Genomic DNA, 72,089 nt, shown 5'->3' with positions numbered 1-72,089 from the left:
TGGCCCTGCTCATGTCTGCTTTCATGGGCTGGTGTTGAGCATCTGGAGCTTTTCTAGGCACATGGTACAAGTTGCTGGTGGATCTACCATTCTGGGATCTGGAGGATGGTGGTGTTCTTCTCACAGCTCCACTAGGCAGTGCCCCCGTTAGGACTGTGGGAACTCCAGCCCCACATTTTCCTTCCACACTGCACCAGCAGAGGTTCTCTATGAGGGTTCTGCCCCTACAGCAAATTTCTGCCTGGACATCCAGGCATTTCTATACATCCTCTGAAATCTAGGCTGAGGTCCCCAAACTCCAATTACTGACTTCTGTGCACCTGGAGGCCCAACACCACGTGTAAGCCACCAAAACTTGGGGCTTGTACCCTCTGAAGCAATGGCATGAACTGTACGTTGGCACCTTTTAGCCATGGCTGAAGCTGAAGCAGCTAAGACTCAGGGCACCATATCCAAAGGCTGCATACAGCAGGGGGGAAACTATTTGGACCAGCCCATGAAACTATTTTCCCCCCCTAAGACCTCTAGCACTGTGATGGAAGTGTCTGCTATGAAGGTCTCTGGCATGTTCTGGAGATATTTTCCCCATTGTCTTGGTGATTAACATTTGGCTCTTCATTACTTATGAAAATTTCTGTAGCAGGCTTGAATTTCTCCCCAGAAAAAGGGTTTTTTTTTTTTTTTTCCTACTGCATCATCAGGCTGCAGATTTTCTAAACTTATATGCTCTGCTTCCCTTTTAAACATAAGTTCCAATTCCAAACCATAACTTTGTGAATACATAAAACTGAATGCTTTTACGTGGACCCAAGCCGCCTGTTGAATGCTTTGCCACTTAGACATTTCTTCCACCAGATACCCTAAATCATCTCTCTCAAGTTCAAAGTTCTACAGATCTCTAGGGTAGGAGCAATATGCCACCAGTCTCTTTGATAAAGCATAGCAAGAATCGCCTTTATTCCAGTTTCCAACAAGTTTCTCATCTCTGAGACCATCTCAGGCTGGACTTCATTGTTCATATTATTATTAGCATTTTGATCAAAGCCATTCAACAAGTCTTTAGGAATTTCCAAACTTTCCCATACCTTCCTGTCTTCTGAGCCCTCCAAGGCTCTAGGAAGTTCCAAACTGTCCCGTCTTTTCCTGTATTCTTCTGAGCCCTCTAAACTGTTTCAACCTCTGCCCATTACCCAGTTCCAAAGCTGCTTCCACATTTTTAGGTATCCTTATAGCAGCATCCCACTACCTCCTGGTACCAATTTACTGTATTAGTCTGTTCTCATGAAGCTGTAAAGAACTGCCTACGACTGGGTAATTTATAAAGAAAAGAGATTTAATTCACTCACAGTTACACATGGCTAGGAAGCCTCAGGAAACTTACAACCATGGCAGAAGGGGAAGCAAACACATCCCTCTTCACATGATGGCAGGAAGGAGAACTGCCAAGCAAAAGGGGAAAAAGTCCCTTATAAAACTGTCAGATCTTGTGATCTATTTCATAGACCTCAAGACATTTCTTTTTTGCTTTTTTAAGTTCAGGGGTACAAGTGCAGATTTGTTACACAGGTAACAAAGGGGTTTGTGGTACAGCTTATGTCATCACTCAGATATTAAGAGTGGGGGCTTAATACCTAAAGGAAGGGGCTATACCCTAAAGATGACCTAGTACCCATTAGTTATTTGCCTGATCCTCTGAAAGACCTCAGTCTGTGTTGTTCCACTCTGTGTCCACGTGTTCTCATCATTTAGCTCCCACTTTTAAGTGAGAACATGCAGTATTTGGTTTTCTGTTCCTGTGTTAGTTTGCTAAGCATGATGGCCTCCAGCTTCATCCACATCCCCGAAAAGGACATGATCTCATTTCTTTTTAATAGTAGCCATTCTGACTGGTGTGAGATGGTATCTCGTTGTGCTTTTGATTTTCATTTCTCTAATGGTTGGTTATGTTAAGCTTTTTTTCTCATAGGATTGTTGGCTTCATGTATGCTGTCTTTTGAAAAGTGTTCACGACCTTTGTCCACTTTTAATGGGGATGTTAAGCTTTTTTTCATAGGATTGTTGGCTTCATGTATGCTGTCTTTTGAAAAGTGTTCATGTCCTTTGCCCACTTTTTAATGGGGATGTTTGTTTTTTTCTTGTAAATTTAAGTTCCTTGTAGACTCTAATTATTAGACCTTTGTCAGAAGCATAGTTTGCAAAAATTTTCTCCCATTCTGTAGGTTGTCTGTTTACTATGTTGATAGTTTCTTTTGCTGTGCAAAAACTATTTAGTTTAATTAGATACTATTTGCCAGCTTTTGCTTTTGTTACAATTGCTTTTGGTGTCTTCATAAAATCTTTGCCCATGCCTATGTCCTGAATGGTATTGCCTAGGTTGTCTTCCAGAATTTTTATGGTTTTGTGTTTTACATTTAAGTCTTTAATTCACCTTGAGTTAATTTTTGTATATGGCATAAGGAACAGGTCCAGTTTCAATCTTCTGCATATGGCTAGCAAGTTATCCCAGCACCATTTATTGAATGAGCAATTCTTTCCCCATTGCTTGTTTTTGTCAGGTTTGTCAACAATCAGATAGTTGTAGGTGTTCTGTCTTATTTCTGGGTTCTCCGTACTGTTTCATTGGTCTATGTCTATTTTTGTACCAGTACCATGCTGTTTTGGTTACTGTATCCCTGTAGTATAGTTTGAAATCAGGTAGTGTGATGCCTTCAGCTTTCTTCTTTATTCTTAGGATTGCCTTGGCCACTCAGACTCTGTTTTGGTTCTATATGAATTTTAAAATAGTTTTATCTAGTTCTGTGAAGAATGTCAATGATAGTTTATTAGGAATATTATTGAATCTATAAATTGTTTTGGGCAGTATGACCATTTTAACAATATTGATGCTTTTGATCCATGAGCATGGAATGTTTTTCCATTTGTGTTATCTCTGATTTTTTTTGAGCAGTGGTTTGTAGTTCTACTTGTAGAAATATTTCACCTCCCTCGTTAGCTGTATTCCTAGGTATTTTATTCTTTTTGTGGCAATTGTAAATGAGAATTTATTCCTGTTTTGGCTCTTGGCTTGACTGTTGGTGGTATTATAAATGCTAGGATTTTTGTACATTGATTTTCTATCCTCAGACTGCTAAAGTTGCTTATAACTTAAGAAGCTTTTGGGCTGAGATGATGGGGGTTTTCTAGATAAAGAATCATGTCATCTGCAAACAGGGATCGTTTGTTCAGATGCCCTTTGTTTGTTTCTCTTGCCTGATTGCCCTAGCCAGAACTTTCAATACTATGTTAAATAGGAGTGGTAAGAGTCAGCATATGTGTCTTGTGCCAGTTTTCAAGGGGAAAGGGTTCAGCTTTTGCTCATTCAGTATGATGTTGGTTGTGGGTTTGTCATATATGGCATTTATTATTTTGAGGTATGTTCTTTCAATATCTAGTTCATTGAGAGTTTTTAACATGAGGGGATGTTGAACTTTATCAAAAGCTTTTGTATCTATTGAGGTAATCATGGTTTTTTTGTCATTAGTTCTGTTTATGTGATGAATCCCATTTATTGATTATGTATGTTGAACCAACCTTGCATCCTGGGGATGAAGCCTACTTGAGTATGGTGGATAAGCTTTTTGATATGTTGCTGGATTTGATTTGGCAGTATTTTGTTGAGGATTTTTGCATCAATGTTCAACAAGAATGTTGGCCTGAAGTTTTCTTTTTTTATTGTATTTCTGCCAGGTTTTGGTATGAGGATGGTGCCAGCTATCTAGAATGAGTTAGGGAGGAGCTCTCTCCTCCTCAATTTTTGGAATCGTTTCAGTAGGAGTGGTACCAGCTCTTATTTGTATGTCTGGTAGAATTCAGCTGTGAATCCGTCTGGTCCTGGGTTTTGTTTCATTGGTAGGCTGTTTATTACTGCCTCAATTTCAGAGTTTATTATTGGTTTGTTCAGGAATTCAATTTCTTCCTGGTTCAGCCTTGGGAGGATGTACATTTCCAGGGATTTATTCATTTCTTCTAGATTTTCCAGTTTATGTCCATAGAGATGTTCCTAATATTTCCTGATGGTTGTTTGTATATCTGTGGGGTCAGTGGTAATATCCCTCTTGTTGTTTCTGATTGTGTTTATTTGTATCTTCTCTCTTTTCTTCTTTATTAGTCTAGCTAGTGGTCTACTTATTTTATTAATTTTTTTTTTCAAAATAAAGCACCGGGATTTCTTGATCTTTTGAACAGTTTTTTGTGTCTCTATCTCCTTCAGTTTAGCTCTGGCTTCGGTTATTTCTTGCCTTTTGCTAGCTTTGATATTTGTTTGCTCTTGGTTCTCTAGTTCTTTTAGTTGTGATGTTAGGTTGTTAACTTGATTTTTCTAACTTTTTGATGTGTGCATCTAGTGCTATAAATTTCCCTCTTAAGACTACCTTAGCTGTGTCCCAGAGATTTTGATACATTGTATCTTTGTTCTCATTAGTTTCAAAGAACTTCTTGATTTCTACCTCAATTTTATTGTTTACTCCAAAGTCATACAGGATCGGGTTATCCAATTTCCATGTAATTGTACAGTTTTGAGTGAGTTTCTTAGTTTTTATTTCAAATTTGATCGTGCTGTGGTCTGAGAGGCTGTTAGAGTGGTAAGCTGGATGAGAAACCCCAAGACCCATTGGTATGCTGTCTTCAAGAGACCCATCTCACATGCAGTGACACACATAGGCTCAAAATAAAAGGATGGAAAAAAAATCTAGAAAGCAAATGGAAAACAAATAAGCAGAGCTTGCAATCCTAATTTCTGACAAAACAGACTTTAAACCAACAAAGATTAAAAAAGACAAAGAAGGGCATTACATAATGGTAAAGGGTTCAATTCAATAAGATCTAACTATCATAAATATGCACGCAGCCAACACAGGAGCACCCAGATTCATAAAGCAAGTTCTTAGAGACCTTCAAAGAGACTTATATGCCCACACAATACTACTGGGAGACTTTAACACCCCGTTGACAATATTAGACAGATCATCAAAACTGAAAATTAACAGATGTTTAGGACCTGAACTTAACACTGGATCAAATGGACCTCACAGATATCTACAGAGCTCTCCACCCCCCAAAAAACAACAATATACATTCATTTCATTACCACATGGCACTTACTCTAAAATCAATTATATAATCAGAAGTAAAAAACTCCCAGCAAATGCAAAAGAATTGAAATTATAAGACAGTCTTATATTTCCAAATTAAATGCATGCTACTTCCTGTGTCCAAGTGTTCTCATTGTTCAATTCCTACCTATGAGTGAGAACATGCAGTGTTTGGTTTTTTGTTCTTGGGCATAGTTTGCTGAGAATGATGGTTTCCAGCTGCATCCATGTCCCTACAAAGCACATGAACTCTTCCTTTTTTATGGCTACATAGTATTCCATGGTGTATATGTGCCACATTTTCTTAATCCAGTCTGTCATTGATGGACATTTGGGTTGGTTCCAAGTCTTTGCTATTGTGAATAGTGCTGCAGTAAACATACATGTGCTTGTGTCTTTATAGCAACATGATTTATAATCCTCTGGGTATATTCCCAGTAATGGGATGGCTTGGTCAAATGGTATTTCTAGTTCTAGATCCTTGAGGAATCACCACACTGTCTTCCACAATGGTTGAACTAGTTTACAGTCCCACCAACAGTGTAAAAGTGTTCCTATTTCTCCAGATCCTCTCCAGCACCTGTTGTTTCCTGACTTTTTAATGATTGCCATTCTAACTGGTGTGAGATGGTGGGGCCTGTTGTGGGGTGGGGTGGGGGGAAGGGATAGCATTAGGAAATATACCTAATGTAAATGACGAGTTAATGGGTTCAGTACACCAACATGACACATGTATACATATGTAAACCTGCACATTGTGCACGCGTACCCTAGAACATAAAGTATAATAAAAAATAAATTTAAAAAATAAATGATGCTTTATGCTGCTTAAATTGCTCTCCAAAAATATTTTTAAGGTGTTATGTTTCCTTAGGGAACAATATTTCTAAAGTAAATTTGTTGAGCCTCAAGCTTGTCAAGGCTAGGCAATCTCATTAATAAAACAAAGGTGTAAAACCTTAAGCAAAATTTTAGCAAACGAAATGTAATAGGTTAAAAAATTGTCCAATGTGGAAAAAGCAGGATTTACTCCAAGAATGTATCATTAGTATATTAGAGTAAAATATTTAATGAAATTATCCACAAAGACTAAATACAGCAAAATAAATAAAGATTACTGCCTTAGTAGAGCATAAATGCATTAACAGTAAAAGCCAAATATAAATACTAGCATAATGTACTTAAAAAGGAAGGAATGATATGTAAATACAATTAATAAAATTTTATTATAAAAAATAAAATAAATGCATGCTACAATTGATATTAAAGGCCACCTACATTTGTCTGATAGAATAGCAAATTATGATGTGATTGTCATTACTTTTACATGTATGAATCTCACTGAAGACTGATTTTATACTGAGTTGTCATTTTAGTTAAGTTACTTGTCTTGGTATAACACTAACCATTGAATTCTAACTTATTTTGAAATGCCTCTTCATTGCATAAAATGCCCCCAAAAGGTGTCTGTATGATGACAGCATTAAAATAAAAAGGTTTCCTGCAAATAGAAAATTGCATATTATATGCTAAGCAATGTGATAAAAGATGGTAGGTACCATCAGATTTCTTGTACCAGATAGAATTTTCTAAACTAGAAAAGCTCTGACCAATTCATGTATCTGGAAGAAGTGCTGTCACTCAGGTTCTGTCCGATAATATGATTAAGGAAATAATAAAAATTTCCAAATAGAAAATATAGACAAAATCCTGGCATTCAGTGATCTACTTTGAAACTATACTATTCCAATGTTGCTAAAAAGATCAATGTTATAAACATAGGTTATAAAAGTATATTATTCTTATGTATGATTGCTAATGGCTAAAATGTTTCATTTTTTTAAGCTTCAGATGAAAAGACAACTTAATTTTTATTTTAATATTAGAATATACTTATACAGACAAATGTGTTTTGTTGTCTACTAGCAAAAACAAACAAAACAACTTTTCTATCCTTTAGTGAGTTGTCCCTTCTTTCCCAATAAGCTGTTAATAAATTAATGGTAATGTCACGATCTCAACATCATCTTATAAATGGAAAACTATATCCTCGGAATAAAAACCTGTAATTATTAATATCAAAGTATTGTGTTCATTGCTGGTAGTATTTATATATTATTTTTCTTTGCCTGATAAAACAGGTTGATTTTAGATTCTAAAAACAGGAAATTCTAGAAAACAATGGAATACACCCTAGAAAATTTTGTAACCTAAGAATTTTGTACAAAGCTAAGATTTCTTTCCTCATATGTCAGCAATTTGAAGATATTCTAAGATGTTTAGATACTCAGAAAATGTCCTACTCATGTATATTACTTTTTATAAGCGACATGAATATTTGTTCCAAATGAATAATGGAGCAAAACTAAAAGCTTGAGGTTAGGGAGATCAGGATATAAAAAGAAAAGCAGCAATGATTACTTAAACCAGTTAAAATAGAGATGTCTAAATATTTGCTGTTTACATGAACATAAAATTTAAGAAAATTTCAGGCTGGGTGCAGTGGCCTGTAATCTGAGCACTTTGGGAGGCCAAGTGGGTGGATCATTTGAGGTCAGGAGTTTGAGGCCAGCCTGGCCAACATGGTGAAACCCTGTCTCCACTATAAATACAAAAATTAGCCAGGTATGGTGGCGTATGCCTATAATCCCAGCTACTTGGGAGGCTTGAGGCAGGAGAATTGCTTGAACCTAAGAGGCTGAGTAGCAGTGAGCTGAGATCATGCCACTGCACTCCAGCCTGGGCAACAGAGCAAGACTCTGTCTCATAGAAAAAAAAATTAGTGAAAACTTCAAATAATGGTTATCAAAAGACAATATAAAGCATATACAATAATTGCATAATAAAAACATGGATAGAAAAACTTGAAATGTCATAACAAAAAAATGTAGAAGTTGGTGATCAAGGGGTGGGGAGTTTTAAGAACATTGTTGAACTTTTTAATCTAATTTTAAATAAATATAGGTTAACACAATGCTTTTGAAAAGCTGATGGGAAGCCAATGGCATAATTAGGAACTGTTTATACCCTTTGAAAACTATGAATTATAAATGCAGAGAAAATACAATTTATCAAAGAACAGAAAACAAAATATTTTTTAAAGTATGGAGTGCTACAAAAGAACTAAAACCAAATATGAAATTTATCAAAATCAATGCAAATTATTAATAGATGAATTTTTTCATTTAAATATATAGACATTCAGAATGAGTTTTTGAAAAACCCACAACCTATATCCTTTATTCCTAGGATATAGTTTTTCACTTATAAGATGACATTGAGATTGTGATATTACTATTAATTTATTAACAGTTTATTGGAAAAAAGGGACATCACACTAAAGGACAGAAAAGTTGTTTTCATTTATTTGTTTTTACTAGTAGACAATAAAACACATTTGTATAAGTATATTCTAATATTAATATAAAAACTTCAAATTGTCTATATCTTATTTATCAGATACTTATTTAAAGCAAAGTGGAAATAAAATTATGAACATACCAAAAGCATTTTATGCAAATGCAATTAACAAGGGAACAGTGAACAATATCAATATCAGATAAAAATTTTTTATACATTTTTACACAGAGAAGCATTATATTAACAAGGATGTAGTTCTCAGTGAAGCTGAAACTGTCATAAACCTATATGTGCCAAATAACATTGCCTCAATTTGTTTAAGGGTAAAATGATAGAAATACAAGCAACAGCAGAAATAGTAATAAAATATTTCAACATTTTGCATTTTTAACAGGCAAATAATAAGGATATAATTGAATAATATATATATTGCAATGTACACCCTACGTATCAATCAGAGGTCTTTATAGAAAGCCATCACATTTTACTAAAGAACAAAGATTTTGTCTTCTGTAATTAAGAGAATATTTAATTGATCACATATTAAGCTACAAAGAAAAAATCACAATAAATTCTAAGATTTGGCCACAATCTCTGACCAAAATGCAGTGGACTCAGCACCATAAGTCATTAAGAAAATGCTACTCACACCCACAATGAGCTACTCCTTCACACCCACTAGGATGACTAAAATTTTAAAGATAAAAAAAAATCAATTATTGGGCAGAATGTGGAGAAATTGTTTGTTGGACTATAGAATGGTACAGCCACTTTGAAACACAGTTTGACAGTTTCTCAGAATGTTAAACATAGAATTACCATGTAACACAGCAATTCTACTGGTAAAGGTATATAGCAAATAGGAATCGTTTCTGAGTGTTTTTATTCATGCAAAAATTTGTGCACCATGGTTAATAGTAGCATTATTCGTAATAACCAAAAGAGAAAACAACCCAAATCAAATGCCCATCAGCTAATGAACAGAGATAAATGCAGTAAATTCACACAATGCAGTACTATTCCAGCCGTAAAAGAGAATGAAGTATTCTTTCATGTTACAACACAGAAAAGCCTTGAGAACATTTTGCTAAGTAAAAGAAGCCAGACAGTAAAGGCAACAACATATTATATAATTCCATATATATGGAATGTCCCTAACAGGAAAATCTATAGAGATAGAAAATAGATGAGATGTTTCTAAGATGGGAGTGGGGTGGGGGTCTAAGGAGATTAGGGAGTGATGGCTAATAGGTATAGGTTTTCTTTTTGGAGTGATAAAAATGTTCTAAAGTTAGATGGTAGTGATTATTACATAACTGGCATACAAAATACAAACACTTTTAAAGGGTAAATTTTAGGGTGTGTGAATTAATACAGCAGTTAAAAAATGTAATGGAACTAGAAATTAATACGTATTTTTTAAAAGAATCATAAGAAACTTCTAAAAGCTTTTAATTTTGGACAACAGAAAAAACTGAAACTTCAATAATTAGAATTTTTAAAAAATAGAAAGTTACATATAAAAACAAAGAATATAGCTAAATCTGTACCTTAAAGGGAAAATTCATGATGTTAAGTAATTATAAAACAGGAAGTAATGAAATAAATTTATCCAAGGAAAACAAAAACCAAGAGACTATAAAACAGAAAAATGAAAGGCAGTAGGCCTGATAAATCCAACAACATGATCTTTGAAAGTTCACTAAACTAGACAAACATTTGGAAAAGCAATGAGTCTTAATTTCAATTTACTCTCCTTTGGTTACCCCAGGCTGTAGATCACATTTTTCACATTAGCTAGTGAAGAATCAAACTACCTTCAGTTCTTTAACAGACAAGGCATCATATAAATCACACCTTAAAAGACTGTTCCTTTAAATGGACATTTATCTGATTTCTCTATATTCTGACCAGAGAGTTCCTCTATCCCTTTCCTCTCATAAAGCACAGATTAGGTGACTCGTATCTGTCATAGAGTAGTTGGTTTCAGAGATGGGATGAGTGTCAAGCTTTCTAGCCCCTTGGCTATCATGCTCACTTTTAAGTGGCTCCTAACCTTTATGGGGTTGGACAGTGTCACATAGAGCTTTGAAAACTAGAGGAAAGCTAAGCCTTCTCCCCAGAAAAAATATACCCACATCCCCTCCCTTGTTTACTATGTCAGTGAGGTTCCGGGCTACCCATGTGTCCCATTTGATACAGAAATGATGAGAGTACATAGTTGGACAGTCCAACTAAGCTTCTAAAACTTAAGTTTTTAAGATTTTGGTTATTAAGTTTTTTAGTCTCAATACCCTTTTACACTCTTAAAATGAATATCCAGCACTCCAAAGAGCTTTAGTCTATGTGGGTGGGTAACATCTCAAAATACTTACCATATTTAAAATTAGAAATTTTAAAAATGTTCATTAAAAATAACGATTATTACATACATATAATGTATTTCAATAAAATAACTATTTTCCAAAAAAGTAACAAATGACATTTTTAAAATTTTGCAAATCTTGATAATCTCTTGCTTAATAGAAGACAGCTCCATTCTCATATCTGCCTCTGTTTGAGTCTGATGGCAATGGAGGTCACATAGCCCTGGGAGGACTCTAGTGTACCCTCATAAGGGAATAAGAAGCCAAAGGCAAAATATGTCTTAGTATTACTATAAAAATAATTCTGACTTTGTAAAATCCCTAAAAGGTTCTTGGGACCTCCTGGACCACACTTTGCGAACTGCTGCTCAAACTCTACAAAGCACGAAGCCTTCAAAAGCTTAATAGACATTAAACAAAAAGAAAGAAAAAGGCTGCATACCCAAATGACATTGAGAAAACAGATTTCCTTTTTTCAACTTTTAAGTTCAGAGGTACGTGTGCAGGTTTGCTATATGGGCAAATTGCATATCACGGCGGCGAGGGGTGCTGGTTTACAGATTATTTTGTTACCCAGGTAATAAGCATAGTACCCGACAGTTTTTTGATCCTCTGCCTCCTCCCACCTTCCACCCTCAAGGACACAAGATCATGTCCTTTGTAGCAACACAGTAGGAGCTGGAGGCCATTATCCTAAACAAACCAACACAGGAACAGAAAACAGGTTTCTATACCACAGAACTTTTGAGGTTTCCTGTTCAGGAGCACTAGGAAAACTACAGGTGCAGAAAGATGGAGGAGCTGCTGCATTACACAAGATTGCCATTGGATGGCACTGCGGTTCCAGTCACAAGCAACAGGAGCCTCTGCAGCAGGAAATGGCCCCTAGCTTGCGGAGGTCCACATACCCCGGAGAGCTGAGCTTACACAGGACAGGACACAGTTTTTGCTTTTTTTTTTTTTTTTTTTTTAAATAGTGATTAAAGGTTTTCAGAGAGGGTAACATAAGCACGTTGCTTCTCAGTCGAGTGTTTCCCCTTCACCCCCAACTGTAGGCTTTCAGGTTGTCAAAATCAGCAGTGAGGTTTGAAAGTATCTTCCAAGTTCATGACTCATACTAGGAATCTGAGAAGTTCAAATGTGGAGATGACAGAGGCCCTGACCACAAAACATTAGTTAGAATATATGTAAAGGTCATGAAGAAACCAAGATGTTCTCAGCTAATATTCCCAGATCTGGCTAATACTGAGTCTGATGGCAATGGAGGTAAGAGTACAAAAGTACAAAATTAATACAAAATTAATTGGATTCCCTGAGAATATCTGCATTGAAGAGGGCAGGACACATGAGGAAAAAGCTGTCCTGAGAGAGCAAGGACTCAGAGAGATGAGGGCTCCCTTCAGGTGCTGATAAGCTCTGCAAGAAGCCACTCAAATGATGGGAGAGCCTGATGGTGGTGGAGGAGTGAAACGCACCCTGGTCCATGGTGAGGCACTCAGAGAGCCTGATGGCAGTGTGTGGGTGACACATATCCTGCTTCATGGTAAGACACTTGCAGAACCCAATGGTGGTGTGGGGGTGACACAAACCCTGGTCCATGTTGAGGCACTCACACAGAGAGCCTGTTGGCAGTATGTGTGTGACACGTGTTCTGGTCCATGCTGAGATGCTCACACAGCAGCCTGAGGGCGGTGTGGAGGTGAAACACATTCTGGCCCATGGCGACATCCTCACAAAGAGTGAGCCACTGGTGAACCATGAGCCATCACTATTTTTTTGGGTTCTGCTCTCTCTGCCAAGCTGTCTAGCCATGAAAGTGGCTCTGGCCAGAACATCCACATTCAGAGGGAGGAGAATGCTTCAGAACAAAGGTCTGGAGAAGGTTAGTGGCTGGGATATTTTTCAGGGCTTCAGTGTAGCAACTGAAGAGTGTTGAGGGAGAGTGTAGGCTTGAGAGGCCAGCTCCCACCAGGTCTCAAGGAAATCTAGGCATGCTGTGGAAGTTGGTCTTTGTCTTAGGGGTGGTAGAGAGCTACTGAGGGGTCATAAGTCAGTGCTCTTGGATTTGCTATGTTCCAAAATGTTAAGTGCTGTGATACAGAGACACAGTTGATAAGGTGATCAGTGACTATTAAGAGACACAGATATATACATATAACTGCTTATACTTTCCTCGTGCTAGTTACTAACATCAACTTATTTAATCTTCTTTTCCTCCCAGTGAGGTAGGAAGTATTATCACCTCTTCTGTATAGACGGGGAGACTGAGGCCCAGAGCATTTAAGGGACGTTCCCACCATCACACAGTCAATAAATGGTAGAGCCAGGATTTGAACCCAGTGAGTCTGTTTCCAGCAGCTATTTAACTACCCCATTATACTTCCTCACTAATTAAAGGGGGAAATGGCCTTGAAGTGCTGTAGCTACTCTGAAGGCATCACTTGGGTACAGTGAGAAACCAAAGGAAAAACATGTCAAATCCTACTGGTATTGGGGTGGAGAAAGAGAGGGTGCAGTAAGATAAAAATTCAGAGCTTGTGCTGAATCTGCCAGTGGAGTTTGCGTTGATTAAGTATATTGCAGGGTGGGGGACAAAAGTGGGAGGACACTTAAAACAGAAGAAACAAGACTTGTCTCAGTACTGTAGGTAGTTTCCTTTGTCCAGAGTCTAAGGCACTTGTAGTCATAGGTAAAGCTGGCCTGGTGATGACAGGGCCGCATACTCCATGCAAAGGAACTCATATTTGTTACTAGTAAGCTTAGGTTGTTAGATTCAATCCATTATTTCACACATGTCAAGATCATTTAGGAGGCTGGCTTTTCCAAATATTAGCCTTTTTGGGGTTCTGACATGCAAACTTGAAAAAAAGTCATCTAATTCATGGTTTAAAATACTGACTTGAGGCAGAAATCAGTTAGGGCTAAACCCCTGAGCAAAGCACATAAACCACAGCTTATGGCTAATCGATCAGTTATATCATCACCCCACCATATTGTTGCCTGGTCCATGTCTTCATCTTATTCATAGGAGCAGCAAGAAGACAAATATTTAACTGAAAGAGATCCTGGATGCATAGCTTTCTTGGATCTTTCAATCTCATAACCACACTGGATAAGAAAGAGGGATTCTGGTGTAACTTCTTCATGAACCCATGTTGATTTTTTGTGATTATTCCTTTTGTCACTAAAATTTTTCATTTTAAAGTCCATTCTAGAATTTAACCTGAACAAGGAGCCATTGCTTTCTTCCTTCCAGAAACCAGACCAACATTTTTCCATGTTAATAGCTCAGTCGATCTTCCATTTTCCATGGTTCAGTTTGAGTTTTCTCACAGTGCCCTAGGCAGTGATCCACCTGAGTTGAAGGCATGCAAAGCCCTTCATGATCTGGATTCTGCTGTCCTCTCCCAGGTCTCCTGACTCTTCCACACTCCAGTGGCCTAGGGCAACTCTGAGTGTATTCCTTACTGTGTCACATGTTGAGTATTTGTAAATACTTGAAGATGATTTCTTCCTTCTCTCCACCCAGGGAAGTCTTTTTAAATTTAAATGTTATATGGGTTCTAAGAAGTCAAGTAGTTATAAGACTTATTATGAAAAATAGCAGATTCCTGGCCTTTCCCTTCTCTGTCCTTCTTTCCCACTTCCTAGAGGCAACCACTTTTGATTGCTCTTTGGGCATTTACCTCCAAATTGTTAAATAACATGTTTCTACTACCGACCTCTTGATTTTTCAGTTTTAGGAATTATCTATTAAATTCTCACTATGAAAGATGAAGAATTAGCTCTCTTTAACACCTCCCTCACCCACCTCCACAATTTTTTTTCCAAACCTCCCAGTAGGCTTATATCATCATTTTAGTTAGATCTGTATTCAGTGTTTACATAATTATGACTACATTCACAGCATGTCCATGTAGTAAAAGATGGTTACATTTTCTTTCTTGTACAACTTTCAATATTACCTGGAGTTAATTACCTTATTTCTTCATTTGTGCAGTTTTCTGTACCACTAATTCCTACCTAGACATTCTTCCATATATGTACATTTCTTCTCAATATATCTAAACACGTCAGATATTCCATCAAGTTCATCTTCTTGGGAGCTTTCTAGATACTCTCTATGCTTCCTCTCCAGTCTGTGCTGCCTGCACTGCATGCCTGCTGAGCAGCTATCTTCCTGAGGTCCCTTCATCATCCTAGAATTCTCTTTTCCCCCTTCCCCTCTTCTATGTTAGATTCTCTGTTTCCTGGATCCCATGTTGTCTTGTCTTTATTTACTTCCTGTCTTTGCGAAACCATATCCTGAAGTAGCCTCCTGAGAAAGATGTATGGGTGATAAATGTTTTTGAAAACTTGTAAGCTGAAAGTATGTTTATTCTGTACTGATTTTTGATTGACAGTTTGCCTATGTATAGAATCCTAGATTGGAAATGATTTTCTTTCAGAGCTTTAAAGGTATTGCCCCGTTTTCTTTACTTACTGTGAATCCACTGACAGCAGCTCCCAATGCTTTTCTCTTGGATCAGGCAGTTTTCTCAGGAAAAAAAATGTGGATTAGTAGTAAGTGAAGAAATGAAAACTAAGCAAGTCTGATGCCTTTTTGGTTCTTGATCCTTTGTATCTGACTTCCCTGAAAACGTTTAGGGGGCTTCTCTCTGTCCTTCATGGTATGAAACTTTATAATGATGTGCTTTGATGTAAGTCTGTGTTCTGTCATTGTGCTGGTTGCTTGGTGCCCCTTATAATTCAGAAGTTAAAGTCCTTCAGTTCTGAAAAATTTTCTTGAAATATTTAATAATTTTTATTTTGTCATTGTTTCTTTAAGAAATTATTTAGTATTCCTGGGTTGATTCCCTAATTTCATAATTTCCTGGTTGCTATCTCTTTGTTTTTTTTAATTCTATTCTCTGGTTTCTTCAAATTATCTTCCAAATATTTGTCAAGTTTTTACGCATTTCTAAGAAATTGTTAATTTTTGGTCCTCTGAATGCCCCACTTCTTTCTAAATCATCCTGCTTTTGTTTCATCAATGAAACTTTCTCTTCTCTTTAAGGATATTGAAAAAATATAGATAACATAATCTATATTATATATCATAATACATATAACATTATATATTGCTATATATTATATATACTTTGGATATGTTATATAGTTTACATATAGTAATAGATATAATGATATTATATAGCTTATATATAGTAATAGATATAATGTTATATAGCTTATGGTAATAGATATGTTATATATAATATATAACTATATATTATAAAATATCAAATATACATCTTTTATATAATTATATCTTATTTCTTTTATATATGATATGTATATTTTATATATATGAGGCCTATACAATTTTATATATATGTAAATTGTATATACACATATAAATGTATATATATAAAATTATATAGGCCTCTTTTCCCTGACTTGGTTTTCTTCTAAATTCTTTTTTTCCTGTTTTTGGAGGGAGGGGGAGCTTTGCTTTCAGAGTCTTTTCTCCAACACCTGGAAATTCTGGACTGTCCACTCTAAGAGCCAAGCCCTAAAGAGCTCTATGCTTGGGGCCTGTTGACTAGAAACAGCTTCATCGGCTGGGTGACGTGACCACGCTGTTATATGGTGGCACCCTTTATGTCTTTTTCTCTTGGACTAGGCAGTTTTCTCTTTTTCTAGCGAGAATGAGCCTGGTGCTGATGTTCTGATTGCAGAGTATGGAAGGCTCTGACAGTTTTATGTGCAGACTTTCCCTGAATCCCTGCTTTCAGGACAGTACTTCAGCCCTCACTGTACCTGATGGCCCCAACCTGGAGTCCCACTAGTTCATCCTCTCCCAACTTCTGCCATGGTTGAGGAGGGAGAGCTATCTGCATGTGTTGTGGGGAGGATGGTTGTGGGAAGGAAGGCAGCAGGGGTCAACTTTCAGATGCTTCAGTTTTTAGCTTCACTTTCACCTTCATGATTAGAGACATCTTGTACCTTTCTGGGGTTCTGCGGTGCAGTCACTTCCACTGCCAGCTAAGATTTCAGCCTTCTCAGCTCTGTAGGGTCATTATCAAATACCCATCTGCTTTTCTTCTTCAAAATAAGGTGTTTGGTATTGTTTTGTTTCCTGATCTTTTTGTCTTTAAATATTTATTCTTTAAAGAAAAAATCCTTGTGTTGTTTTTTGGTAAGATTTCAGGAGATAGTGGGGATAATGTGCATTCATTCCACTAATTTGAATAGGAAGTACACAGTTATTTTTCAAATTTTTGTGTGGCATGATCTCCTGTTAGGACCCTTGACTGCCCCCGCACCTGTAGGATCAATGGCTTCCTTCTTTATAGCACTTCTTATCTGAACCTTGTACATACTTATTTAGTTGCATATGTAACATGATGATATAAGAAGTTTGGGTCTTCTTACTGGACCATAAACTGCTTGAATGAAGTAGTCCTATTATCTATTTTTACATCTTCAGGATCTAGCACAGAACCAGGTACTTAAATGTTCAACATATGCATGTTGAATTGAGCAGAAATTGAATGGTATTTTCTATAAGCAGACTCAACTGCAAAGGAATGATTGGCTCAGTTGTCCTGCCAGCAGGAAGCCCCTAAATGTGAGGGTATTTTCCTAGATCCTATTTCATCTTTCTTAGGAATGGTGAGGAGGGGAATTATAGACCAAACCTTTCCTAAGCAATGTCCTTCAAACCTGGCACATGCATTGGGCTTAGTCACTTCCCTCAGGAACAGGGCATTAAAACTAAGGGCATTGGAACTAAGGGTGTCCTTGGAACAGGGATAAATTGAATTGTTTTTATCAGTAAGTTAGGATAACCATGGTGTCCTGGCCCTGGAGGGATGGTGCTTATGATCATCATCTCTCATGTATGGGAAGTGGAGTGTGAAACAGTGGGTGTTACATCTTTTCAAGCCTCCTTGAATGTTCCTTGTCCCTAAAATACACCTAGTTCATTCTAATAAAGGCCATATTTCTAAAGGCAAGACCATTCAAAGCTGGACTGTGTTGAAGAGCCTTGGCAGTTTGTAAGGTCTGGTCTGTAGTGACATAGACAGGAGTCTTAGCTTCAGATCTCCCTGCTAAGAATCTAGCTAACAACAATATAGTAGGACACCCTCCTTGCTCTGAGGTAGTCAATAATTCTGCCTCTTTCCCAACAGGCAGGTTCAAGAAATACAACTCAGGTCAGTGACCAAGAAGCCATCCAGCAACTGTGTTAATAAGTTGGACCCTGTTCTTTCCGTTGGAGAATCTAGGTTGTGGAAAGGTGGGCTGGGATGGTAGCCCGAACCGCTGGAGGGTACATTAAGTTAGTAAGGTCTTCAGAGGGAAATAAAGCTGGGAGGGTCATAATTCCAGGCAGCATTAACAGGCAGTGGCAGGCTACAGGGCAGAATCAGAGACAAGAGACAGCAAAAACACACCTGGAGACCAATTATGTACATCCAATCTGATGGATGAGAGGAGAATGGAATGACATTGAGCTAAAAGGAGCATGTCTGAACCAAACACCCAAGTCTTAGCAGTACTTCTCTCTTCTTAGCTATTCTGGCTTCAGAAGTGTTGTCTTAAGATCTCATGCTCCTGTTTGCAGCTAATGCCCCTTGCAGTATGGCACTTTTCTCTGCATGACAGCTTAACATTCATTGTGGTGACAATGTTTAGTCAGGACCTGTTCAGGTAGGAGAAAGAATCTAAGAGTGAATAAGTAAAGGAAAAAAAAAAAAAGATACCCTATTCTTAGGAATGGGTGGGTTTAGGCCTCTGTCTGGGGGAAATAAACTTGTCAGGAATCTGTTGGCCTATTTGGGTCATTGACGTGACGTTGAATGCTGACATATAATGCCGGCAGCCTTGTAGGCCTGGATGATGGACCATTTTGACATCATACAGATATGCACCTGCTGGAAGAAACTTGACTTTCGTAGCCAGAACAGCAATATATGGGGGAGTGGGGAATGGCAGTTCTAAAATGGACAGGCACAAATCCTTCCTCGTCTCCTCTTCTTTTGCTTATTTTCCTTCTTTCTTTACAATAAATTTAAACAATAAATGGAATTTGGATATGGATCTGGACATCACTGAATTGCAAATATGTGATTACCCTTAGAAAACCCAGAGAGTCTTGGGAAAAAATCAGGCAAGGCCAGGAATTGTTCAAGTGGCCTATGAGACAATCTGGGCTTGGGCACTCCTTCGGGTGATTCTTCCCCCTCACCTGTCATGGATGAGAGTGGGGCACAGAAGTTAATAAGGCCCAACTCTGCCTCTTATTAACCATGATCCTGGGCAAGTGAACTCACCTGTCAAGGTGTTAGTTTCCACACTTGGGCAATAGGAACACCTGCCTCAGTCTGATTATGAAAGTGATCAAGAACATGTAAATGGCAAGCTTCACACAGAGTTTGGCATCTCAGTGCCCAACACAGGCTATGAAATAATGTTGATTTTATTACTGCTCTCATGGCTAGAGGGCAGCAATGGTTTGCCTGTTGGCATTCTACCTTATGGTCAGGCAGCGTGGGCCATTCCTTGGCCACTCTGTGGAGATTACCTTGGCCAAAGAAGTAAGTCTTTTAAAAAGAGGGAGTAGAAAGTCCCTCATAACATTGTAAGTGTTCTATAAAGAAGTCACTATGAAAGCACTTCATAAATGCTAATCTTAGCTATTGGTAATGTTTTCTGGGAAGCAGTGTAATGGTGCACATAAAGTGTACACTCAGGTAAACATGGGATCTGATTCCAGCTCCAGCTTTCAAACAGCTTCGTTCCAATCAAGGACACTTTCAGTCTGTGTGGCACTGGGGAGTTTTACTCTGTTTAAATGTTACTATCAATGCTTTCCTTGTAGGTTGTCACTAGAATTAAAGGAGGTAAAATATATGGAAATATTTCGGTCTGGGCAACATGATGAAATCCATCTCTACCAAAAATACACACACACACACACACACACAAATTAGCTGGGTGTGGTGGCACACACCTGTGGTCCCAGCTATTCAGAAGGCTAAGGTGGAGGATTGCTTGAGCCCGGGAGGCAGAAGTTGCATTGAGCTGAGATCGTGCCACTGCACTCCAATCTGGGTGACAGAGTGAGACCCTGTATTGAAAAATAATGATAATAAATATCTTGCCTAATACCCTGCATAAGGAAGGCATTCCTTGATCAGTGTTAACTTCCTTCCTTCCCATGGCTCCTCTTCTATTACCTACTCAAGAATCTCTGGTGTATAATTTGAAATTCAGACGTGAGGGCAGACAAAAACACTGAGAGATGATAGAATCAAGATTAAATAGCATCTTATAGGTTAAGAGATTGAGGCTGAAAAAATATAAAACAACATTTAACAAGGCTATCTGTGAAAATGGCATTTTGTATCAATATCCACTTAGTGCATAAGAGTATGATGGATTTGTGTGAGTTTAGGTGTGTGTAAACACAGCTCATACCCAAAGCTTTAGTGATAGAAGCACCAAACACTAGTTACTGGAATTCCATGGGTCTGTTGTAGTCAGCACTGGTCAGGCCATCCTAGAGAATGTGTCACATATGGGAGCCACAGTTTTTAAAAAGGAACCCTGATATGTCAGATCCTTTCCAGGGACATGGCCAGAGTGAAAAGTATCCTTAGGAATGGCTGAAGGAACTGAGGAACACTAGTATGAGAAATAGAAGATTAAGGGGAAACATGACAGCTATCTCTTTCTTCAATTGAAGGATTTTATAAAAGAGGGAATTAATGGGCAGCGTGTTGTACAAGGAAAAAACATGAAATTGCAAGTCTCAAAAAGACAATTGTGACTCCCAAAAGCTTTTATTTGCTCATATGTTCATTCATGTATCCTGCGAACATTGATTGAATTGAGTGCATGTTTGGTGTTAGACATGGTGCTCTGTAGGCAGGGATATGCCGGTGAATATTTAACAATCACCTCTCCAGGAAAGGAAAAAAATTCCTGATTTATATAATTTGCCAATTGCTTTGGTGTAAATACTCCCTCCATGGCTGATTATAAGCTACTAATGTAAAGTGTGGAAACTGGGGAGAGCTGCTCAACTGGCTTTTCCAAGCTGGGGAAAGCTGGCTTCAGCACAACCCTGCCTATGTAGGCTCTGGGGATGCAGAGCTCAAAGGCACAGACTTTGCATTTAAGAGACCTACAAGCTAGTGACAGAAATGACTTCATCTAGCTGTGACCTAGGAGTGCATTTGGTTCCAAGAGAAGACCCATACCTGAGTGGGAGGATGTGACTTATTGGGGTTGGCAATGGAGAAAAGCAGAGGGAAAGGAATTCCAAACAGAGTAGCTGCAAACCTGTGCAACTAGGAGAGATGATAAACACAGCCATGAAGTTGTCCAGTTTGACTGGAGCAGAGAGGACAAGGCTGATTCAGGAAGACTGACGTGAGAGATATGTGGTAGCCGAACACAATCATGAATTTGGGCCTAATTTCAAAGGCAGTAGGAAATGGTTAAAAGATTTTTAACAGGGAAGTGATATTGTGATATTTAATCTGAGGGAAGTGTAGAAAAATGGATTATGTCAGGTCAAGGATGGGGATAATGATTAGAAACATGCCCAGATAGCTGATAAAAAATAGTAATGGTATGAAGTATTGACTTAAAAGCATGAGATCTAAAATTTGGAAAAGAGAATTTTATTTCTTTCAAGGGGTTGCAACCTGCAGGCTGGGAAGTGAAGCCTCCTGCTGAGACCAAAAGCAGGCACTTAGAGGGGAGGAAAGGTAGAACAGGACTTTTATACCAAACAGGAAATATACATATTCAACAGGTTTTAGGAGGAGCTATGAATATTCATAAAGGGAGGTCATGCTGTCATGGCAAGGAAACATACATGTTACTTACATCCCATGTTCACTTTGGGGTGGAGACGTAGCATTAAAATGAAGTAAAATTAGTTTCTTCATCAAAAGGTGAAATTTAGGACACAGGTGCTTTGTGGGTACAGGCTTCATAAACCAGCCAGACCTAATTTGTGGTTGGTGGTCATTTATCAGGAAAGAATGCTTTGTGAAACTGCAAAAAGGGAGGGGAATTGGCCATAATATCAAGTGGTTGGCTGAAGTCAGCAGAGGAGTGAGTTTTCCACTCTTTGTTTTCCAAGGCTGGTTTCTATTTATCTCTTAGGAAAAAAATCTGGCAACAGGTAGCAAGGAAGGAGGGTGTACTGAGAGGCATGACCAACCTCCTGTCCTGTGATGGCCCAGAAATTTAGTTTTTAAAGTTTTTCTGGAGTCTTCTTGGCCAAGAGGGGAGTTCAGTCAGTCAGGGAACTTAGGGTTTTATTTTTGTTTTCACAGAAGGTAGTGACATTGGAAAATAGGGAGGGTACATATCTAAGTAATGTCAGAAACATTAGAATAGATGGCACAAGGAGGGAGAAAAATAGGGCATGGTGAATAACTGGATCTACAAAGTAAGAGGGACTGATGAGTTAGGATGTGCAGATTGGTGACAGTGACATTCATCTTGTTAGGAAAGAGTCCCTACAATAACTAACTTGGAGAGCTTTTTTAAAATGTTAATTCCTGGACTTCACCCTAGGCTGATTTTAGTAAGTGGAGTGGGGCCTCTGAATCTGTATTTTGAAATCACCCCAGTGGAGTCCACTGCATAAATCTGAGTCCATACTTTCATTCCTTATGTTTCAGGCATCATTCTAGGTGCAGGAGATGCTGTGGTGAAGGAAAGTCCCTGCCTTTTAGAGCCTTTCAGTAGGAGAGACAGAAAATAAAACAAATATATACAATAATGTTTAGATTCCAATACGTTCCATGAAGAAAACACAAGGGGATGGAGATTGTTGGAAGGTGAGGATAGGGTTGCTATTTTAGATAAGGTAGTTAGAGAACCCTCTCTGAAAAGGTGACAAGCTGAGACATAACTGTAAGTGAAATAGTTTGAGAAACACTGAGTTACAAAATACAGAAATAGTAACAGAATGCAATTTATCAATGGCAGGGATAAAGGAGTGGTAAGTTCTGTTTTGGGCATGAGTTAAAGCTCTCTGTTAGAGATCTGAGTAGAGATAGTCAATAAATCATAGGATATAACTGTTCAAGGCTCATGGAACAGATCTGGGTGTGGGATCTAGATTGGGAGATATCAGGCTATGGATGGTGGTTGAAGCCATGAGAGTGTATGGTGGAAGAATAGGGGCTAAGAAAGAAACCCAGGGAGGGAACACTCTTCTGAGGCAGGTAAAGGAAAGGACCCTGGGAAGCAAAGTGAAAGGCAACAGAGAGGTAGGAAGAAAACCAGTAGGCAGTGCTGCCAGTGAAAAAGACAGGTTTGAGGAGGGATATGGAAACAAGTTCAAGGGCTGCTCAGAGGTCAAATGAGATAGTGTTTGGCAAGTGAAGGTAATTTTCCATCTTGATGAGCGGCCTCAGAGTGGGAAGGTTGGTGGGGTGGGACTTGGAGTATAACAGAGGATTCAATGGGACGTGAAAAGTGGAGAAAGTTGTGGTAAAACTGCCCATTGAAAAAGCAGAAGAGAAGTCACAGAGTGGTGAAAGAAGGGCATAGGAATGAGGGAGAATATTTTAAGGTAGACTTGAACATGTATAGTTGTCAAGGAAAAAAAAACAGGGCCAGGCCCAGTGGCTCATACCTGTAATCCCAGCACTTTAGGAGGTCGAGGTGGGTGGATTACCAGACTCCAGGAGTTCAAGACCAGCCTGGACAATATGGCAAAACCCCGTCTCCTCAAAAAACACAAAAATTAGCCAGGTGTGGTGGCATGCACTTGTAGTCCCAGCTACTCAGGAAGCTTAGATGAGAGGATCACTTGAGCCCATGAGGTAGAGGATATAGTGAGCTGAGATCATGCCCACTGTACTCTAGCCTGGGTGACAGAATGAGAATGTATCACCAAAAAAAAAAAAAAAAAAAAAAAAAAAAATAGCCAATGAAGGAAAGATAATGGAGAGAGAGAAAGGGAGATAATTAAGACACTGACAAAGGACAGGGACTGTGATCTCTTCCGTGAGACCAGAAGACAGGGTAGATATTCATGAAGATACAGTGCTAGGTAAGTTTGGGAGGAAGTGGATTTCCAACCCAAGAACCTTTATTTTACTTGATATGGAGGTTAAAGTCATTTGCAAAGAATGAAGCAGGTAGGTGGTCTAGGAAGAGCTGGTAGAGTGGCAAAACTATGAAGAACGTGGACTTAAAAATACGTTAGTGAGGTGGCAGGACCACAGTGTGATGATTGGGTCGTGGTTGAGCCAAGTTGGTTGAGCCAAACTTGGGCACCAGTTTGCCCAAGAATTCGTGTTTCTCTAACAAAACTCAGTATCTCAAGAAGTTTAAAAAGGTGGAGAATTAGATAGATCTGGTGTTGGGGTTTTGCTATATGCATTTGGAGAAGAAAGGAGAGAGAATTGACACTTTCTTTTTTTTATACTTTAAGTTCTGGGAAACATATGCAGAACGTGCAGGTTTGTTACATAGGTATACATGTGCCATGGTGGTTTGCTGCACCCATCAACCTGTCATCTACCTTAGGTATTTCTCCTAATGCTATCCTTCCCCTTTCCTCAACCCCCACCGAGCAGGCCCCGGTGCGTGATGTTCCCCTCCCTGTACCAATATGTTCTCATGGTTTAAATGTCACTTGTGAGTGAGAACATATGGTGTTTGGAACATATGCTGTTCCTGTGTTTGCTGAGAATGATGGTTTCCAGCTTCATCCATGTCCCTGCAAAGGACATGAACTCATCCTTTTTTATGGCTGCTTAGTATTCCATGGTGTATATGTGCCACATTTTCTTTATCCAGTCTAACATTGATGGGCATTTGGGTTGGTTCCAAGTCATTGCCATTGTGAATAGTGCTGCAGAAAACATAAGTGTGCATGTGTCTTTATAGTAGAATGATTTATAATCCTTTGGGTATATACCTAGTAATGGGATTTCTGGGTCAAATGGTATTTCTGGTTCTAGATCCTTGAGGAATCACCACACTGTCTTCCACAATGGTTGAACTAATTTACATGCCCACCAATAGTGTAAAAGTGTTCCTGTTTCTCCACATCCTCTCCAGCATCTGTTGTTTCCTGACTTTTAAATGATCCCCATTCTAACTGGTGTGAGATGATATCTCATTGTGGTTTTCATTTGTATTTCTCTAATGACCAGTGATGATCTTTGTTTCATATGTTTGTTGGCTGTATAAATGTCTTCTATTGAAAAGTGTCTGTTCATATCCTTCACCCACTTTTCGATGGGGTTATTTGTTTTTGTCTTGTAAATTTGTTTAAGTTCCTTGTAGATTCTGGATATTAGCCCTTTGTCAGATGGATAGATTGCAAAAATTTTCTCCCATTCTGTGGGTTGCCTGTTTACTCTGATGATAGTTTCTTTTGCTGTGCAGAAGCTCTTAATTTAATTAGACCCTATTTGTCAATTTTGGCTTTGTTGCCATTGCTGTTGGTGTTTTAGTCATGAAGTCTTTGCCCATGCCTATGTCCTGAATGATATTGCCTATGTTTTCTTCTAGGGTTTTTATGGTTTTAGGTCTTACATTTAAGTCTTTAATCCATCTTGAATTAATTTTTGTATAAGGTGTATGGAAGGGTACAGTTTCAGCTTTCTTCATATGGCTAGCCAGTTTTCCAAACACCAACTATTACATAAGGAATTGTTTCTCTATTTCTTGTTTTTGTCAGATTTGTCAAAGATCAGATGGTTGTAGATGCGTGGTGTTATTTCTGAGGTCTCTGTTCTGTTCCATTGGTCTATGTATCTGTTTTAGTACCAGTACCATGTTGTTTTGGTTACTGTAGCCTTGTAGTATAGTTTAAAGTCCAGTAGTGTGATGCCTCCAGCTGTGTTCTTTTGGCTTAGGATTATCTTGGCTATACAGGCTCTTTATTGGTTCCATAGGAAATATAAAGTACTTTTTCTCTAATTCTGTGAAGAAAGTCATTGGTAGCTTGATGGGGATAGCATTGAATCTATAAATTACTTTGGGCAGTATGGCCGTTTTCATGATATTGATTCTTTATATCCATAAGCATGGAATGTTTTTCCATTTGTGTCCTCTCTTATTTCCTTGAGCAGTGGTTTGTAGTTCTCCTTGAAGAGATCCTTCACATCCCTTGTAAGTTGTATTCCTGGGTATTTGATTCTCTTTGTAGCAATTGTGAATGGGAGTTCACTCATAATTTGACTCTCTGTTTGTCTACTCTTGGTGCGTTGGAATGCTTGTGATTTTTGCACTTTGATTTTGTGTCCAGAAACTTTGCTGAAGTTGCTTATCAGCTTAAGGAGTTTTTGTGCTGAGGCGATGGGGTTTTCTAAATATATAATCATGTCATCTGCAAACAGAGATAATTTGACTTCCTCTCTTCCCATGTGAATATGCTTTATTTCTTTCTCTTGTCTGATTGCCCTGGCCAGAACTTCTAATACTATGTTGAATAGGAGTGGTGAGAGAGGGAGGGCATCCTTGTCTTGTACCGGTTTTCAAAGGGAATGCTTCCTTCCAGCTTTTGCCCATTCAGTATGATATTGGCTGTGGGTTTGTCATAAATAGCTCTTATTATTTTGAGATATGTTTCTTCAATACCTAGTTTATTGAATGTTTTTAGCAGGAAGGGCTGTTGAATTTTATCAAAGGTCTTTTCTGCATCTATTGAGATAATCACGTGGTTTTTGTCGTTGGTTCTGTTTACGTGACGGATTACATTTACTGATTTGCATATGTTGAACCAGCCTTGCATCCCAGGTATGAAGCCGACTTGATCATGGTGGATAAACTTTTTAATGTGCTGCTGGGTTTGGTTTGCCGATATTTTATTGAGGATTTTCGCATTGACGTTCATTGGGGATATTGGCCTAAAATTTTCTTTTTTTGTTGTGTCTTTGCCAGATTTTGGTATCAGGATGATGTTGGCCTCATAAAATGAATTAGGGAGGAGTCTTTCTTTTGTATTTTTTGGAATAGTTTCAGAAGGAATAGTACCAGCTCCTCTTTGTACCTCTAGTAGAATTTGGCAGTTAATCTCTCTGGTTCTAGGCTTTTTGTTGGTTGGTAGGCTATTAATTACCACCTCCATTTCAGAACTTGTTATTGGCCTATTCAGGGATTCGACTGCTTCCTGGTTTAATCTTGGGAGGGTGTATGTGTCCAGGAATTCATCAATTTCTTCTAGATTTTCTAGTTTATTTACAAAGAGGTGTTTATAGTATTCTCTGATGGTAGTTTGTATTTCTGTGGGATCAGTGGTGATGTCCACTTCATCATTTTTTATTGTGTCTGCTTGATTCTTCTCTCTTTTCTCCTTTATTAGTCTGGCTAGCAGTCTATCTATTTTGTTAATCTTTGCAAAAAAACAGCCCCTGGATTCACTGATTTTTTGAAGGGTTTGTCATGTGTCTATCTGCTTCAGTTCTTCTCTGATCTTAGTTATTTTTTGTCTTTTGCTAAATTTTGAATTTGTTTGCTCTTGCTTCTCTAGTTCTTTTAATTGTGATGTTAAGGTGTCAATTTTAGATCTTTCCAGCTTTCTCCTGTGAGCATTTAGTGCTATAAATTTCCCTCTACACACTCTTTTGCTGTGTCCCACAAATTCTGGTACATTGTGTCTTTGTTCTCATTGGTTTAAAATAACTTATTTATTTCTGTCTTCATTGCGTTATTTACCCAGGAGTCATTCAGGAGCAGGTTGTGCAGTTTCCATGTAGTTGTACAGTTGTATGTGTGTGTAGTTGTGTGGAGCCAGCAGGCAGGAGTATTTAAGTCTGCTAAAGCTGCACCCATAGAGGCCCCTTCCCCCATGTGCTCTGTCCCAGGAGATGGGAGTTTTATCTATAAGCCCCTGACTGGGGCTTCTGCCTTTTTTTCAGGGATGCCCTGCTCAGAGAGGAGGAATTTATAGAGGCAGTCTGGCTACCATGGTTTTGAGGCACTGTGGTGGGCTCTGCTCAGTCTGAACTTCTAGAGGCTTTGTTTACACTGTGAGGGGAAAATCACATACTCAAGCCTCAGTAATGATGGACATCCCTCTTCCCATCAAGCTTGAGTGTTCCAGGTCAACTTCAGACTGCTGTGCTGGCAGTGAGAATTTCAAGCCAGTGAATCTTAGCTTGTTGGGCTCCATGGTCGTGCTCCTGCTGAGCAAGACCACTCGGCACCCTGGTTTTAGCCCCCTTTCCAGGGGAGTGAACGGTTCTGTCTCATTGGCATTCCAGGTGCCACTTGGGTATGGAAAAAACTCCTGCAGCTAGCTCGGTGTCCACCCAAATGGTGCCCAGTTTTGTGTTTGAAACCCAGGGCTCTGGTGGTGTAGGCATCCAAGGGAATCTCCTCGTCTGTGGGTTGCGAAGACCATGGGAACGCATAGAATGTGGGCCAGATAGCACCATCTTTCATGGCAGGGTCCCTCACAGCTTCCCTTGGTTAGGGGAGGGAGTTCCCCAACCCCTTGCACTTCCTGGATGAGGCAACATCCCACCCTGCTTCTGCTCACCCTCCATGGGCTACACCCACTGTCTGACCAGCCAATGAGATGAGCCAGGTACTTCAGTTGGAAATGCAGAAATCACCTGCCTTCTGCGTTGGTGTCACTGGGAGCTGCAGATCAGAGCTGTTCCTATTTGGCCATCTTGCCCAGGAATTCCCAATTGACACTTTGTTTTATTTTTTATTTATTTTTATTTTTTATTTTTTTTTTTTGAGACAGAGTCTCGCTCTTTCACCTAGGCTGGAGTCCAGTGGCATGATCTTGGCTCACTGCAAGCTTCGCCTCCTGGGTTCAAGCGGTTCTCCTGCCTCAGCCTCCTGAGTAGCTGCGACTACAGGTGCCCGCCACCATGCTCGGCTAATTTTTTATATTTTTAGTAGAGGTGGGGTTTCACCGTGTTAGCCAGGATGCAGGATGATCTCGATCTCCTGACCTGTTGATCAGCCCACCTCGGCCTCCTAAAGTGCTGGGATTACAGACGTGAGCCACTGGACCCAGCCCCCAATTGACACTTTTAAAGTAAGTTACCTGTGCTTCTGGAAGCGCAGCCTCTTGTCGTGGGATGATCATTTGGTCCAACCCACCCTCTAGGAGTGTCTGGCCTTATCTGAGGACTGTTGGCATCATAATCACCCTGGAGTTTGTAACATGAGCAGTGAATCTCCGAGGGACAGAGCCTAGGAGTTTGCATTTTACAAGCGTCCTATACCATTCTAGTATACATAACAATTTAAATATTGCTGCTTTCTGAGTCCTAAAATCCCTCCCCATCATCCTGATACATCAGTACCCCTTTTGCAACACCCACCAATGAACAGCAGCTGGCAGTAGATGATGCTTCTGGCCAGCAGCTCCAGAGGAAAGCCTCCTCTCCTCTCTATCCCTGCAGTGTAGTTATGTCAGTCCCTAAGCTTGACCGAATGCCCCAGAAACACCACCGCTCTCTGCCAAGAGTGCTGTGTGTCAATATCTGATCAATACCAAGAGGGGATTCCCCCTTTCCCCTCCCCCTGGCATCCTGCCCATGGGCCCCTCTGGTCCTTTGCCTTGTCTAGGCCTTCCCAGCATGGCTGCAGGAATGTAAGATGGCCTCACACGTTCCCTGAATAGCTGAGGGGGTCCAGCCACTCGCCTTGCTCCCGGAAAGTCCCTTCCCTGGCTGTGCTCTTTTCCATTTTCCCACTGGCTCTGCCCCTGCAGTTTCAGCAAATCCCACTCCCCCGCGGCTCCCAGCCACCCCTTCATGGACCAGAGAGCTGGGAATTTAAGAGGCAGAATTAATTAGGTAAATGTCAGGCAGGCATGAGTCACCAAGGCCCTGAGTATTTTAGTGGATTACAAATGGGAGACCTCACAGCAAGAAGGAGCCTGAGACAGTGTCAGCCACCCCCTATAGGTGCTGATCCCTGCTCCTGGATCAGTGCTGCATGCAGCTTTCCAGAGACCCAGCAGATTTGCAGCCAGGACTGGGTGTGGGCAGGGGATGTGACCCCAGCAACTGAGGGAATCCTTATCAGTCTTTTGGATCATTGGGTGCTGAGATATGCAACCAAGTGAAACCAGAAATTTGTGTAGGCTATAAAACTGAGAGGATTCTCAGAGCTGAAGAGAAACTTCACCCAGGCTGTAAGGAAACCAGCAACCTGCCCATCCTGAATTCCTTTTTTGATATTTTTCTAGACTCAGTGAGCCTTATTCTTATCCAGTTATTCTCTAAGATGGGGAGTAGGGGGCATCAGGTAAGTGACTGCCATTTTCTCATGGGATCCCCAGGCTTATAAGAAGAGCTGAGTCCTTTCTCCCCACAAATCTGCCCTCCCACACCCCATCCAGTCCTCCTGCCAAGCTCACCCTGCAGATCAGGCAATAATTGTCAAAGTAACATAAAAACCAAGAGGAATCTTCCAGATGGATTTTTCCTGATGGATTTTTTCCCACCTTTCAATGAGTTTTATTCATTTACTCATCTAGCCAAATTATTGAATATGTAGCGGTATGCTACGTACTGTTGTCAAATGACTCTGTCATGAATCCTGCTTCTGGTAGTTTTAATCTATGAAGGGAGTCAGAATGTGCTCATCCTAAACTATAATACAAGGTAGAGTGGTGCAAATATCATAAGAGATACAGGGGTTGTGTGTGGGAGGGGGTGTGGTTATGACTGATGAGAAAGAGGAGAGATTATATCAGATTAGGCTGCACAAAGAATACAGACCTTCAGTTAAAGGATGAATGAGAACTGGAGACCAACAATATACAACACAGTGACTATAGTTATTAATGCATATACCTGAAGTTTGCTAAGAAAGTAGATCTCAAGTATTCTCATCACAAAAAACATGGTAATTGCTTGAGGCAATGGATATGTTAACTTGCTTGGTTGTATTAATTATTTCATAGTATATACACATATCAAAACATTACATTGTATACCCTAAATGTGTACAATTTTTATTTGTCAATCATACCTCAGTAAAGCTGGAAAAAATTACTGGGAGGTTCCAAGGGAAAGCTTGTAGTGGGAGGTAGTGTTTGAAGCAGTTGGGCTTGCAAGCATGACTCTCCAGTCAGAGAGGCTGGACCTCATCTCTGAGAGCAGAGTTTGTGGGTGGCAGAGCAGGACTAGTGATAGAACTCTATTCTCCTGAATCCCACTCCAGGGATATTTAGAAATTAGATGGTGAGTTTTGCTCCAGCAGGCAATTCAACCTAACACAATTGATGAAGTATTTACAACACTCAGTACCAAGCTGGGTCTGATGAGGTCTCTTTCCTCAAAGAACTCCAAGCCCAGAGAAGTCAAAAACTTCTTGGTAATAGGCACCACCTTCTCCCTGGCCACACAAGTGAGGCCTTAGGAGTCTCCTTTTCCTCTTTCAATACCCTCCCTTTCCTTCTTACTGCCTACATTGAATTGATCACCAATTGTTGTTGGTTCTGTCTCATTAAAAATTCTATTAAGATGTACTTATTGGACATCTCTGTTAGGTTCTGGGAAACAAAGATGAATAAGGCACAATCTCAAGGAGTCCGTGATTAATGATGGAGGCAGATTTGTAAACCAAAAACATGGTGTGATGTGATAGGTGAGCAATACATCACAGCAGGAATGCTGTGGGAACACGAAGGGAGTCATGAACTCAGCCTGGCAGGGATTCAGAACGGGTGCCAACAAATGGTTTTCTAGTTCATCCCACCCCTCCATCTACAATGCCATGTGTGCCATCACTCTAAGCTTTTGACAACTGGACTATTGCAAATGCCTCTTAATGGTCTTCTTGTCTCCACACTGGCCCTCTGCCTATATATTCTCCACACTGCTGCTGGGTCTTTTAAAAGTGCAAACTCACCTGTGACATTCCTCACCCTACTTAAAGTTCATCAGTGGCTTAGGATAAAACCTAAATGCCTGTTCTAGCACACAAGGCTGGTAATAATATGGTCTGTGCTTACTTTCTCAAACTTTTAATAGATATTAACCCTTACCCCAGTACACAAAACATCCCCACTTATTTGTAAATAACTTTGCACATGCTGTTCTCTTTATCTATAATGCTGTCCCTACTTATCCCCCTGAGGAATCACCACTTTTCTTTCAAGACTTCATTAAAGCTCACTTCCTGAACCCTGCCCTCTGGTCTTTAGGCATAATTCCTGGCTCCATCTTTGGTCTTTTCTTGGTACTGCAAACATTCTCTATTACCCTCATCTGTCTGTTCTGGACAGCAATGGTCCGTTAGACACAAGTTTATTCCCAGATAGTGAGCATTCTGTCGACAGAGGCTCTGTCTTATACATCTTTATACCTGTGCTGCCCAGAACAATGTCTGACACAAAATAGACACTTGGTAAAAGACTGTCACATAAATGTAATTAAATAATCGGAAAAGGAGTGTGTTATCAGATACTTTAGCTTTAAAGAAAATCCTCTACAAATTACATGGAAATTCTGTGGAAAGCAACTGGGCAACTAAAAGTATATTGAGATGACTTGGTCTTGGCATTACCCCTTAGTTTTTATTTTAAGCTTTTTCCTTCATCTATGATTAACAGCACATAACTTGAGACACCCATTTATTGCTAGAACAAGGCATTGGGTATTCTATTGCTTCAGAACATCCCCAGAGATATGATATGCCATGTGCTCTCTGTTCCAAATCTGGCACTTTCATTAATAGCTTTGTGATTTGGGTGATTTAACCTCTCACAGTCTTGGTTTCCCTTATGTCATAAAATTGTCAACCTGTGGTGAGTTCGATAATGTCCCCTGTATTTGTCCGTTTTCACACTGCTAATAAAGACATACTCAAGACTGAGTAATTTATAAAGAAAACGAGGTTTAATGAACCCACAGTGACATGTGGCTGGGGAGGCCTCACAATCATGGCAGAAGGTGAAAGACATTGTCACATGCCTCTGTGTAAAGAGACCACTAAACAGGCTTTGTGTGAGCAACAAGGGGTGGGGCCGTTTTATAGGATTTGGGTGGGTAGTGGAAAATTACAGTCAAAGGGGTTTTTTTCTCTTGCAGGCAGGGGTGGGGGTCACAAGGTGCTCAGTGGGGGAGTTTCTGAGCCAGGAGAAGGAATTTCACAAGGTTAATCACTCAGTTAAGTGGGGCAGGAACAAATCACAATGGTGGAATGTCATCAGTTAAGGCAGGAACTGGCCATTTTCACTTCTTTTGTGATTCTTCACTTGCTTCAGGACATCTGGATGTATACATGCAGGCTTGGGCTCAGAGGCCTGACAGACATGTCTTACATGGTGGCAGGAAAGAGAGAACTTGTGCAGGGGAAACTCCTTTATAAAACCAACAGATCTCGTGAGACTTATTCACTATCATGAGAATAGCACAGGAAAGACCCGCCCCCATGATTCAGTTACCTCCCACTGGGTCCCTCCCATGACACATAGGAATTGTGGGAGCTATAATTCAAGATGAGATTTGGGTAGGGACACAGCCAAACCATATCACCCCTTAAAATATATGTCTACCTAAGACCTCAGAATGTGACCTTATTTGGTAAGGGCCTTTCTAGATGTCACTAAGATAAGGATCTCAAGATCATGATGGATTAGGATGGTCCCTAAATCCAATGATAGGTTTCCTATTAAAGGTAAAAATAAGAGACACAGGTACAGAGGAGAAACACAGAGAGAAAGACTTTATGAAGAAAGGATAAGTAGCAGTGATGTACGTAGAGGTCAAAAAATCCTGGGATTCCCAGCAGCCACCAGAAGCTAGGAAAAAGGGATGAAAGAAATGCTCCCTCATAGTCTCCAGAAGGAGGGCACCCTGCTGGCAGCTTTGTTTCAGATTTCTGGCCTCCGGAACTATGAGAGAATGAATTTCTGTGTTAAGCCACCTAGTCTGTGGTGACTTATGGCAGTCACAGGAAATGAATACACAGCCTTACTGGGCCCACAGCGTCTTGAGAAGATCAAAGGAGGTGGCGTACATGGAGGTGCTGGGCCACAGAGCTGGGGGTGGAGGAGCTGAGCTCTGAGCCCAGCCCCATCTAGCAGAGCAGCTCTGTTTTCTCTGGATCTGAAGGGAGCCTGTTCTAGGTCCCAGGTGGCCTTTCCTCTGCAGAATACACTGGACTCACAGGAGAAACATGCTCAGCTAGGTCTTTAGTGCTTCCTTGAGAAATAGCTCCCTCTCTTCAAAGTGTTTTGAGAGCTCAAGCCACAGGTACCCTGATGACAAAGGTCTCAGGCTCTGATCCTTTTGGTTACTTCTGGAGGGTGTTTCTTTCATCGTCAATTTCTGGCTCTTGGGCCTAGGTTAAATTTATTTAGTCTATAACTTTGTTCTCCTGGCTGCTCAGCTGGGCCCCTCTGAGCACTTTGGCCTGGGATGGTAAGGGACCTGGTTACCTCCATCCCCCAGGATGACTGAGTTTTCATTATTATATACAGCATCCCAGACTCAGCAGACAGGCCCTCTATAAATGGGCACAGTTATTGTGTTGCTACCAAGAAGAAGCTTGCCTCAGCACCACCTTGGGCTTGGCCTTGAGGGTCAGGCTTGAGAGTGCCATTTGCAAAGCAACCACTGTCAGCATAGTGCTGGTGTTGATGCAGGTCTTGAATCCCAAGGAGGGGCTTGCGAGGGCAAGACAGGACCTGATGCTCATAGGAGGGTTGGGGAGAGACAGCTTGCTGGAACAGGAAGGTTGGGGTCGGGGCTGAAGCATAAACTCAGTCATCCAAGTGAAGCATACTGCATAGAGGACAAGGACAGAGATAGAGTAGACCTCAAGAACCCCATTATTAGAAGGGGGAATCTTGGGGAAATGGTACAGAGGAATAACCAAGCAGCCCTGTGGTGAGCATTGATTCTAGGTCATGGTTGTCAGATGAGTGATTTGGAACCCAGTACAAAAGCCCAGTGGCTGTGGTCATTGTGGGAGCAATGTCATGAGGTGAGGGGGTTTGTGCAGTTTCTAAGCTGTACCAGATGGAGGCTAGGGAGACCTGACAATACTTAAGTTATCAGTCCTTCCACATACTGATAGTTTCTTTTTTACCCAGCTGATGTTTGTCCTCATCATTAATTGTTATGGGGACAAAGGAGAGACTACAGGCAAGGAGACAGGGAGAACCATTAAAAGGCAAGGGCCAGGTCAGAGAAATGGTGGCTTAAATTATAACAGTGAAGGCAGGATAGAGAGAGAGAATAGTTGGGATATTCTTTGTGGGTAAAATGAATGAATAAAATGAAAAGAGGATTAGTTATAAGGTGTAAGAATAAGGGGCAACAAGGATGACTCCAAGAGTTTTGGCATAAGCACATGTGTGAATCACAGGGCTATTTCTTGAGCCAGGAAACATTGAGGTAGAGAAGATTGGTCTCCAGGGATATAACTGGAGTTTGGTTTTTACACGTGTTAGCTTTGAGATGTCTATTAGACATTCAAGTGTGAAAATAACCATAAGCATTGGATATATGGGTCTGGATGTGTGGAAGAGGCTGGGTTCTGAGGTGAAAATTTGTGAGTCCTTGATAGTGGATGATGTCATTCAGGGAGTAAAGGTGGGTAGAGAAGAGACCCAAAGACCAGAAGCTGTCTTCTACATTTAGAGATCTGGAAGAACAGGAAAATTCAGCGCAAGAGTGTTATTTTAAACCTGGCCTCCCCGTTTTTCTCACCTGCCTAGCCCCTGTAGGCATTTGGGTGGTTAACCACACCAGCCCAGGAGTCAGACACACTCAACTTAGAGATCCAGCTCCATCTTTTAACAATGTGAAAATGTTGGCCAGTTAACCTCTCTTCAATTTTTCTCCTTCTTTTTTTTCTTTCTTTCCTTCCTTCCTTCCTTTTTTGTTTCTTTCAAATTTGGATAATAGCCCCTACTTCCACAGGAATTTGTGAAAATTAAAGGTGAAAATACATCCAAATCACTCAAAATCTGGCACATGAGAAGTGCTCATTAAATTTTAGCTATTGTTAACAATGCTATGAAAAATGCTTTATAAATTATAATGTGCTGAGGGATTCTACTGCTACTACCATCATTATTTTACAGATTCTCAGAACCTGTATATTTTTTGGGTGCATGATCATTAAGATGACTTACTGATACATATGACATCTTAAATAAGAGCATCTGAAGATGTCCTCTCAGTGATCTTGACAAAGCTCATTCAATTTGTTCCTGGATACTTCTGTTGCCCCAATAATATGATCATTTCACATGCTTAATAAAGGCAGAAGAAGGCTGAGGTAGATAGGAGAGATTTTCCATAATCAGCCTCCAAAAGTACAGCCAAAGTAGAGTTTCAAACTCTTTAATGGGATTTCTGAAACAGAAGATTCTGGAAGAAGGTTTACCAAGGCACCTCTGTAGTTGGGTGTCGCATTCTCTGGGGATTATTCTCCCCTCCCCAGGACTTTATGGAAAGCTTGAGGATTCTTTAGGAACATCAGCTTCTCTTCCTGGTGTCTATGAAAATAGGAACAGCAACAGGTCTCGGCTGATTTGAGTGAATAGTCTGCCGCTGCTTATCTCAATAATTAGAGTTCAAGAAGCTTGACTAGGGATCTGGAAGGCTTTCAGAGAACAGGCATCCTGGTCCAAAGTCAGATACCTCAATTCCCTCCTGGCATTCCACTAAATTCTGTCAGAAGCTGAGCCATGTCTCATGGCTGAAGAATATCCAATTTGTCACCAGAATGGCAACTGGAAGTGAAAACATACCTCTTGGAATCTATCATAGCCTCAGACAATCTTTTATTTTCACAGAGTAAGGGAATAGAGGATATTCTAAGTCCAGTAGAGTTACCCATATAGGCAGTGTAAGGGGAAAGGCAGGTAGTTTTGAAGTCTGAAGCAGGAATCAGCAGACACTGAGTACCTCAGACCCAGCTCTTCTATGGCAAGAACTCTCTGTTCTAAAAATCAAGATGGTTCCAAAATAACCCAAAGTTTTAATTTTACATTATCTATTGGCTATTAACCAGCTATTCTAATGATCCATTGTGAAATTGTTTAATAATTCAGTTAGTATGGAACAGTAGCTCTTATCCCTGGCTGAACTTTAGAATTTAATGGAGAACTTCTGAAAAATATTGTTACCCAGATCATACCTCCAAAGATTCTGCTTTAATTGGTCTGCTGCCAGCCCCAGTAACTGATATGTTTTTAAAGCTCCCCTGGTGATGCTGTTTTGCAGCTGGGCCTGAGAGGTACTAGTATAGAGAATACCTAATCCCAGCCTAATTGTCGTAACTGTTAAGATAACTGGCGGCCGGGCGCGGTGGCTCAAGCCTGTAATCCCAGCACTTTGGGAGGCCGAGACGGGCGGATCACGAGGTCAGGAGATCGAGACCATCCTGGCTAACACGGTGAAACCCCGTCTCTACTAAAAATACAAAAACTAGCCGGGCGAGGTGGCGGGCGCCTGTAGTCCCAGCTACTCGGGAGGCTGAGGCAGGAGAATGGCGTAAACCCAGGAGGCGGAGCTTGCAGTGAGCTGAGATCCGGTCACTGCACTCCAGTCCGGGCGACAGAGCGAGACTCCGCCTCAAAAAAAAAAAAAAAAAAAAAAAAAGATAACTGGCTTGATCTGGCTGCTGTTGGTTGATCAATTTCTCAGCAGTTGACCCATAAGAAACAATTGGCTATTCACACATGACCTAGGGATCCATAACCTCACCTTCAGCAGAGACTTAAACAGACTTCTTCGAAAGAGGAATTCATGTTCAATCCAGGGAAACTAGCCTCACATAAAAGATGTGTGAATTCCAGATCCACTGCTGAATTTGGATATTTTAATTTTTAGATGCAAATCAGAGAAAATGGAGCATTCCCAGGATGAATCAGAGCACCTCACTCTGAAAAAAAAAAAAAATGCTTAAGGCAGGACCTTGGAGAAAGACATACCTCCTCAGCAGAGAAGAATCTAGCAGCTCTCTTCTATAATAATTACAAATAATTACATTTTCTAGTTCTTGATCTGATGCTTTGAAATCTAGGGCTTTCCTCATCCTGTAGGGACTGCCTCTCTCAGGGTTAGCCAATTCCTAAAGATGGTAAAGGACTGGCCTGCAAGCATGTGTTTTACATGCAAACCATCCAATCCAGAGCCCACATCCCCAACTATCTCCTCTGTACAGTTCTCACATGCAGGGCCACCATTCCCCTGCCCTACTCACCCCAGGACCAGAAACCAGAAAACTAGGAACATCCCTAGAAACCACTAAAATTATTCAAACTAGCCCATTCTAAGCATGCGTACCCTACTTTGCCCATTTCTTCCCAGAGAAATTACAATAAAAGCTTTTCCCATGTTTTCCTCCCATTCTCTCTGCCTCTCTACTGACCCTAGTACTTTCTTGTGTGGCCCCTCCTTTGCAGTATGTTAGTATAACAAGTTCTCTTTTCAGTGGTGGTTGTCTCCCAATCTACTGGCCTTGCAATACCAGAATAATAATTATAATTATAATAACTTCTTTCTTAAAACACTTTCCCGAGTCTGAAGAAAGAAAAAACCAGGAGTCAAGCCAAAAGCAACTAGGAAGGAAATGACACTCTTGCTCTATGGGTGGGGGGTTTGGGGTGGAGGGTTTGTGTTGAGAATTGCCTTGGAGATCCATGAGTTTTAAACCCTAAAAAGGATCCTAACAGTGAGAACTTGGTCTATGGATGTTTACCTAGCAGAAAACTGCCCTCTCTGGCAGAAATCTTTGTTGCCTCTTTCCAGGTAGAAGTCAGTAAGTCAGTGGTATAACCGCATGCATCAAGGAACCATTGATAAATGTGCCTGAATTATACTGTATTCATCCATTCTCACACTGCTATAAAGAACTACCTGAGACTGGGTAATTTATAAAGAAAATGGGTTTAAAAGACTCACAGTTCCACAGGCTGTACAGGAGGCGTGGCTGGGGAGGTCTCGGGAAACATACAGTCAAGGTGGACAGGTGAAGGGGAAGCAAGTATGTCTTCACATGGTGGCAGGAAAGAGAGGAGGAGGAAGTTCTACATGCTTTTGAACAACCAAGTCTCATGAGAACTCATTCATTATGAGAAGTGCAAGGGGGAAATCTGCCCCCATGATTCAGTTACTTCCCACCAGGCCCCTCCTTCAACATGTGGGGATTACAGTTTGACTTGAGACTTGGGTAGGGACACAGAGCCAAACCATACCATATGCTAAAGGAGTGTGCCAAAGATAGGTCATCCAATTAGTACAAAACAACCTCCATAGCAAAGCCCTCCTTGGGGCAATTTTGGAACCTGGAGCAAATTGCTCTTTGTGAAATCTGAGTTCAATGACTATCAAGGGGAACTTTGGAGGTACAAAAAAGGGGGAAACTGTCCCAAAGGACTAACATGCAGCTGGCAAGGTACATGTGGAAAGACAGATTAGACTACTAGGGGTCTTCTCAGTTTCTCTTGAGGGCCAAGAGCAGGTAAGAGCGTAGTAAGTGCTATTAATAACAAGACATAATACATTAGCATCTGAGTCATGTGGAAATGAAATGCTTCCCTCTTCTTTGCCCAGTGTCTCTCTGTGTTGCTGTTTCTAGCTACTTAGCACTTGGGATTGTAGGAGTCCCACACACACAAAAATTTGAAAAATATGAGTCTTTGTCCCAGCTTGGTACATAGCTCTGATTCAAATGATGTACTAATAGGTTCTCCCCCCCTTCTCCCCCCTGCTGAGAGTTGGTTTCTAGAACTTCTCGTAACTTAATAAATCTGGTGCTGAGTCTGAAAATGTGGGCTGCCATTCCTCAGGTTCTGATTCACACTAGATCAATCTGGCTTCTCAGTTCCTCATTTTCCTCATCTATTAAATGGAAAATATATTTAATTATCTACTTATTATATTGAATATCAAATGCATTTATATATGCAAATATTAAGAACAATGCTTAGTTCTTAGTACTTACTAAGCATTCAATAAATATTAGCTCTCATTAACCACTAAGAAAACCACAAGGTGCTAAGATGTTAAGAAGTCACTCACTTGATTTTGTGAAGGGTAAACTGTTCTTGGACCTCACATGAAAGGTAGAAGTATTCAGTTATTTGTCTCAATTTTAGTGATGCTTAGGGTATGCCCCACAGGTCTCAGAAGCTACAGGTTAAATCAAGATCTGCTACTTTAGGAGTATTGTCAAAGTAAGATCGTTGAAGATCATCTCACCCCCTGGGACCTGACTAGGGCCACTCCACCTCCCTCAGAGTTAGCCAGGTTCTGGGAGCTCAGAAATCTTCAAGGCTGAGTCCATTTTGAAAATGGGCAAGAGCCAGGCTCAAAATCCATTCTGAGATATGGTAGCTCAGGACTCCGGAAAGCCCATTTCCTCCCCTCTTTGTCCAGCTAATTCCTTTGCCCTTGAGAACGTGATTCAGGTTGGCTCCTAAGCGAAGCATTCCATAACTGGCTCAGACCAAATTTGCTGTCCTTCTAGTCTTACTTCTGCTCTAATATTGCCCTGCCTCTCAGCTTGAATGGCACAGTTGAAATAAGACAACATATTACAGAGCACTGTACAGTCATTTTTCTGTTGACATATCTGTCCCATGAATTAGGCTGATTTGATCATGAGCTCCTCAAAGTCAGGGGCCCCAGTGACTGTCAGAGTGCTGACACACTGCACAGTAAAAGCTGTATAGTAAATGCTAGGATAAGTGAAGGAATTAGAGAAGCCACTCTGAGCATCAATCTAAAAGTGAGAGAAATAATACTTCACAGTATTATTGTCTAGATGCAGTGAGACACTGTCTAATTGTGTACAAGATAATTATAGCTTAGGTGTATCCTGGTGCTCATTGTCTGACACAGGTATCCCTTCAATCAGTGGTTATTTCCTTCCTTTCCCCCAGGGTTCTTTTTCAAAGGTGACTTTGCCATCAGGGTCTCCAAGTCTGTCTTCTAGAGTACCTGGGAGGTCTGTATCCCCAAGACTGGAAACCTGGCTGGGCACCTCGCCCATAGTCCTCCAAGTGTGTGAAGACTTGCCTTCCTCCACCTCAAGGCAATTTTCTTAGACCCCTTAGCCACACATTCCCCAAATTATTATCTGAGACTTCATGTCTTATCATGGATTCTTGTCAAAGATTATTTCAGAGCCTATATTATTTCTTCTAAAAAATTGATGCTCCTCCTCCTCAAATTCGGTTAAATATTTTGGTGTAAACCTCAGCAATTAGGAAGATGTTCACCAGATACAATATGACCTTGCTAGCACTTTTTTGGACTCCAAGACTATTTCTGGACAGAAAAAGAATTATTTACTTGCACTAAGGAGCACCCTGTTTCACTGTAGCTATTTTAACCTGTCAGAAATATGAACGTTATTTTTTCTCTTCCTACCCCCTTTTTCTCAAATAATTTCCATCATATATTTGACATGGCCACTTGTAATGGAGGCAGACTGTGACTGTGGGCAATGTTGCTTAGTCAGATATTAGCTCTCTTCCAGGAAGGATGATGCGCCCATGTGATGGATGGCGGTCTGGGGAAAAATCAACCTAACCATGCCCCTGGGTATTTCCAGACAATCAAGTATATTGTAGATGGCTCTGGAATGGGATCCATACTCCCTTTATGGACTATCATACAATACTACTCCTGCCACATTAAGACCTTTGGAGGAATCTCAGGACTTAGCAGTCCTGCAGGAAGAACACAGCTGGAGAGCATTTTCTTCCATGCATTCTACTTGCCATTTGATGCAGGCTTGTTGGCATGCTGAAGATGATGCTGCTAATTTGCAGCTGTACACCACATAGGAAACTGCAATGAACTGCAAGGTACCGCAGATGCTGAATGTGCACCTAGCTTTCAAGTTTGCCTCAGGGCTCCAGAGGACACTGGGAGTGATTGATTGTAACACAGTGAGGCAGTCACTGTACCTGCCAGCCTGCCAAGCGTCTGGGTGCACACTAAAGGGGGGCCTGCTGCCTAGTGGTGGTGTCAGGAGTTAGATGAAAATACTACCTAATGATCCTGTGACGTGGCACAGAACATAACTCCCATGTCCTGGCTACATAGTAAGTGTGGTGCCACATGTGTTAATACCACCTAACTTCCTGGATTATACAAGGGCACCAGTAACAGCTCTTGTTCTACCCCTCCTAGAAACTACTATCACACATCCCAGCATATTGAGATGGGCTTCTCAGTGATTACTTGCAGCAGAATTTTGCTCTTTGAAAGACAGTTTGAAAGGTAATAAAAAGCCACACATTGGGAAAATACATTTGCAAAGCATGTATCTCATAAATAACTTACATTTAGAATATATAAATCTCAAAACTCAAGAAGTAACCAGGTTTTTAAATGTGCAAAAGATTTGCACAGACACTTCAAAAAAGATATACAAATGGCTCTTAAGCACATGAAAAGATGTTCAGTATCATTAGTCATGAGGGAAATGCAAATTAAAACCACAATAAAATATTACTACACACCTTTTAGAATGGCTAAACTTCAAAAGAATACCCCAAGTGTTGGCAAAAATATGAAGGAACTGAAACGCTAATGCATTGCTGGTAGGAATGTAAAATAATATAATGGCTGTGGAAAACTTAGTTTCTTAAAAAGTTGAACACATGCCTACCATGTGATCCAGCTATTCCACTCCTAGGTATTACCCCAAACAAAAGCACATGTCCATACAACAACTTGCTCACTATTCATAACAGCTGAATTTGCACTAGCTCTAAACTGGAAACAACCCAAATGTCTACCAACAGGTGAATAAATGAACAAATGGTGACATATCCATACAATGGAACACCACCCTAACAAGCAGTAAAAAGGAAGAAGTCATTAATACACACAACCACAGGGATGGATCTCAAAATAACTATACTGAGTGATAGTAGCCAGGCAAAAAAAGAGTACGTACTGTACGATTTCATTTGTATAAAATTCTAGAAAATGCAAACTAATGCATAGTAACAGAAGCAGATCTGTGCATGCTTGGAGATAAAGATGGGGAGAAAGGCACAAGGGAAGGGATCGCAAAGAGGGATGAGGAAACTTTAGGAGGTGACACATATGTTCATTATCTTGATAGGAGTGATGGCTTCACAAGTATTTAAAATGGCAAAATTTATAAAATTGTACATTCTACATATACACAGTTTTCAGTATGTTAATTATACCTTAATAAAACTGGAAGCGGCATCCCATGGGATACTTTTCTTGTGCATAGTTAGCAACAGTAATAGCATAATATTCCTGCCATGGGAGCTCCTGGGGGTTCTGGATTAATAGGACATCACATGGTGAATCTCCAGAGCATTCTGAGCCTGCAGATTGTTTTGAGGTAAAGAAAACATCCATGGAATTATCTGTTGACAACTTCGGTCACTCTGTCACACATGCAACCTAGTTCTGTGCCCAGTTCTCATGGGAACATGGTTTAGAGCCAAGGAGCTTCTAGTCTTTAAAGGGATGAAAGGGATCAGGCCATGCCACCCCCACATATGCTACTTTGGAAAAGGGATAGTTTTGAGATGAAGGCAACTGAGAAGCTACAAATGCAGAAAGATTTCTGCCCTTATCTGCTTAAAAGCAAGGCATAAATTTTATTTTGTGAAGGTTTTCCCCTGTACCAGAAAAAGAAGAGGGGGACCCTTATCACCAGAGACAGAGAGTTGACACCAAGACGAGTTTGCATAAATGGCTTTACTAAAATAAGCCTTACATTCATTCCCTAATTTATTTGCTAAGTCGCTTCCCCATGATTTATTGTCCCTCAAAGTCCAAACTCGCTTTCCTTTGTTAAATGTCTTTAATCCCTGATTCTAACCACTTCTTTGGTTCTTACTTTTTTCTGTGAACTCCTGTGCATGTAAACATTAATGAAAAGTATGTACTTTTTCTCCTGTTAATCTGTCTAATTTGAAGGTCCCTAGTCACTAGTCATTGAACCTAACAGGGTAGAGGAGAAGTTTTTCCTCCCCAACAGGAGTTATGAATCAAGTGGAAAAAGCAAATCAGCCTCAGCTTATAATGATTCAACCTAAAAATATATTACTTGGTAGACTTAGCTCTTGGTTCAATTCCATATGCTGATTGAAATTATTTCATGATGTATAAAAAGGGATGGAAATACTTATCCTGCCCCTTGTGAAGGTGCTATAAGCATAAAATAATTAGGTAGTTGTGGGAATGTGTTTGATAATTACTCTCATTTCAGATGTTTTAGACGCATACAAAGAGAAGCAGGAGGGTGAAGACTATGTGGTTAAAGTCTATTGCGTCTGTCCAACAGCCTTCCCTTCTCATAGTACCAGCCTACCCTCTTCTCCTTGAAACTTTCTTCTCCAGGCACTCATGTGGTTATAGGAAATATTAAATTTTCATATGTTCCCATAACCTAGCTTCATGGTCCCTAGTGATTTCTTTTAGAAGTGAGTGCTGGCCCAAGCCAACCCTATCAGGGTCCTTCCCTGTCACTCTTCAAACTGGCACTAAAATAATAGTGGTGGTGATTTTCTGGAGGTAAAAGCTATGAAGTGTGAGGACTGGGCACTGTCCATGCCATCTGCACTGCTATGTGGAGAAAGCTGAACTGCAATAAAAGAGAATACAGAGAGGAAACAGAAAGAGAGATGTTGATGGCAGTCCAGGTTCTGTTTCCCGCCTGAGGCATCCCTGCCCCTCCTGTCTTTTGATTATTCAACTCTTCTTTGGCTTACATAGATTATTTTTGTGTTCTTCCAAAAAAACTCACCTCTTTGCCTAACCAGTTTGAATTGGGCTTATGTCACTTGCAACAAAAATTTTTAATAAAAACAGAGTGGGAAAAATTTTTGCAAAGATTCAATTCAGTTAACTATTGAGCACTTACTATTTGCCTAGTGCTTTCATGTATATCTAACAAAATCTTAGAATGGTGATGTTATTTCTCATATTTTCCAGATAAGGAAACTAAAACTAAGAAATATACAGCAAGTAATAGAAAATAGAACTAATCACAATCAGAGACCTGGTGTGGTGGCTCACGCCTGTAATCCCAGCACTTTGGGAGCCAAGGCAGGCAGATCACTTGAGCTCAGGAGTTCAAGACCAGCCTGGGCAACATGATGAAATCTCATCTCTATAGACAACACAGAAATTAGCTGGGTGTGGTAGTGTGCGCCTGCAGTCCCAGCTACTTAGGGGGCTGAGGCAGAAGGTAGGATCGCTTGAGCCCAGGAGGTTGCAGCTGCAGTGAGTGTTTATGCCCCTGCACTGCAGCCTGGGCAACAAAGCAAGACCCTGTCTCAAACAACAACAAGAAAAAATCAGATTCAGGACTCAGTCTGTCAGTTCCAAAGTCACTCACATTCTTCCCACTATATATACTATACTGCTGTGAAAAGAACTCTTCCAGACCAAGTCTTACATACCTTGGTATTTTCTACACCTTGCAGATTTCTTAGGTGGTGGTTACTTTATACATTGAATGAGCAAAGTGTTAAGTTTAATTAGAATTGTTCTGAATTCAAAGAGCTAGGATAGGACCAAGCAAGATTCGGTAGTCTCTGCAAATAAAGCATTCTACATAATTGATGTATTACTCAAAATGAGTCTAAAATTAAGTTTCCCTGAACCTAGTGATATTTTAAACACGGAAAAGAACTTGCTTCCTAAAGGAACCTATGATAAATCTTTTTAAACAATAATTATGCCCTATTTTAACTTGTGAATAAATTTAGATTTTCCCATAATAGGTCTATTTAAATCAGAAAGTACAGACCAGTAGCCTGTGGGCTAAATTTGGATTTCAGATATGTTTTGTTTATTCAGTACAGTGTTTAAATACTGAAATAATTGTCAACATTCAAAAGCAGGAGTTTTTACATGAAACTCTGAGTTTGTGGGGCTTCTTATTTTTTGTAAGTGGGATGATGTCACACTAAGCCTGTCAGCATGGAGCATGTGACAGCAATCAGCTGAGTGAAGGAATGACGGCTGCCTTTGGTCAGAGCGAGGCCACAGTCCTCCCCTGATCCTCACACTGTACTTACCTCCCTGTGTGCATTTACATTAGAACTCTAGGTCATATTGAGCATGGGAAGAGCACATGTAGGTGGGCAGGGTTTCCCAAGGAACCCCCAAATGAGGGACCTATCAGAAGTGCTAACAAAAGGCATATGTTTTCCTGACTACCTGGAAATCTGTATTTGGTAAGTGTCATAAGTTACTTCTCATCCCGTTTCACTTGGTAAATAGTAAACTTGGCTTTCTCTCTGGCATATGCACCAGCACTAGACTCATCGCCTAAATTTCTTTCCAGAAATCTTCCCTAATGGTATTGAAATGCAAATTAGAATAAATGCAAAACCAAGAGTTTGGAACCCTGGCAATTAGAAAATTCATTTGTTGACTCAGCAAAACAAAAACAAAAACAAAAACAAAAAAAAACAAAAAAAAAGCTGGTGTAGGAAATTACTCTGAAACTTTTTTAGGTTTCTGGACTGTTCTTTTGTTTTCTTAATTTGGCTTTAGTTTCTTGTGATGTATCCATAATGAAGTTAGCAAAATGGATAAGGATTAAGATTTTTTAAAATTCCCTTTCTCTCTTCCATGAATTACTTCCTTAGACTGTGTGCAATGTCTACATGTCATATACAGCAAAACATAGACATTAAGCCTGTGGGATCAGAGCCAGAATAACCAAGCTCTCACACCTACTAGAATGCAGTCTTATTGATAAGGTTAGTTAACTCTTTGTCTCAGCCTTCTTAGAAGACAACTCAGAATTTAAACATGTAAGATTTGATATCAAATAGCCTGGCTCTACATTCTGACTCTATTACTTACCATTCGTATGTTCTTGCGCAAGTAAAGAACTCCTCTGGGTCTGTTTCCCCAACTTTCGTACAGGAATGATGACTATAACAACTGTCTCAGAGGATCATTGCAAGTATTATAATACCTAACTATATAATTTTCAATAAGTGAAATACATAATTATTCAAGTATAAGGTACAAAATGTATCAAGGATTAATTTGATTCATTAATGATGGAACCAGGAGGATGACAAAACTGGTGTAAAGGAAGATATAAGAAACTTGGAAAATAGAAAGAAGCACCAGAATAAGATTGGAACATTTTGACAGAAAACTGATTAATGTCCTCTAAGTAAAAGCACTATGATCGTTAGGATTATCTTTCCTATCAGACAAAAATAATTTGCAAAAATCATTTATAACATTTGATTTTCCAAAAGTTAGAAAATAACTTTACGGAGCCTGGGGTCTGATTAGTATTAAGTGGGAAGTCAAAGTTACCTCCTCTAGAGAATCATGTAACCCTTATGCAAGTTTGTTGGACATGGCTCTGTAAGTCTTCAAAAGGTCATGATGTAGCCTTTTTACCTTATTTCCAAGTTATTGGTAATTTTGCTTAAAGGATTTAATGTAATAATGCTCATAAAGCCATTGAAATAGTACCTATGTTCAGTAAATATCAGATATTTTCATTACTTGCAAAATGGGGAAAATTTTTATGCCCCACATGGTGGTATTGTAGAAAAAACTGGGTTCTTGTCACATGACCCGGAAAGATTAGGCACACAGACACTTTGAAGGCTGAGGGGTTATAGAATTTATTGGGCAAAAAGGAAAAAGACTCTCAGCAAAGCCAGAGAGGTTCCTGTTAACAGGCCCACATCTCACAGATTGAATTCCAGGTTACCATCCAGGAACAGGAGAGGCCAGGCTCCTCCCCACTACAAATGGCACGAACTTCCCAAGGCCTCACCCCATCCTCCTAGTGTGCCAGCTGGCCAGAGGTTCTCCAGGAGCCCCTTTTAATTACTTGGCTATCTTGGTGGTGGTAGTAGTGCTGCTGGTGGTTTTCTGTTTTATTGTCATTGATTTTTAAGAAACAGGGTCTCACTCTGTCACCTAGACTGGAGTGCAGTAGTGCCATCTCAGCTCACTGTAGCCTCAACCTCCTCGCTGGGCTCAAGAGATCTTCCCACCTCAGCCCACCCCACCCCGCCAACCCCACATGGTTGTTAAATTAATCTATATAAGGTCTTAGCATCCTGTCATCCACATAGTAAGTACTCAATAAGTGTGAACTGTTGTTATGGTTGCTGGAATGTCAGAAACATATAATCACGCTACAGTATAACTGTATCGGGAAACTATGATATGAACTTTGCACATGATTACAAATTTTGGAAATTTTCCCACTATTAACATTTAAAAAATGTGTCACATTCTAGTAGTTTCAATGCCAATGCTTTGTATTCAAGTGTCCTTAATTTTATTCTATTATAAGAGGAACACCTTAAACTCTATAAGAAAGGCTCTTTTCAGATTAATCGGTCTGTCAATCAACCAGAGGTCCACTGAGTCATACTCTCCAATTTGGCTTCTGTGTTCTTATTTCATGAATAAATTTTCACAGGGAGAAAATGTATTATCCACTTTTTTGTAAATAATGTTGAGTGAGTGCATCTATCTCTAAGTTTTCACAGAAAACTTTTGCGTTAGACATGACAGATTTCTTGTCTCAAAATGTCTCATTAATGAGATCCATGATCTTTACTACCACTGTCACTACACCCACTCCTTATCTCCAGAGAATACCCAAGATCTGAAAAGTATCTGCTGAGAGATGAAATAGCCAGATTAAATAATAAGAACACTTTTTTCACTGTATTGGTTTCATTAGCAATGTCTATACTTATTGAAAACGAGCCAATATTTAGAGCCATTTCCCTAATTCATTAGTCTCTACACTAATGAATTAGTGTAGAGGCAAGATAGTTCTTTTGTATTCATGTCCAACTATTATCAAGCACCTACTCAATGCAGTATTCTACCACATCTGGTATCTCATTTAATTTACCCTGAAGGCAGAGACCATTCTGTGGGTGGACTGTTTAACACTCAGCACAGTAATAGGATTGAATATACCCATTGGGCATGCAAATGTTGCATCTTAGAGGTATTTGGGAAACTCCAGGAAGAAAAGAAAAAATAAATAGGCCATAGGAGCTACTTTGAGCATCTTTACATAAGCCGGTTACAGCTATCAAGGATCATAAAGCTTGGAATCTCATACCTATTTAGAGAGCCTGGAAGGTAATTAAACACCTTTGCACCTAATCTACTTTCCAAAAAAAAGTGGAGAAGCCAAATTGCTCGGCTTGGAGAATCTGGACTGCTCCACCGTAAGATTCCAAGGAATTGAGAAAATCTGTAAAATAAATATTATATCCAAATTATGTGCAATTTTTAGGACTAAGAAAGCCATTCAGCCTTTTAAGAAAGCAGACTAAGTCAATTGCTAAAGTTCTGGGTCAATCAGCAAATATATTTGAGACCTGTTGCTTTCCATCACTCTTTTAGGAACCCTGTATCTTAGATTAAAAGACAAAAGTAGCACAACTATAGAGATGCAGCATTTATGTCTATACTGAGTCTTTAATAGCTCCTCACTTCACATGTGTAGGGAAAGAAAGACTTTTCCTCTACCCTCTTGGTGTAAACCAAGAATATATGACACAAGTCTCAATCAACTTAGAAAGTTTATTTTGCCAAAGTTAAGGACACACCCATGACACAGCCTCAGGAGGTCCTGACAACATGTGCCCAAGGTGGTTGGGCACAGCTTGGTTTTATCCATTTTAGGGAGACATGAGATATCAATCAATATATGTAAGATATACATTGGTTTGGTCCAGAAAGGCAGGACAACTCAAAGCGGGGGCTTCCAGGTCTTAGGCAGATAAAAGACAAACAGTTGCATTCTTTTTAGTTTCTGATTAGCCTTTTTCTGAATACATGATTTATAGGAATAGTCACCTGTGTTTTAGTCTGGCTTAGTAATACAATAGAGCAAAGGTACAATCAGATATGCATTTGTCTCACGTGAGCAGAGGGATGACTGAGTTCTGTCTGTCCTTTATCCATGAGGAATTCCTTTGTGGGCAAATTGTGAGGGAGGTATGTAGCCTCTTATCTTTGTAGTTATTTAGGAATAAAATGGGAGGCAGGTTTGCCTGACAGTTCCCAGCTTGACTTTTCCCTTGGCTTAGTGATTTGGGGGTGCCAAGATTTATTTTCCTTTCACATTAGTTTCTGTCCCTGGGTCTTTGAATTGAACAGACATAAGACACATTAGGAGAAAAAGCATACAAATTTTATTTGATGTTAATATTTTTATGTGGCATTGGAGATCCATAGAAATGCTCTTTAAAACCCAAAGAAGAAGTTAGACCTGTGGGCCTATATATCATTTTAACAAAGAGTAATAGATTTTGGAGCCATGACAAGAAAAAGGAAAAAGGGATTTGGGGTGGAGGCAGTAAGTTGTAGGAAAGCAACTAGGAAAACATGTAGGGAAACTAATGGAAGATAAGTGTTATTTTAGTGAGGTTTATTTGTACAGACTCATCTCTGTGTCAACTCCCTGTTTCTAGTGATAGGAATGTTTTCTTCCTGGCACATGAAGGGCACCTTTCCCAAAGGAAATTTATGCCCTGCCTTTTAGGTAGAAATGGGGAGAGCTGAGAGCCCTTTATCCACTGTTTCTCATTGTCTTCAGCTCAAAGTAATCAATATGGCAAAGTGGCATATTTTGGGGTAGTGTATTCTGATTCCCTTCTAATGGTTTTAAGTTGTAGCATCTTTCTAGTCAATTTCTTCTACCACAGTATTCCAGGTGTGTTATAACCAATATGGAGTATAGAAAAGTCACCACTTTCTTTATTCAAGTGTCATAGTTCATGTCAATGCTATCAAAGTTGAATCAGTTCTTTGGCTGCACAGCTCAAAGTACTGATTCATCCTCAGCCTCTTGTCATACAATTCCCAAAGTCTCTGTCACATGTGCTGTTGCTAAGCTCCTTCTCCTCCACCCTTGATGATACAGATGCTTTTTTTGGAACAAAGAGCTAACTCTGGGACTTAAATGGGTATTCTTAGGTGTGGCCTCTGTATTGTTCATTCAGGTAAACAATTTTTATGAGTACATTTGCTGAAAGAGAAAACATAGGAAGAAAAGCAGGTGTTTTCTCGGTTTCTTGGGTGAGTTATAAGTTCTATTTTGCACATAATAAGCTTGGATTGGCAACAATGGAAATGTCAAATATAGAGTTGAATATGTTAATGCTAATTTGAAGGGCAGACCCAAGCTAGGATTAGAGATTTGGAAATTATCGTTAGACTGATGGGAAGTGAATAAAAGGGACAGGATGAGAGGTCCAGGGGTAAGAAGAGAAAAGGGTGTAAGAAACTTCACCACATAGGTCTTGGAAGAGAAAGAGGATTCCACAAAGGAAGAAGAAAGGGAGTATCCCGACTTATAGATAGAAAACCAGCAAAGAGTTCTCAAGGATGGAATTGTCAATTGTTTCAAATGCTGCTTAGAGGTCCAGTGTATTTTTTTCTTTACAATTCTATTATGCAAACTTTAGCTAGTGTGTCACAATATTCATTCAAACAAATTTATATCTACATGCTAGGCATTCTTCTAGGTCCTGGAGCTAAAGCAGGTAATAAAGCAGACTTGTTCTGTGTAAGGCAGATTAAAATATTTCAACAAGACTGAGATAAGGCAGAGTACTGTCTTCCTGTAGTTGGGAAATCCAGCATCCTTCTGTTTCAGCTAATTTTGACCATCTTAATAAATCATATCAAGTTTGCATTTTGTTTTCTTCCCCAAAAGGGTAACATGAGAGACCTTGTCAAATGCTATATTGCAATCTGTGATGGTAATATTGTCACCTTGACTGGATTGAAGGATGCAAAGTGTTGTTTCTGGGTGTGTCTGTGAGGGTGTTGCCAGAGGAGATTAACATTTGAGTCAATGGACTTGGAGAGACAGACCCACCCTCAATCTGAGTGGTACCATCCAATTGGTTGCCAGGATGGTTAGAAAAAGCAAGCAGAAGGTGGAATGAGCTGACTTGCTGAGTCTTCCAGCCTTCACCTTTCTCCCCTACTGGATGCTTCCTGTCCCTGAACATTAGACTCCACGTTCTTCAGATTTTGGACTCTTAGACTTACACCAGTAGTTTGCCAGAGGCTCTGGGGTCTTCAGCCACAGACTGAAGGCTACACTGTTGGCTTTCCTAGTTTTGAGGTCTTGGTACTCAGACTGAGCCACTACTGGCTTCCTTGCTCCTCAACTTGCAGATGGCCTATGGTAGGACGACACTTTGTGATTGTGTGAGTTGGTTCTCTGTAATAAACTCCCTTTCATATATATGTATATTCTATTAGTTTCATACCTCTGGAGAATCCTGACTAATACAAAATCTAAATGTAATAACTCTCGTGTATTTTCCTGATCTCCTGGGGTAGCAGTATCTGTGGTTGATTTTTCTACTTTGTGGGGGATGGAATTGTCAGAAAATAAGTTTGAAATTTGTCAGATACTTGAGTTTTAGTCAACTAATTCAGCCCATGAGTTATTAAATATTTACTGAATATCTACCTTGTGCCAGGCACTGTTCTAGGTACTGGGATACTGTGGTGGACAAAACCAACAGGGACCCCAACTTTTCACAGAAGGTAGAGTAGTACTTAAGAGTATGGACTGGGTTTAAAGCTCTTCTCTGTCACTTACTAGTAAATTATTTCCGCTTTCTCTGACCCAATTCTATTATCAATTAGGGCTCAGTTTCATCAAATGTAAAATGGGGATAATGATAATAAATCTATTACATGGTTATTAAAAGATAAATTTTTAAAAGGGTAAAATCATGATTCTCATACAAATGTAAAATGTAAAGTGAACATGTATTAAATATTTATATCATAAATGAGGAAACTAGTAAGATGTTACACATAAGTCAAAGAATATGTATACACATATATATGCACACATACACTATGCTATATATATATATATATATATAAAATCAGAAATGCTAACGTTAATGCTAATTTGAAGGGTGAACCCAAGCTAGGATTAGAGATTCGAAAATAATCAGTACATTGATGGGAAGTGAATAAAAGGGACAGGATAAGAGGTTCAGGGATAAGAAGAGAAAAGGGTGTAATTGTCACACACCACAGAGGTTGAGAAGGTAGGACATGAGAAGGGTTCATTAGATTTAGCAAGAGAGTTCGTTTCAACTTTGGTAATAGGAACTTTAATGGCATGATGTGGAAGGACGTATTTGAGTAGAAGAGTGAGTTGGAGATAGTTGTGTTATGTGTGTGTTTTAAGAAGTTTAATTGTAAAAGAAAGGTGAGAGGGTAATATCTGGATGGAAAGAAGGGAAAAAGGGAGAAGGTGTTATGGCTTTATATGTTGTTTCTATGTTACGATGGAAGAAAATTAACACCATTTAAAAATAAATGGCAAGAAACCAGTAGGGAAGAGGTTTAAGATACAGGAGGAGAAAAGGGTAACCTATAGATGAAAACTTCTGAGAAACAGGTGGCATAGAATCCGGAGACCTTTCCCTCTCTAGAAGGAGAAAAGTAGCAAAGAATTACTAAGGATGCAGGTTCACTTATGGATCTAGGGGCCAGAATTTGAGTGAGGTTCCATCTGATGGAGGAGAGAAGTGTAGATATTTTGAAGGACCAGAAATTGAAAAGAGGTGGAGAAGGTTTGAAACAACCTTGTGAAGATGGGGAAGTATAGAAGAAACCTACAGAAGAACAACTGGGAGGTGCTGAGAGTCCACTCACAGCTGGAGACTCAGATCAGAAAGTCCAGATTGCAATCGTTACAACAAGGGCTAGTCAGCAGCTTCTCAGACCTTACCTTATCCAAAGCCCTAACCACAGGTTCCTCAGGCCTTCAGCTTTTTGCCCAAGGCCGCCACAAACCCTGAATATGTATCCCTAGGTTTTTTCTGGTGAAATCATCCCTGCAGTTATGAATCACAGGAACGGGAGGCTTTTAGAGTTTGATAGGTCTCTACAAGATCCTTATCACACCTGAACACACTTCTGGAAGACAGCACATTTCCTCCTACAATATTGTTCATGGAGAACTTTTTGGAGGGCAAATATTTGTCTTAGTATTTTCAGAGAAAAGAAAGACTAAATATCTACCTCGAGCTGGAAAGCTTTGTATTTTTCTGGTTTCCATAAACCATTTTCCATCCCTGAAAATTGTAAATGAAGTTTAAAGGGAGATAACATATGTATGCCTGTCTTATGGTTTCATAAAATATTTCCCACAAAAAAACAAACATTTTGCAGTTTCACAATTCTAAATGTATTCTAGTCTGTTGCAGTAGGTATGTTTAGAGGATAGATGATAGCCAGATTTGTATCTAAGCAACTCTTCTGTGACTGACTTAAATTGGGGAGCTGCAAGTGGGATTATAAAGAACACAGAAACATGCTAAAAAATTATCACAAGGTCAAACAGCATTGCCAGTGGCTCCTGGCAAGGGACTGCAATTGAGCACCAGAGCTGCACTGGAGATAAGACACCTCAAGGCCTCCATGTGATGTTGTCAAAGTGATCTCAGTTAAACTCTTTAGAGGAGTCATTCTTTCTCCTCTCCTAACCCATCCTCACTTTAAATAAGTGGTATTTCATTGTATGGATGTATCACTTTAACCACTCATCTCTTGATGGAGATTTGGGTTGCTTCAAGTTTAAGACTATTCCAAATTAAGTTTATATGAAAATTCATATATAAGTTATATGGGCATATGCTTTAATTTATCTTGGATAAATATGTAGGAGTGGAATAGACAAATCACAGTAGGTGTATTTTTTTAACTTTTTAAGAAACTGTGAAACTGTTTTCCAAAGTGGTTGTACCATTTTACATACCCAGCAGCAATGTATAAGAATCACAGTTCCTCCCCATCTTTCCCAGTACTTAATATGGTCAGTCTTTTTAATTTGAGCTATTCATATATATATGTGCATACATACATGTACATATGTGTGTATATATGTACATATATGTGTATATATATGTGTATATATACACACATGTATACGCGCACACACACACACACACACACACACACACTTTAAGTTCTGGGAGACAAGTACAGAACCTGCAGGTTTGTTACATAGGTATACACGTGCCATGGTGGTTTGCTGCACCCATCAACCCATCATCTACATTAGGTATTTCTCCTAATGCTATCCCTACTCTAGCCCCCAACCCCCTCGACAGGCCCCGGTGTGTGATGTTCCCCTCCATGTGTCCATGTGTTCTCATTGTTCAACTCCCACTTATGAATGAGAACATGTGGTGTTTGGTTTTCTCTTCCTGTGTTAGTTTGCTGGGAATGATGGTTTCCAGCTTCATCCATGTCCCTGCAGAGGACATAAACTCATCCTTTTTTATGGTATATATGTATTACATTTTCTTTATCCAGTCTATCATTGATGGGCATTTGCGTTGGTTCCAAGTTTTTGCTATTGCAAATAGTGCTGTAATAAACATTATGTGTGCATATGTCTTTATAATAGAATGACTTATAATCTTTTGGGTATATACTTAGTAATGGGATTACTGGGTCAAATGGTATTTCTGGTTCTAGATCCTTGAGGAATTGCCACATTGTCTTCCACAATGATTGAACTAATTTATACTCCCACCTACAGTGTAAAAGCGTTTCTATCCTCTCCAGCATCTGTTGTTTCCTGACTTTTTAATGATAGCCATTCTAACTGGCATTAGATGGTATCTCATTGTGGTTTTGATTTGAATTTTTCTAATGACCAGGGATGATGAGCTTTTTTTCATATGTTAGTTGGCCACGTAAATGTCTTCTTTTGAGAAGTGTCTGTTCATATCCTTTGCCCACTTTTTGATGGGGTTATTTGTTTTTGTTTTTGTTTTTCTTCTAAATTAAAGTTCCTTATAGATTCTGGATATTAGCCCTTTGTCAGATTGGTAGATTGCAAAAATTTTCTCCCATTCTGTAGGTTTCCTGTTCACTCTGATGATAGTTTCTTTTGCTGTACAGAAGTTCTTTAGTTTAATTAGACCCTATTTGTCAATTTTGGCTTTTGTTGTCATTGTTTTTGGTGTTTTAGTTATGAAGTCTTTGCTCATGCCTATGTCCTGAATGGTATTGCCTAGGTTTTCTTCTAGGGTTTTTATGATTTTAGGTTTTACACTTAAGTCTTTACTTCATCTTGAGTTAATTTTTGTATAAGATGTAAGGAAGGGGTCCAGTTTCAGTTTTCTGCATATGGCTAGCCAGTTTTCCCAGCACCATTTATTAAATAGGGAATCCTTTCCCTATTTCTTGTTTTCATCAGGTTTGTCGAAGATCAGATGGTTGTAAATGTGTGGTGTTATTTCTGAGGTCTCTGTTTTGTTCCATTGGTCTATATATCTATTTTGGTACCAGTACCATGCTGTTTTGTCAGTCAGGAGTAGGTTGCTCAATTTCCATGTAGTTGTGTGGTTTTGAGTTGTGTGGTCCTGAGTTCTAATTTGATTTCACTGTGGTCTGAAAGACTATTTGTTATCATTTCCATGCTTTTGCATTTGTGGAGGAGTGTTTTACTTCCAATTATGTGGTTGATTTTAGAATAAATGCTATGTGGTATTGAGAAGAATGTATATTCTGCTGATTTGGGGTACAGAGTTCTGTAGATTTCTATTAGGCCCACCTGATCCAGAGCTGAGTTCAAGTCCTGAATACCCTTGTTAATTTTCTGTCTCAATGATCTGTCTAGTATAGACAGTAGAGTGTTAAAGTCTCCCACTATTATTGTGAGGGAGTCTATGTCTCTTCATAGCTCTCTAAGAATTTTTTAATAAATTTGCATGCTCCTGTATCAGGTGCATATATATTTAGGATAGTTAGCTCTTCTTGTTGCATTGATCCCTTTACCATTACGCAATGCTCTTTTCTTTCTTGTTCTTTGTTGGTTTAAAGTCTGTTTTATAAGATAGGATTGCAACCCCTGCTTCTTTTTGCTTTCCCTTTGCTGGGCAAATATTCCTCCATCCCTTTATTTTGAGCCTATATGTGTCTTTGCATGTGAGATGGGTCTCCTGAATACAGCACACCAATGGGTCTTCACTCTTTATCCAGTTTGCCAGTCTGTGTCTTTTAATTGGGGTATTTAGCCAATTTACATTTAAGGTTTATATTGTTATGTGTAAATTTGATCCTATCATCATGATGCTAGATGGTTATTTTGCACATTAGTTGATGCAGTTTCTTCATAGGTCTTTGGTCTTAATATTTTGGTGTGTTTTCACCATGACTGGTACCGGTTTTCTCTTTCCATATTTAGTGCTTCCTTCAGGAGCTCTTGTAAGGCAGGCCTGGTGGTGACAAAATCTCTCAGCATTTGCTTGTCTGTAAAGGATTTTATTTCTCCTTCACTGATGAAACTTAGTTTGGCTGGATATGAAATTCTGTGTTGAAAATTCTTTTCTGTAAGAATGTTTAATATTGGCCCCCACTCTCTTCTGACTTCTAGGGTTTCTGCAGAGAGATCTGCTGTTAGTCTCATGGGTTTCACGTTGTAGTTAACCTGACCTTTCTCTCTGGCTGCTCTTAACATTTTTTTCTTCATTTCAACCTTGGAGAATTTGAGAAGTATGTGTCTTGGGGTCGTTCTTCTTGAGGAGTATCTTAGTGGTGTTCTCTGTATTTTCTGAGTTTGAATGTTGGCCTGTCTTGCTTGGATGGGGAAACTTTCCTGCATAATATGCTGAAGTGTGTTTTCCAACTTGATTCCATTCTCCCCATCACTTTCAGGTACACCAATCAAATGTAGGTCTGGTCTTTTCACATAGTCCCATATTTCTTGGAGGCTTTATTTGTTCCTTTTCATTCTTTTTTCTCTAATCTTGTCTTCATGCCTTATTTCAGTGAACTGATCTTCAATCTCTGATATTCTTTCTTCTACTTGATCGATTCAGCTATTGATATTTGTTTATGCTTCATGAAGTTCTCATGCTGTGTTTTTCAGCTCCATCAGGTCATTTATGTTCCTCTCTAAACTGGTTATTATAGTTAGCAGTTCCTGTAACCTTATATCAAGGTTCTTAGCTCCCTTCCATTGGGTTAGAACATGCTTCTTTAGTTCGGAGGAGTTTGTTATTACCCACCTCCTGAAGCCTGCTTCTGCGAATTCATCAGTCTCACTCTCTGTCCAGTTTTGTGCCCTTGCTGGAGAGAAGTTGTGATCATTTGGAGGAAAAGAGGCATTCTGGTTTTTGGAATTTTCAGCATTTTTGCGCTTTTTTTCTGTTTTCTTTTTTCTTTCTTTTTTTTTTTTTTTAATCTTCGTGGATTCATCTACCTTTGGTCTTTGAATCTGATGACCTTTGGATGGGGTTTCTTTGTTGGGGTCTCTTTTTTTGATTTTGATGTTGTTGCATTCTGTTTTTTAGTTTTTCTTGTATCAGGCCTCTCTTCTGCAGGTCTGCTGCAGTTTGCTGGAGGTCATGCCAGATGCTGTTCACTTGGGTATCACCAGTGGAGGCTGCAAAACAACAAAGATTACTGCTTGCTGCTTCCTCTGGAGCACTGGCCTGATTCCAGCCAGAACTCTCCTGTGTGAGGTGTCTGTCAACCCCTATTTGGAGATCTCTCCCAGTCTGGAGGCATGGGGTAAGGGACCGACTTGAGGAAGCAGTCTGTCCCTTAGCAGAGCTGGTGTGCTGTGCTGGGAGAATCCCTCTTGTCAGGATCAGCTGTTCTCTTCAGAACAGGCAGGCAGGAGAGATTAATTCTGCTGATGATGTGCCCACAGTCACCCCTTCCCCAACGTGCTCCATCCCAGGGAGATGGAAGTTTATCTGTTAAGCCCTTGACTGGGGCTGTTACCTTTCCTTTAGAGATGCCCTGCCCAGGGAGGAGAAATCTAGAAAAGCAGTCTGGCCACAGCTGCTTTACCACACTATGGTGAATTCTGCCCAGTCCACACCTCCCAGCCTCCTTAGCACTGTCAGGGGAAAACTGCCTACTAAAGTTTCAGTAATGGTGGATGCCCCTCTTGCCTCCAAGTTGGTTCGTCCCAGGTCAACTTCAGACTGCTGTGCTGGAAGTGAGAATTTCAAACCAGTGGTTCTTAGCTTGCTGAGCTCCATGGGAGGGGGACTCACTGAGCACCACTTGGCTCCCTGGCTCCAGCCCCCTTTTCATGGGAGTGAACGGTTCTGTTGCTGGGGTTCCAGGCACCACTGTGGTATGGAAAACAAAAACAAAACAAAAACAAAAACAGAAAACCTCCTGCAGCTAGCTCAGTGTCTGCCCAAACAGTGACCCAGTTTTGTGCTTGAAACTTGGGGCCCTGATGGTGTAGGCACATGAGGAAATCTCCTGATCTACAGATTACAAAAACCATGGGAAAAGTATAGTATCCAGGCAGGGTAGCACAGTCCCTCATGACTTCTCTTGGTTGGGGGAGGGAGGTCCCCCTGGCTCCTTGCACTTCCTATGTTAAGTGATGCCCCACTCTGCTGCTCCTCACCCTCCATGGGTTACACCAACCATTCCCAACGAGATGAACTGGGTCCCTCATTGGAAATGCAGAAATCTCCTGCCTTCAGTGTTGATCTCACTAGGACCTGCAGACTGGAGCTGTTTCTATTTGCCCATCTTGGCCCCAGTCTTTTTTTTCCTCAGAGCCTCACTCTGTCTCCCAGACTGGAATGCAGTGGTGCAATCTTGACTCACTGCAGCCTCAGCCTCCTGGGTTCAAACGATTCTCCTCCTGAGTAAGTTTTTGCTAGTTTGTGTATTTCAAGGAGCTTGTCTATTTCATCTAAGTTATGGAATTTATTGACATGATGTTGCTCATAATATCTTTTTATTATCCTTTTAATGTCTGTAGGATCTGTGGTGCTGTATTTTCTCTCATTTTTAATATTGGTGATTTGAGTGTTTTCTCTTTCTTTTTTCCTCATCAGTCTTGCTGAAAACTTATCAATTTTATTAATATCCTCGAAGAACCAGCTTTTGATTTTGATTTTTCCTTTTTTTCGTTTTCGATTTTATTTATTTATTTTTATTATACTTTAAGTTCTAGGGTACATGTGCACAACGTGCAGGTTTGTTACATAGGTGTACGTGTGCCATGTTTGTTTGCTACACCCATTAACTCATCATTTACATTAGGTATTTCTCCTAAAGCTATCCCTCCCCAAGCCCCCCATCCCATGACAGATCCTGGAGTGTGATGTTCCCTGCCCTGTGTCCAAGTGTTCTCGTTGTTCAGTTCCCACCTATGAGTGAGAACATGCAGTGTGTGGTTTTCTGTCCTTGTGATAGTTTGTTCAGAATGATGGTTTCTAGCTGCATCCATGTCCCTGCTAAGGACATGAACTCATCCTTTTTTATGATTGCATAGTATTCCATGGTATATATGTGCCACATTTTCTTTATCCAGTATATCATTGATGGACATTTGGGTTGGTTCCAAGTCTTTGCTATTGTGCATAGTGCTGCAATAAACATACATGTGCAGGTGTCTTTATAGGAGCATGATTTATAATCCTTTGGGTATATAACCAGTAATGGGATTGCTGGGTCAAATGGTATTTCTAGTTCTAGATCCTTGAGGAATCGCCACACTGTCTTCCACAGTGGTTGAACTAGTTTACACTCTCACAAACAGTGTAAAACCCTTCTTATTTCTCCACATCCTCTCCAGCATCTATTGTTTCCCTGACTTTTTAATGATCACCATTCTAACTGGTGTGAAATGGTATCTCATTGTGGCTTTGATTTGCATTTCTCTGATGACCAGTGATGAGCATTTTTTTCATGTGTCTTTTGGCTGCATAAATGTCTTATTTTGAGAAGCGTCTGTTTATATCTCACTTTTTGATGGGGTTGTTTGTTGTTTTTTCTTGTAAATTTGTTTAAGTTCTTTGTAGATTCTGAATATTAGCCCTTTGTCAGATGGGTAGATTGCAAAAATGTTCTCCCATTCTGTAGGTTGCCTGTTCCCTCTGATGATAGTTTCTTCTGCTGTGCAGAAGCTCTTTAGTTTAATTAGATTCCATTTATCTATTCTGGCTTTTGTTGCCTTTGCTTTTGGTATTTTAGTCATTAAGTCCTTGCCCATGCCTATGCCCTGGATGGTATTGCCTAGGTTTTTCTCTAGGGTTTTTATGGTTTTATGTCTAACATTTAAGTTTTTAATCCATCTTGAATTAATTTTTGTATAAGGTATAAGGAAGGGATCCAGTTTCTGCTTTTTACATATCACTAGTCAGTTTTCCCAGCATCATTTATTAAATAGGGAATCCTTTCCCCACTTGTTGATTTTGTCAGGTTTGTCAAAGATCAGATGGTTGTAGATGTGTGGTATTATTTCTGAGGCCTCTGTTATGCTCCATTGGTCTATATCTCTGTTTTGGTACTGGTATCATGCTGTTTTGGTTACTGTAGTCTTGTAGTTTAGTTTGAAGTCAGGTAACATGATGCCTCCAGCTTTGTTCTTTTGGTTTAGGATTGTCTCGGCAATGCTGGCTCTTTTTTGGTTCCATATGAACTTTAAAGTAGTTTTTTCCAATTCTGTAAAGAAAGTCATTGGTAGTTTGATGGGGATGGCATTGAATCTATAAATTACCTTGGGCAATATGGCCATTTTCACGACATTGATTCTTCCTATCCATGAGCATGGAATGTTCTTCCATTTGTTTGTGTCCTCTTTTATTTTGTTGAGCAGTGGTTTGTAGTTCTGCTTGAAGAGCTCTTTCACATCCCTTGTAAGTTGGATTCCTAGGTATTTTATTCTGTTTGTGGCAACTGTGAATGGGAGTTCACTTGTGATTTGGCTCTCTGTCTGTTACTGGTGTATAGGAATGCTTGTGATTTTTGCACACTTATCTTGTATCCTGAGACATTGCTTATGTTGCTTATCAGCTTAAGGAGATTTTGGGCTGAGATGATGGGGTTTCTAAATATACAATCATGTCATCTGTAAACAGGGGCAATTTGACTTCCTCTTTTCCTAATCAAATACCCTTTATTTCTTTCTCTTGCCTGATTGCCCTAGCCAGAACTTCCAATACTATGTTGAATAGGAGTGGTGAGAGAGGGCATCCCTGTCTTCAAAGGGATGCTTCCAGTTTTTGCCTATTCAGTATGATATTGGCTGTAGGTTTGTCATAAATAGCTCTTATTATTTTGAGATGCATTCCATCAATACTGAATTTATTGAGAGTTTTTAGCATGAAGGACTGTTGAATTTTGTCGAAGGCCATTTCTGCATTTATTGAGATAATCACGTGGTTTTTGTCATTGGTTCTGTTTATGTGATGGATTACATTTATTGATTTGCATATGTTGAACCAGCTTTACATCCCAAGAATGAAGCCAGTTTGATCATGGTGGATAAGCTTTTTGTTGTGCTGTTGGATTTGGTTTGCCAGTATTTTATGGAGGATTTTGCAACAATATTCATCAGGGATATTGGTCTATAATTCTCTTTTTTTGTTATGTCTCTGCCAGGTTTTGGTATCAGGATGATGCTGTCCTTATTAAAGGGTTTGGGAGGATTCCCTCTTTTTCTATTGATTGAAATAGTGTCAGAAGGAATGGTACCAGCTCCTCTTTGTACCTCTGGTAGAATTTAGCTGTGCATCCGTCTGGTCCTGGACTTTTTTTGGTTGATAGGCTATTAATAATTACCTCAATTTCAGAACCTGTTATTGGTCTATTCAGAGATTCAACTTCTTCCTAGTTTGGTCTTGGAAGGGTGTATGTGTCCAGGAATTTGTCCATTTCTTCTAGATTTTCTAGTTTATTTGTGTAGAGTTGTTTGTAGCATTCTGTGATAGTAGTTTGTATTTCTGTGGGATGGGCGGTGATATCCCCTCTATCATTTTTTATTGCATCTATTTGATTCTTCTCTCTTTCTTCTTTATTAGTCTTGCTAGCACTCTATCAGTTTTGTTGATCTTTTCAAAAAACCAACTACTGATTCATTGATTTTTTTGAAGGGTTTTTTTGTATCTCTGTATCCTTTAGACCTGCACTGATCTTAGTTACTTCTTGCCTTCTGCTAGCTTTTGAATGTGTTTGCTCTTGCTTCTCTAGTTCTTTTAATTGTGATTGTGATGTTAGAGTGTCAATTTTAGATCTTTCCTGCTTTTCTTGTGGGCATTTAGTACTATAAATTTCCCTCTACACACTGCTTTAAATGTGTCCCAGAGATTCTGGTACATTGTATCTTTGTTGTCCTTGGTTTCAAAGAACATCTTTATTTCTACCTTCATTTTGTTATTTACCCAGTAGTTATTCAGGAGCAGGTTGTTCAGTTTCCATGTAGTTGTGTGGTTTTGAATAAGTTTCTTAATCCTGAGTTCTAATTTGATTGCACTGCGGTCTAAGAGACAGTTTGTTGTAATTTCTATTCTTTTACATTTGCTGAGGAGTGCTTTACTTCCAATTATGTGGTCAATTTTAGAATAAGTGTGATGTGGTGCTGAGAAGAATGTATATTCTGTTGATTTGGCGTGGAGAGTTCTGTAGATGTCTGTTATGTCTGCTTGTTGCAAGAGCTAAGCTCAAGTCCTGAATATCCTTGTTAATCTTCTGTCTCGTTGATCTGTCTAATGTTGACAGTGGGGTGTTAAAACCTCCCATTATTACTGTGTGGGAGTCTAAGTCTCTTTGTATGTCTCTAAGGACTTGCTTTATGAATCTGGGTGCTCCTGTTTTGGGTTCATATATATTTAGGATAGTTAGCTCTTCTTGTTGAATTGATCCCTTTACCATTATATGATGGCCTTCTTTGTCTCTTTTGACCTTTGTTGGTTTAAAGTCTGTTTCATCAGAGACTAGGATTGTAACCCCTGCTTTTTTTGCTTTCCATTTGCTTGGTAGATCTTCCTCCATCCTTCATTTTGAGCCCATATGCATCTTTGCACATGAGATGGGTCTCCTGATTACAGCATGTTGACGGGTCTTGACTCTTGATCCAATTTGCCAGTCTGTCTCTTTTAATTGGGGCATTTAGTTCATTTACATTTAAAGTCAATATTGTTACGTGTGAATTTGATCCTGTCATTATGATGTTAGCTGGTTATTTTGCCCATTAGTTGATGCAGTTTCTTCCTAGCATCAATGGTCTTTACAATTCGGCATGTTTTTCCAGTGGCTGGTACCGGTTGATTCTTTCCATGTTTAATGCTTCCTTCAGGAGCTCTTGTAAGGCAGGCCTGGTGATGACAAAATCTCTCAGCATTTGCTTGTCTGTAAAGGATTTTATTTCTCCTTCACTTATGAAGCTTACTTTGGCTGGATATGAAATTCAAGGTTGAAAATTCTTTTCTGTAAGAATGTTGAATATTGGCCCCCACTCTCTTCTGGCTTGTGGAGTTTCTGCCGAGAGATCTGCTGTTATTCTGATGGGCTTCCCTTTGTGGGTAACCTGACCTTTCTCTCTGCCTGCCCTTAACATTTTTTCCTTCATTTCAACTTTGGTGAATGTGACAATTACCTGTCTTGGGGTCGCTGTTCTTGAGGTGTATCTTTGTGGTGTTCTCTGTATTTCCTGAATTTGATGCTGGCCTGCCTTGCTAGGTTGGGGAAGTTCTCCTGGATAATATCCTGAAGAGTATTTTCCAACTTTGTTCCATTCTCCCTGTCAATTCCAGGTACACCAATCAAACATAGATTTGTTGTTTTCACATAGTCCCATACTTCTTGGAAGTTTCATTCTTTTTACTCTTTTTTTCTCTAAATTTCTCTTCTTACTTTATTTCATTAATTTGATCTTCAATCACTGATACCCTTTCTTCCACTTGATCAAATCAGCTATTGAAGCTTGTGCATGCAACACGTAGTTCTTGTGCCATGGTTTTCAGCTCCATCAAGTCATTTAAGGTCTTCTCTACAATGTTTATTCTGGTTAGCCATTCATCTAATCTTTTTTTCAAGGCTTTTAGCTTCCTTGCGATGGGTTTGAACATCCTCCAGTTTGTTATTACTGACCTTCTGAAGCCTACTTCTGTCAGCTTATCAAAGTCATTCTCCATCCAGCTTTGTTCCACTGCTAGCAAGGAGCTGTGATCCTTTGGAGGAGAAGAGGCACTCTGGTTTTTAGAATTTTCAGCTTTTCTGCTCTGGTTTCTCCCCATCTTTGTGTTTTTATCTACCTTTGGTCTTTGATGTTGGTGACCTACAAATGGGGTTTTGGTGTAGATGTCCTCTTTTTTAATGTCGATGCTATTCCTTTCTGTTTGTTAGTTTTCCTTCTAACATTCAGGACCCTCAGCTGCAGGTCTGCTGGGTTTTGCTGGAGGTCCACTCCAGACCCTGTTTGCCTGGGTATCACCAGTATATGCTGTGGAACAGCAAATATTGCAGAACAACGAATATAGCTGCCTGATCCTTCCTCTGGAAGCTTTGTCCCAGAGGGGCACCATCTGTATAAGGTGTCAACCGGCCCCTATTGGGAGGTATCTCCCAGTTAGTCTACGTGGGGGTCAGGGACCCACTTGAGGAGGCAGTCTGTCCATTCTCTGAGCTCAAACACCATGCTGAGAAAACCGGTGCTCTCTTCAGAGCTGTCAGACAGGGACGTTTAAGTCTACCGAAGTTTCTGCTGCCTTTTGTTCAGCTATGCCCTGCCCCCAGAGGTGGAGTCTGCAGAGGCAGCAGGCCTCACTGAGCTGTGGTGGGCTCCACCCAGTTCAAGCTTCCCCAGCTGCTTTGTTTACCTACTCAAGCCTCAGCAATGGTGGACGCCCCTCCTCCTGCCAGGCTGCTGCCTCGCAGGTTGATCTCAGACTGCCGCTCTAGAAGTGAACAAGGCTTTGTGGGGGTGGGACCCACTAAGCCAGGCATGGGATATAGTCTCCTGGTGTGCTGTTTGCTAAGACTGTTGGAAAAATGAAAAGCACGGTATTTGGGTGGGAGTGTCCTGTTTTTCCAGGTACCATCTGTCACGGCTTCCCTTGGCTAGGAAAGGGAAATCCCCTGACCCCTTATGCTTCCCAGATGAGGCAATGCCCCACCCTGCTTTGACTTGCCTTCTGTGGGCTGTATCCACTGTCCAACCAGTCCCAGTGAGATGAACCAGGTACCTCAGTTGGAAATGCAGAAATCACCCATCTTGTGCATCAATCACTCTAGGAGCTGTAGACTGGAGCTGTTACTATTCAGCCATCTTGGAACAGAATCCTGTTTTTTATTTTATTAATAGCCACTCTAATATTATTTATTTTTATCTTATGCTTATTTTGGATTTAGTTAGTTTTTTTTTCTAGCTTCTTAAGATAGAATCTCAGGTCATTGATGCGAGATAGATCTCAGGTCATTGATGTGAGATCAGGTCATTGACATGAGACTTTTCTAATATATGCATTTAATTTCCCTTATTTACTTCTTTAGTGGGGTCTTAAATATTTTGATCTGTTATGTTATTTTCATTCAGTTCAAAATAATTTCTAAATTCCCTTTAGATTTATTCTTTGTCCCATGGGTTATTTAGAAACTCATTTTTGTTTCCTGATATTTGGGCATTTTCCAGGTATCTTTCTGTTCTTGATTTTGTATTTAAATGCAGTGTGGTCAGAGAACATGAGAACATGGTTTGTATGAATTTTTTCATTTCGAGTGTACTGAGACTTGCTCTGTGAGCCCAGATGCAGTCTATCTTGGTAAATATTCCTCATGTACTTGAAGAGAATGTTTACTCTGATATTATCAGCGGGAGTATTCTATACATACAAATTTGTTCAAGTTGGTTGATAGTCAAGTCTTCTATATTCTTACTGGTTTTTATGTTTTTGTTGTTGTTGTTGTTTTGTGGTTTTTTTTTTTTTTTTTTCTTTTGAGACAGAATCTCACTCTGTCACTCAGGCTGGAGTCCAGTGGTGGAATCTTGGGTCACTGCAACCTCTGTCTCCTGGGTTCAGGTGATTCTCCTGCCTCAGCCTCCCAGGCAGCTAGAACTACAAGCCCACACCACCATGCCTGGCTCATTTGTTTGTATTTTTAGTAGAGACGGGATTTCACCATGTTGGCCAGGCTGTCCTTGAGTTCCTGACCTCAAGTGATCCACCCACCATGGCCTCCCAAAGTGCTGGGATTAGAGGCATGAGCCACCACGCCTGGCCTATGTATTCATATTCTATCAATTTTTGAGAGAAAGTATTAGTAGCTATTGCTACAATTATGGACTTGTCTTTCTCCTTGAAGTTTGGTTAATTTTTGTTTTATGTATTTGAATTTGTTATAAGATTCATAAACATTTAAAATTGTTATGTTGAACTGACCCTTTTGTTGTGTTTAAATGATCTTTTTATTGTTGACTGCATGTATGTCTTCCTTTTAAAAGTGTCTCTTCATGTTGTTTTCCCACGTTTTAAAAATTTCAATAGGTTTCTGGGGAAGAGGTGTTTGTTTATATGAAGAAGTTCTTTAGTGGTGATTTCTGAGATTTGGGTGCACCCATCACCTGAGCAGTGTACACTGTACCCAATTTGTAGTCTTTTATCCCTCACCCCCATCCCACCCTTTCCCAAGTCCCTAAAGTCCATTGTATCATTCTTATGCCTTTGCGTCCTCATAGCTTAGCTCCCACTTATGAATGAGAAACATGTGATCTTTGGTTTTCCATTCCTGAGTTACTTCACTTAGAATAATGATCTCCAATTCCACCCAGGTTGCTGCGTACGCCATTGTTTTGTTTCTTTTTATGCCTGACTAGTATTCCATGATGTGTGTGTATATATATAAATATACGTGTGTGTGTGTGTGTAAATATGTTTGTGTGTATATATAGGCATATATACACACACATATACACACACACACACAGATATATATGTATATATACACACACATTTACTTTATCTACTCATTGCTTGATGGTCATTAGGACTGGTTGCATATTTGTGCAATTGTGAATTGTGCTGCTATAAACATGCATGTGCAGGTATCTTTTTTGTATAATGACTGAGCTCAGATTCTCCTTGGGCAGGGCTTGCTGCAGCTGCTATGGCGGATGGGGGTGTGGTACCCAGACCAGTGGTGTTATGTTATGGGGAATTATGGTTGTGTCTGCTGTGTCACACAGGTCACCAGAGAAGTGGGGAAAAGCCAGCAGCCACAGGCTTCACCTAGCTCCCATGCAGCCTGCCCTGTGAAAGGCCCATCTCACTCCCACTGTGCACCCGCAACAACACCAAGTTTATTTCCAGGCAGCCAATAAGCAGGGCTGAGAACTTGCCCCAGGCTACAAGCCTCCCAGCTGAGAAACCAAGCAGACTCACAGTTTCTTGGCTATCCTATGGAGCCTGCCACAGCAGTTCACCTCCTTCAAAGGGTCTGTGGATTTCCTCGGTTTTCCTAGTATGTTCCTGTGGTAGTTTTTGGAGTAAAAGTTCACAATGTGAGTCTTTCCATGCTGCTCTGTCCATCTGAGTGGGAGCTGCAAGTTAGTCCTGTCTCCTATCTGCCATTCCCCCCCGCCCATGCTTTTCCCACTTTTGAATGTTTGTTTCTTGTAAATTTAAGTTCCTTATAGGTGGTGGGTATTCGACCTTTGTCAGATGCATAGTTTACAACATTTTTTCTCCCATTCTGTAGGTTGTTTGTTCACTCTGTTGCTAGTTTCCTATGCTGTGCAGAAGCTCTTTAGTTTAATTAGATCCCATATGTCCATTTTTCCTTCGGTTGCAATCGCTTTGGTGTCTTTGTCATGAAATCTTTGTCCATTGTTATGTCTAGGTATTGCCTACATTGTCTTTGAGGGCATTTATAGTTGTGGGTTTTACTTTTAAGTCTTAATGCATCTTGAATTAATTTTTGTATATGGTGTAGGGAAGGGGTCCAGTTTCAGTCTTCTACATAAGGCTAGCCAGTTATCCCAGCACCATTTATTTAATAGGGAATTTTTTTCCCATTGCTTATTTTTGTCAGGTTTGTTGAAGATCAGATAGTTGTAGGTGTGCAGCCTTATTTCTGGGTTCTCCATTCTGTTCCACTGGTCTATGGGTCTGTTTTTGTACCAGTACTATGCTGTTTTGGTTACTGTAGCACTGTAGTATAGTTAGAAGTTAGGTAACATGATGCCTCTAGCTTTTTCTTTTTGCTTAGGATTTCCTTGGCTATTTGGGCTCTTTTGTGGTTCCACGTACATTTTAAAATAGTTTTTTTTTTTTTTTTTTTTTTTTTAGTTCTGTGAAGAATGTCAATGGTAGTTTAATAGGAATAGCTAACAATTATATGAAGAAAAACTTCATATGATTGTAAGAATGGCTATTACTAAAAAGTCAAAAAATAACAGATGCCAGTGAGGTTGCAGAGAAGAAGGAATGGTGTACCCTGTTGGTGGGAGTGTAAATTAATTCAACCATTGCTGAAGACAGTGTGGTGATTCCTGAAATATTTAAAAACAAATTCCATTCTACCCAGTAATCCCATTACTGGTTATATATCCAAAGGAATATAAATTATTCTGTTATAAAGACACATGCACGTATATGTTCATTACAGCACTATTGACAATGGCAAAGACATGGAACCAACCTAAATACCCATCAATGGTAGATGGGATAAAGAAAATATGGTACATATATACCATGGAATACTAGGCTGCCAGAAAGAACAAGATCATGTCCTTTTTAGCAACATGGATGGAGCTGAAGGCCATTATTCTAAGCATACTAATGCAGGAACAGAAAACCAAATACCACATGTTTTCACTTTAAGTGGAAGCTAAATGATGAGAACACATAGACACATAGAATGGAACAACAAACACATGGACACATAGAGTGGAACAACAGACACTGGACCTGAGGGTGGAGTGTGGAAGAAGGGAGAGGATCAGAAAACATACGTAATGGGTGTTGGGCTTAATACCTGGGTGATGAAATAATATGTACAACAAACCCCCATGACACAAGTTTACCTAAGAAACTTGCACATGTACCCCTGAACTTAAAATTTAAATTTAAAAAGTGATCTTCTTTATCTCTGTTAATATTCTTGTTATGATACTAAAACAATCCCTCCAAGCTTCTTGTATTTGTTTGTTTCTTTTCCATAGATTACTGGGGTACAGGTGGTGTTTGATTACATGAATAAGTTATTTAGTGGTGGTTTGTGAGATTTTGGTGCATCCATCATCCAAGCAGTATACACTGCACCCTATTTGTAGTCTTTTATCCCTCACACCCTCCTACTATTTCCCCCAAGTCTCCAAAGTCCATTGTATCATTCTTCTGCCTTTGCGTGCCCATAGCTTAGCTCCCACATATCAGTGAGAAGATATGATGTTTGGTTTTCCATTCCTAAGGTACTTCACTTAGAATAATAATCTCCAGTCTCATTCAAGTCACTGTGAATGCTGTTAATTCATTTCTTTTTATGGCAGATTTTAGTATTCCATCATATATATTATATACTACAGTTTCTTTATCCACTCATTGATTGCTTGGGCATTTGGGTTGGTTCCACAATTTTGCAGTTGTGAATTGTGCTGCTATAAACATGCATGTGCAAGTATCTTTTTTGTATAATGACTTCTTTTCCTCTGAACAGATACCCAGTAGTATGGGATATCTGGATCAAATGGTAGTTCTACTTTTAACTCTTTAAGGAATCTCCACACTGTTTTCCGTAGCAGTTGTACTAGATTACATTCATACCAGCAGTGTGGAAGTGTTCCTTGATCACCACATTCATGCCAACATCTACCGTTTTTTGATTTTTTTGATTTTGGCCATTCTTGCAGGAGTAAGGTGGTATTGCAATGTGGTTTTGATTTGCATTTCCCTGATTATTAGTGATGTTGAGCATTTTTTCATATGTTTGTTGACCATTTGTATGTCTTCTTTTGAGACTTGTCTATTCATGTCCTTAGTCCACTTTTCAGTGGGATTGTTCATTTTTTGTTACTAATTTGAGTTTGTTATAGATTCTGGATATTAGTCCTTTGTCAGATGTATAGATTGTGAAGATTTTCTCCCACTCTGTGGGTTGTCTGTTTACTCTGCTGGCTGTTCCTTTTGCCATGCAAAAGCTCTTTAGTTTAATTAAGTCCCAGCTATTTATCTTTGTTTGTATTGCATTTGCTTTTGGGTTCTTGGTCATGAAATCTTTGCCTAAGCCAATGCCTAGAAGTGTTTTTCCAATGTTAAGTTCTAGAATTTTTATAGTTTCAGGTCTTAGATTTAAGTCCTTGATCCATCTTGAGTTGATTTTTGTATAAGGTGAGAGATGAGGATTCAGCTTCATTCTCCTACATGTGGCTAGCTAGTTATCCCAGCACCATTTGTTAAAAAGGGTGTCCTTTCCCCACCTTATGTTTTTGTTTGCTTTGTCAAAAATCAGTTGGCTGTAAGTATTTGCCTTTATTTCTGGGTTCTCTATTCTGTTCCATTGGTCTATATGCCTATTTTTATACCAGGGCCATGCTGTTTTGGTGACTATGGCCTTATAGTATAGTTTGAAATCAGGTGGTGTGATGCCTTCAGATTTGTTCTTTTTGCTTAGTCTTGCTTTGGCGATGTGAGCTCTTTTTTGGTTCCATATGAATTTTAGAATTGTTTTTTCCAATTCTGTAAAGAATGATAGTGGTATTTTGATGGGGATTGGGGTGAATTTGTAGATTGCTTTTGGCAGTATGGTCATTTTCTTTTTCTTTCTTTTTTTTTTTTTTTTTCCGAGATGGAGTCTTGCTCTGTCGCCTGAGCTGGAGTGCAGTGGCCTGATCTCAGCTCACTGCAAGCTCCGCCTCCCGGGTTTATGTCATTCTCCTGCCTCAGCCTCCCGAGTAGCTGGGACTACAGGCACCGCCACCTCACCCAGCTAGTTTTTTGTATTTTTAGTAGAGACGGGGTTTCACCGTATTAGCCAGGATGGTCTCGGTCTCCTGACCTCGTGATCCGCCCGTCTCAGCCTCCCAAAGTGCTGGGATTACAGGCTTGAGCCACTGCACCCGGCCTGGTCATTTTCACAATATTGATTCTACCCATCCATGAGCATGGAATGTATTTCCATTTATTTCCATCATCTATGATTTCCTTCAACAGCGTTTTGTAGTTTTCCTTGTAGAGGTCTTTCACCTCCTTGGTTAGGTATATTCCTAGGTATTTCATTATTTTTGAAACTATTGTGAAAGGGGTTGAGTTCTTAGTTTGATTCTCTGCTTGGCCACTGATGGCAGATAGAAGAGCTACTGATTTGTGTACATTAATCTTGTATCCAGAAACTTTGCTGAATTCATGTATCAGTTCTAGGTTCTCAGAGGGAATGCTTTCAACTTTTCCCCATTCAGTATTATGTTGGCTGTCGGCTTGTCACAGATGGCTTTTATTTCATTGAGGTATGTCCCTTGTATGCTGATTTTG

The sequence above is a fragment of the Piliocolobus tephrosceles genome, chromosome 1, assembly GCF_002776525.5.
Source record: "Piliocolobus tephrosceles isolate RC106 chromosome 1, ASM277652v3, whole genome shotgun sequence".
Classification (NCBI taxonomy): Eukaryota; Metazoa; Chordata; class Mammalia; order Primates; family Cercopithecidae; genus Piliocolobus; species Piliocolobus tephrosceles.
Note: the sequence above shows the minus strand (reverse complement) of the source record.